The sequence below is a fragment of the Haliotis rubra genome, unplaced genomic scaffold, assembly GCF_003918875.1.
Source record: "Haliotis rubra isolate DU_JTF1 unplaced genomic scaffold, ASM391887v1 Scf668, whole genome shotgun sequence".
NCBI lineage: Eukaryota > Metazoa > Mollusca > Gastropoda > Lepetellida > Haliotidae > Haliotis > Haliotis rubra.
The window spans coordinates 506,294-578,382 of record NW_025767377.1 but is presented as its reverse complement, the minus strand read 5'-3'; the positions used below and the strand labels follow the sequence as shown (position 1 = coordinate 578,382).

General features: G+C 40.1%; 2 protein-coding genes across 2 annotated transcripts; both read right to left on the bottom strand.

The window, feature by feature from the left end:
- Nucleotides 1-17,114: 17,114 nt before the first annotated feature.
- LOC124257586 (lim and transglutaminase domain protein ltd-1-like) lies at nt 17,115-26,562 on the bottom strand (the record flags this gene model as incomplete). Its single annotated transcript, XM_046691685.1, has 7 exons — nt 26,444-26,562; nt 24,540-24,600; nt 23,563-23,676; nt 22,309-22,535; nt 20,302-21,869; nt 18,857-19,137; nt 17,115-17,300 (listed from the first exon to the last, which is right to left on the bottom strand). Coding segments are annotated over exons 1-7 (2,556 nt in total), but the record flags the coding sequence as incomplete, so codon positions are not given.
- A 16,236-nt stretch (nt 26,563-42,798) lies between these two features.
- Nucleotides 42,799-70,067, bottom strand: LOC124257588 (lon protease homolog, mitochondrial-like). The gene is given in 23 exon segments (XM_046691686.1): nt 42,799-44,405; nt 46,162-46,326; nt 46,493-46,704; nt 47,017-47,182; nt 47,362-47,502; nt 48,375-48,491; nt 49,072-49,194; nt 49,699-49,786; nt 50,012-50,067; nt 51,515-51,637; nt 51,827-51,965; nt 54,976-55,064; nt 57,895-58,026; nt 58,547-58,630; nt 59,623-59,681; nt 59,915-59,985; nt 62,515-62,576; nt 63,876-63,968; nt 63,971-64,107; nt 65,317-65,378; nt 65,802-65,921; nt 66,894-66,982; nt 69,459-70,067. Coding segments are annotated over 23 exon segments (2,583 nt in total). The 5' UTR covers nt 69,564-70,067; the 3' UTR covers nt 42,799-44,255.
- Nucleotides 70,068-72,089: the final 2,022 nt, after the last annotated feature.

Sequence of the window (72,089 nt, the reverse complement as noted above, 5' to 3'; positions counted from 1 at the left end):
AACAGTTTTTGTAACCTCATAACTGTAAAAGACAGTTGATGAAACTGTCTGACAAAATCACCTGAAACTGATCAATAGCATTAGCTGGATGACACCATTGTTATCCATCTACACAGACAAACTATAGTGATGACAGATCCCCATCGGTATCGTCTTGCCCTGTGCTTTATCACTGTTGACCCACATGCCAGCTTTGTGCTACAGGCTCATTTTTCTTTTACTTCCTTTGAAAGGATTTTGTTTTAGATGCATAAAGAACGGTTCTTAACATTAGCTGTTTAGTTGTACAACCCATGGACGAACCTATGATAATTGCCAAATGATCCCCTCAAAGATACAAATACATCGTATTACAGAGTGTTGATGTCACAGGGATATCTTGCATGTTTTTGTGTCAAGTTGTGTAAGCAAGCACGACTGACTGACAAGACGCATTCGAATAACAAGACGAGAGAGTTAGCTATTAGATCAATATTGCAGTAACATCACTTAAGCTGGGGGGTAAATTAAATCTCCCGATGTCTGTTCTAAAAGTAGAGACGATTCCAACAATATCACGAACATGTGTTGTATGAATCACTATAGAATTATGACGATAACAAGTGTTTGCAAAACGGCGAGCGTAAAATGTGCCACATGAGGCACGCTAGGTACACTTGCAAAGACTACAGTCCGTTTGAGTCGGGAACGGACCGATGAATTGTAAATTTTATCATTGTACAAAATTGCCACATAAATAGAAATAGTACACATGTTTATCATTTACTAATACCCAACAGCTTTCTTATATTTGAAAATTTTCCGGACTCCACCAAAAAAGTTCTTTAAGAAACTATCATTAAAATTTTGACACAGTTCACTATTTGTTACGAGGGAGGAGTGCAGAGAAAGGGACTGCCAGGTGTTAGAGAAGCACGTGCACAAGTGCCCACCAAGTTATTGATTCATTAGCCTGTGCTGTGCCATCCTCCATCCTTTCTAGCACACCTGGCAGTCCCTTTCTCTGCACTCCTCCCTCGTAACAAATAGTGAACTGTGTCAAAATTTTAATGATAGTTTCTTAAAGAACTTTTTTGGTGGAGTCCGGAAAATTTTCAAATATAAGAAAGCTGTTGGGTATTAGTAAATGATAAACATGTGTACTATTTCTATTTATGTGGCAATTTTGTACAATCATAAAATTTGCAATTCATCGGTCCGTTTCTGACTCAAACGGACTGTAGTCATTTTTTATGTGAAATGCAGCACTGACATGTCTGGAGCTACAGGAATATTGCAGGATATAAAGGAGAAGTTGTGTATAGAACTTTTTACTTTACACCTCTTTTCGCACAGTCACTCTCAATTCAAGTACAGATCTTAAGTTTCAAACAAATGAGGCGGTTTAACTGGACTCTTTAATTTCTAGTTCAGGGGCTTAATTCAGTATATGAGAACTGGCTGCTTGGCAGGAACTGATGATGAGCTTCCAAAATCTATTGTTTTGAGTTCCGATTAATGTCAATAATGAAACACATCAACTAGAAGGGGAACAGACTTTGTGCCAGTGTGGATGAGGACCTTTTTGGTGCAAATGCCTTCACACATCATCATCAAGTCCAGCATTTCAAACCGTATTTTCTCAGTAACGTTTCACTTCCATGTACTTAAATGATATCCTGTCCGTATTACGTCCAATGTCATATATTTGCTATCAGCAAAGCTATTTTAAGATTAGTTTGTACACGTTTTTGCATGTGTGGAGTAAAATACTCATCACAGACAACAGCACAGTGGTTGCCATATATTTAATTAAAGAAGTGTTACAACAGTCACAACACTAAGGTCGTTGCACTTCCCAGAGGCAATTCAAAACCTTCAAAAGGTCCTCTGAGTGGAAGTTCCTTTCCCTGCAAATAAAACATCAATAAATTTGGACCTCCAGCCGCGTTCAGCATGAAAGGTCACGACCACGCCATTCGAAAGGCTCTAACATGTGCCATTGTACCGCGTTGTATCTGCACCTATGCAGACACCACTAAACTATATTTAATCAAGGAGCAGTATCCTTGACATAAACGAATTGATGTACTGACATTTTACATCCCCCACATCTTTCAAGAATTCAAACTAGGGGACAGCTTTGGGAAACATACTCGTTATTATAACATCTCGGTTCATTTACCACCTGCCTGTTCTTACAGGAGACAATGCGTGTCAAATTAAAATGTAGAATCGGTCCGTATTCCCTGTCTTGTGCCCCTAGAGGATGAATGATTGGCAGACGTGTCTAGCCACAATTTGAAGCACTGCCATGAGACAGACATCTGTGTAAAGTAAATACATTTATTTGCACGAATACCATTTCGATTTATATGTAACACGCTAGACGAAACTCTATTACAAAGTGTCAAAGATAACAGGGGTTCTTACATTTAAACATTGTCCATTACTTATATAAACAACAGTACGTATATTTGAGAATGAATGAGTTGGGCTTAAAGTCACTTTGGAAAATGCTTTTGTCTTCAGCTGGTTGTGGAAGGAAATCCCATGCGATGTAGATCGTAAACGTTCACCGTCTTGATGTACGGTTCTAAGGAACCAAATGTCATAATCAGTTAAGACGGATAACTGGACCACTAACAATTCAATCATGTGACACAGGGATAGGACGGTTCTGCGCACAGCGTATTTCTGAGCCTTGTGCCAATGGTTCACCCACGCCTCTTACATTATAAATATGTGCATGGACAATGACATTCCGGTCGCGTGCACATGAAGATACGCAGTCGTATTGATGCTGAGACAGTGGCACGAAGAGTTCTCAAAAGATATATTTTTCGAGGTAAACAAAACTAAATTGGTTGCCACAAGAACAGGTGCCATCGCATGTTATTCTGTCTTCGGGAAATGAATGAAATTTAGAATTCATCAAAATAGCGAATCAAATGTTTAGATAACATGTAAGGGAGGAGCGAATTGAACTAAATATCTGCACATTGTCTTAGAGACACGATATGACTAAGCTCTCAGGGTGATTACATTGCTGTTACAGCACCGGCTATGGTGAGGCAAGTGACGCAGTATGCTGGGCTACAGGAGTGGTAGGCTCGGCTTCATCATATTTGTGACAGCACGTTCCCTGGAACCTAGCAGCGGTGTTGTCATGCCATCCACTGGAATAAGTTTTCATATTGACGTGGCTCTTGCTTCAGTTCCTTCAAGAAACCGATTACTGTTACCTTAAAGAACATGGAGTGAGTGAGTGAGTTTAGTTATACGCCGCACTTAGCAATATTCCAGCTATATGGAGGCGGTCTGTAAATAATCGAGTCTGGACCAGACAATCCAGTGATCAACAGCATGAGCATCGATCTGCACAGTTGGGAACCGATGACATGTGTCAACCAAGTCAGCAAGCCTGACCACCCGATCCCGTTAGTCACCTCTTACGACAAGCATAGTCGCCTTTTGTGGCAAGCATGGGTTGCTGAAGACCTATTCTACACCGGATCTTCACGGGTCTAAAAATATATAAAATGCTAACAAATCTTTGTTAAGTTTAAGCATAAATAATAGTTACACGTGCATAATCATATAATAAATATACGAGTATCGTCATTTTAGCGGTTTGGAGGAAGTGGTTTTTTTTTATGAGCAAGTGTTTGATCCAAACTAAGTTTAATTGAGGCTGTAACAAATGCAAAAGCAGCAACAGAGACTAATAAACTGTCCACCTGAGAAAATTATGGGAACACAAAACAAGACAAAATAGGCAATCGGACGTTTGTTTTGTCATTGATTCATCACATTTAAATATCCTGTATATGTCCATTTTGACAGCACGAGACGCTTGATATGGAATGCTCGACTCTACCTCAAAAGTCTTTAAGGGCTGCTGGACTATCGCTCAACATGAAGGGAAAGTTAACTATTGGAAAGTTTAAATCAACTCTCGTGTGATACAGAAAGTCAGCGTGTTCTTTTTTACTTTTTTTTCTTTTCTTTTTTTCTTTTTTTTTACCAAATCACAAAAGTGTGATTACCTGTATTTAATGGCCAGATTATCTCTTTGTTATATCATGATATTCTGAAATTATGTGGTCAACATTCTTCACGTCTATTAAACATATCACCAACACATTCAAGTTTTTTATATACATCGGTAATTTGCCAGTATGACATTGGCAACAGTTACTGTACTTTCGACCCAAACCAGTTTCTTCAACAGTGGTCTAACTACATATAATCAAAATAACACTTGCCTACACACATTGCTTCTACCTGCCCTTCTCTGTTGTAATCGGTTAAACCACTAGAGTAACTGCCCTTATCAAAGGGAAACAACTCCAACCCTAGTCGAGGATCTACCACACCAAATCAGAATTAGTCGTTCCACCAGCAGTGTTAGTAATGTACAGATTGAAACATATAGGCGTTTTGATTGAATTATTTTATGTTTGATTTATGTGGGTATGTTTTCCACACACATCGGCGCAATTAGTAATATTTCTCCTGCATAACGACGGTCTGTTTGTGATCTACCACGCAAACCGGAGGAAACATGCATGGCAATTAACACAATACTCACTCACATCCTCACTTTCACACTCACTCACTCACTCACTCACAAATATATTTTCACACTAACTTTCATCTTCATTCACGTATTTACTTAGTCCTTTTTTCTTATTGCCAGCGGCTTCCATGGTGTTTGTAGACCACATCATTGAATTTGAAAATATAGCATTAAAATTTGCTAGTATATGTTAAGAACTTTAGATTGTTTCAACACAGATCCCGTTCAGCCACCTAACCCCGCAACCAGTCATCTTCAGCCTCCCTATGTTCTGCTGTCTCTCCTGGCTCGTGTTCTTAACAGAAGCTCTTGCAGCACTGCCGGATAAAACGATTGGTAATACCAGCATGTGGTGTTCTGCAGCATCCGTGTTCCACTCTTAACCTTTAGGAGGGCCCATTCCGCATTAGTTATTCATTACATCCAATAATGAAATTTAACGATGATCAAATATGACGTGTTTGTTGTAGATAATGTGCCCGTGACATGTTTAACAAGTGGCATGCTGTCATTACATAACGTATTTCAAAGATAGGATGTTGTAGTTTACATATATGTTCAAACGACCGGAGTGTATCGTGTCCCAATATATTACTATGCTGTCATTACGATAGCACATGATTTATTCCCATGCTAATTTGGTTTGCGAAGCTCGTTCTTTTTTCTTCACCGCGTTTAGTTCAAGTTGTACGCTGAATTTAGAATACTTTACCAGTTCCTTTAAGGCGAACTCGAATTGCTCATTTGTCTATCACTTGTTTTCAGGTGAGATAAAGGTGGAATAATTCGCGTTCGGAAATATTGTACTTCTATTTTAGGGGTAGCTGATTACAGACTGAATATGAATCAAATACAAAACCAGGCAGCATAATTAAAAGTGATAAGATGTCCCTAGTATAGTCATAACCATACCACCACCACCATATAGCCGGAATATACACTCATTACCACATTTGACATAGCCAGTTCAGTAGGCTTCTCTCGTAAGAGAGTTGAGATGATTGAACAAGGCCTGGTGAATGAACTGGGTGTGACGAAGGTTTAGACGCTCTGGGTTCCAAGGCTTCTGACTCCAAAGCAAGATCTAGGTTTATGATCTCGTGAGAATTTACCTTCAAGATAACCATGGTGTCTTGGGTTAAAAAATACCAACGTTAAAATAATAATAGAAACCTGTGGAAACATCTAACGTCTCCTCCTCTGCAGAAAGGTCAAATCTTCATTGGCCAAAATTGTGTTATTCTGCTTCGGCAACTGCGTGATAATATGAAGGTTAAACCAAAGCCAAGTTGGAAACAACTGCCATTTTCTCGCGGAACACTAAAAAAATGATTTCAGTCTAGCCCATGAAGCATTATATAGACTAGTTTGCAGCTCAATTAATTGATATTTTAACCAAACCTGACTTATACCATGCACCGAAGACCCTCCGGTCATAATTGTTAAAGTATTGACACAATATACTCAATTGAAATTTCGACATTGTATATCTTTACTTTCTGGCGCGATAGCAACGAGTTACTTTCTGGCGCGATAGCAACGAGTAAACACTAGGTGCTTTCAGTGTGATAAGGTTAGTGGTGTTCCTATTAAATAAAATAATCGAAGATTGATCACAGTTACTAAACAATCGATCACAGTTTCTCAAAATCAAACAAAAATATTTTGGAACACTTTTTATGTTTTTATGTACGTTGATTTGGTATGTTATTAAAATTGCATTTCATGCTAACTACCAGCTAGTTTAGCTGCTAACGTTTGTAGTTCAAGTCATCGTCGGATGGTGAAACTAGCGTTATTAAGAAACAAGGTTGGTAAGTACAGTAGAAAGTTGCATTATTTCAAATTGGACGTTAAATTTGAAAATGCATTTTGCGCAGCTTCTAAATAAACACAAAGAAACAGATAACCACAATCCCATGTTTTTTATTTATTTATTTTGCAATAGCAGCCTTAACAGGAAAATATTAATATGACGTTAACCAAGTTCTTTCGATGATTAATCGGTTCTTGTGAGCAATCATCAATCACAAGTTGTCAGCCAATTCGCAAAACTACATAACGCCATCAGGAATTCTTAATTTGTGTCAATTCGTGTTATATATGGGCTATTTGAGGATTTGTATTAATGAATAACCTTTGTATGATGACAGACTGACTGACTGAGTTTGGTTTTACGCCGCTTTTAGCAATATTCCAGCAACATCACGGCGGGGGACACCAGAAATGGGCTTCACACATTGTGCCCATGTGGGGATTCGAACCCGGGTTTTTGGCGTGACGAGCCAACGCTTTAACCACTAGGCTACCCCACCGCCCCTTTTGTATAATGAAAATGTGAAGAGATAGTTAACAAGATAAAACCCGTTCCGGGTTGGTCTGTTTGACACTGCCTTGTTATATTCTATATAAGTTGACTCTCGTGTTAGTAGTGGCTTGACAACATCTCATTTATATCATGTCATTGCCTTTCAAATTGCCGATAAGCAAAAACAATGACGCTATAATGAGAATATTTATCTTCCTGAAAATGATGGAAGCAGTATATTATTGGTGTTTCTGATTACAGTGAATTCTTGTCACAGGCAGTGATAGGCCATATCTATATCTGAAGTCGTTAGACAGGATTTAGACATGACATCACGTTTCGTGTCCACTTGTGTACCTGAATCTGAAGGGACTGGTCTTTAATCACAAACATGACGCATCAATTGTCTTCCTAGCAATTGTTCATAGCAATTGTTCTGTCAGATTAGTACCAAGGACACTATTGCGGCATCTAAAGTATATAATGATAACATATCGTATAAAAATACGACAATGATTGGGATCCGGAAGCCCTTCGGTTATATTTAGTTCAAATAAATCATTAACAGGGCGAAAATAATACTTTTTAGATCTTGCTTCATGTGCTGGGGTTAGGTCACGCCCATATAAAACGTTGTAGTTGCTAGTAACTTCAGATTTCGCATGGAGAGCTCGTTCATTCTGTATTCTGTAATCTTACTTCAACTCTCTTGCCCATCCAGGACAATGCACCTGCTGAGCACAACAGCACAGTCAGTAGCTTGGCTGTACAGTGCTTGACTGTAGTTTTGAAGTCAATTAACAATCTCCGTATTCTCCAGATCTCCACTCTTTCTGAGCTGCAAGAAAGAACTGTCCGGCAAGAAGTATGCCATGGCCATTTACACCAACATGAGGAAGACCTCTACATCAGTGTGGTCCTGGCAAAAGTGGGTGAGTGAGTTTAGTTTTACGCCGCACTCAGGAATATTCCAGCTATATGGCGGCGGTCTGTAAATAATCGAGTCTGGACCAGACAATCCAGGGATCACCAGCATCGATCTGCGCAGTTTGGAACCGATGACATGTGTCAACCAAGTCAGTGAGCCTGACCACCCGATCCCGTTAGTAGCAACTTACGACAAGCATGGGTTACTGAAGATCAATATTCTAACCCGGACCTTCACGGGTAGCAAAAGTGTATGATAATTTGGCAAAAGTGTATCATAATTTGACAAAAGTGTATGATAATTTGCAGCCACCTCCGTCAGCGCTGCCAATCATGATTAGGCACACAGAACGTTTCAGCAGCCTTCTTTAGCGGCGTGCACACACATGCATGTCACAGCGGGCTCTCCTCCTGATCCTAACATGTTACATAGTAAGACTCTAATGCGACACCATATCGCCGTGGTACATACACCACCCAGACAATTTACTGACTCCAATCCAACCAAGTTGAAGATAAACGACATGTGATATTGTTTTCGTCCTTAAGTGTAACGCAACTTGGCCTTGTGTCATTCTGCCCTCTACATCACTGAGACTGTTTTTCTTCCAACAGTGAAAATACAATGGTTTATTGGTGTAATTTAAAAAGGAACCTTCGAATGTTTTCGACTGTAACAAAAATGTTTTCACTAATTCCGCTCTTGGCAGATGTTGATTATACGATCAACTGGTAGGAAGGCAATGATCGGATGCAGCTGGTTACAGAACTGACGTCTTTTTTCCTGTTGCTGGTCTTCCCTCGGGTGTGTTGAAGCTACTTAAGATTCAAGATAGGTAATTAAATACATGCATATCGTAATAATTGTAACAATTTCCTCGCAAAAAGGTGGATGCTTTGACGAATAAATGCAAAAATATCGCGGCCATTTAGTAGTTAAAGAACAGTCAGCTATGTGTCTTACTTCAGCAAAAGAAGTCCACGAATTGTTATGTATTTCTTTTACGGTTTTAAATACAAAATGAACCAAAACACCAATAACTGGAAGGTTAGACAATAGGATGATTTCAAAATGAATTAACTGTCAGTGAGGATGAACTGCACTTTCGATTACATTCCCAACTCTCATCTAGATGTGTTGTCCGTCCATTAGACAACGTGTCTACGTTCTTCTCAAAGAAATGTGAAAGTCTATGTTTTTGCTTTGCACCCTACTGTCCCCGTGAGGCTCTGACTGGCGCCAGCACTCGAATACAAGGGCGCTTGCAGCAAAAGTATCTTTGTTTTGTAACAGTTTACCATATTTCTTTAAATACGGCACTTACATTCCAAGCTATTAGACGCAAATTCTCACATGAGGATGTGAAGCACTCCATAATACAACACTTTGCAGTAATAACTGTAAACAGAGTGAGAGGGTTGCAATGACATCGGTAGGAAAACGTTGTTGAATGGGTTTGAATTTGCTTTGGACTTTTCACTGTTTATGAACGCTGTTCTCTTTCTATTCTCAATTCCACATTTGAACATGTACCTTTGGGTTCTTGTGAACTGGATGCATATTTGATTTTGATTTGATCAACATTTATCAGAATATCTTAGTAGTATGTTTCCGCAAACATGACAAATCGCTGAAATAACTTCTACTCAGAAAAAGAAAGAAAACCAAAGTAGAAAACTTGACGGTGTCTTGCTAATATTCCTACAAAATGAATTTCATCAAACAGGCATTTCTTATGTCTGTATGCATCGGGAATGATTTTGGGTGGTTGGAATACTGTATGGACAGAAAATACTGAGAACCAGGTGTGACACCAACGTGGACGTGCATCGTGAATTGTTGGGCCAAGAAAATGATGGGTTTTTATTTGTATTTGTCTTAATACATCAAGTGAATTTTGAAAACATGCAACGACCACGCACCATTACAAGAATATGGACGCATTAGTCAACACGTGACCTTCACGGCTACGTGTCACAGCTGCAGCGCAGGGTTCCTCACTCACCACGGCTTCAGCAATACCAGGATTGAGCCGTACTTCAGCCTAGACAGTGAGGAACCGTCGCCCGAGTCGACTCAGTTGAAAGTGTCATTGTGACTTATCAGCATCGTCGGCTGCGACGTTAGTGGTGTTAAGGACGTTGTGTTTACAGGCGTCGTGGGGAATGTTATGCTCGAAACTGCATACAGTAAGTGAAAAGGTTTGGTGGCAGTGATGTAATGAGGTGGGCCGTTTTTCAACACGACAGCGGCCGACCTCACCGGCCTGTTAAAGAAACCACAGCATCCAAGTACTGCCATGGCCCTCAAGGTCTGCAAAACTAAACCCCATTGAACATATATGGGATTAACTTGATTAATGTCAGCAACAGCTACAGAACCTCCAACAGATGGCACAAACACGGCAAGAAGAGTTGGCGAATATTCCCCAGGCCACAATTCGTAATTTGATTGGTTCTATAGGGCGACGATCAGGCAGTTCATGCAGACTCTCATGGGGACCATGCAAAATATTGAGAACAGAATCCCTTCACCTTGACATTGTATTGTTTCGTGTATGTCATACTGAACCCTGGTCAGCTGCAGTGACTTGTGACAAATTTGCGCGGTTCAATACGTTCTGTTGATGATTTCCACAATACATAAAGTATACATCCGGAAGCCACATTACTTTTGCGTGTCTCTTTTGTTGGTTTGAAATAACCCCCAACAGTACATGTTCAGAATAAATAGAGAATCTCACCCAAGCGTCTTCTGATATCAATTATATCAACACGAGTTGATAAAGTTATAAATATCAGAGGCTTGCCGAAGATGTTTTTACTTTTATCAACGAGTGTTGATATATTTGATATCAGAAGACACGAGGTTGAGATTCTATTTATCATCCAAAATCACTCTTCATTAATTTTCAATGAAAAATGTACATCTCTGAACATGGTACTGCCATTAGACTTGCAGTGCAGCGATTTCATAGCATTGTGACGTCATCAAGTACATGACGTCATAGCATTGTACAAAATCTACTGTCAAAACGGTATCTCCTAGGAGATATCGTTTGATCTCACACAAGCGATATCTCCTGTGGAACACAGTTTTGGATGATAAATAACCATGTTTAATGAGCAACCACGGACTTGTGCAGTGAATCAGTTAGTGACTTAAACAATGTTAATGTTCGAACAACGTACATAGTTCTAATCGAATCTTTTGTCAACATAAACAGCTCGATGTAAGTATTTGTATGAAAAGCGTTAACGGTATTTTGTCTAGTTCAGTTCGATGAAGCATTTGTGAGCCTTAAGGAGTGTATGTATAAATGTGTGTGTGTTGGTGTGTGTACATGAGTGTGTTTGTCCGTTTGGTGCGTGTGTGCTTTTCCGTCTGTGTGTATTAAAGTGTGTGAGGGCGTGCGTGTGAGTGTGGTTGTCCTTGTAAATAATAATTGGGAGCCAACTCACTGAGACACAAGTAGACGAACGATACAGATGGAAAGTCGAACAGGCCTTGTTTTCTTCCCTAATGTCGAATGCAATGCAGGGTAACAACAAGTGTCATTTTTAATTGATTTTTATCTGGTATGACATTGTCACCGGCCTTGTCTCCGGACAGACGCTGTCAGCAAAACACGGAAGCTGACTTCTGTGATCATCCACACCTCGACACATGGGCAGCCTTCTGTGCTTGAGACCCACTCATTGCAGAAAAGGCTTCCGTGATCATCCAATCCTCGGCACATGGGCAGCCTTCTGTGCTTGAGACCCACTCATTGCAGAATAGGCTTCCGTGATCATCCAATCCTCAACACATGGGCAGCCTTCTGTGCTTGAGACCCACTCATTACAGAATAGGCTTCCGTGATCATCAAATCATCAACACACGGGCAGCCTTCTGTGCTTGAGACCCACTCATTGCAGAATAGGCTTCCGTGATCATCCAATCCTCAACACATGGGCAGCCTTTTGTGCTTGAGACCCACTCATTACATAATAGGTTTTCAAGCAGTGATAAGTATGCTTCATTTTCACTATTTGGAATATCATATTTGATGGGTGAGTAAGTATGTTTTCATGGCATGATTAAAACATTACTTCATACCTTGCACCAATATAGGGAATCAAACTCGGGCCGAGCAAACGCTTATTTCACTGGGCTAAGATACCGCTCATCTTCTTCAGAAATACGCGCTAAATGTCAGACTCTCTTTTCTGATTCAATTACTGATTATTTCTGGGTCACGTTACAGGAGCAATGTACTACAATAGATTAATATTGCCTGCACAATAAACCCATCCTAATTACGCAAGCATCTCCGTAACCTTGCGATATACAAAAGGGCATACAACCACTGAGGTTGTGTACGGTTACAAATTAATTCTATATCTTTGCTGCAGAAGCAAGTATCGGATTTCACTTAAGGAAAGTGGCTGATCAAAATAGATCCACTACCCAGTGTCATCATCACAGTAACAGTGGACTGAATAATTACTGTTAGCTTAAATATTGTTACAAATTAATATCTCACCATTACATCTACTGTCTACTGGTAAGGGGCGGTGGGGTAGCCTAGCGGTTAAAGCGTTGGCTCGTCACGCCGAAGACCCGGGTTCGAATCCCCACATGGGCACAATGTGTGAAGCCCATTTCTGGTGTCCCCCCGCCGTGATGTTGCTGGAATATTGCTAAAAGCGGCGTAAAACCAAACTCAGTCAGTCAGTCAGTCAGTCTACTGGTATATCAGTGCAGATTTGCTTTCATCTTTCGCTTGAATTCTTATATAAAGTCATCAGGCAGTAGAAAGTATACACCACAGTTTGATGGCAGCTAAAAAAGGACCAAACAAGAAATTGTGTTTGATTGGGGACCTACTTGATACGAGTGTCGTGGTTGTGTTTTATATTTTACGTTTGCAGTTTTCATAACGTTTGTAATTTTTCAGTCAAATCTAATTTTCTAGTTAAAAATTCATTTCGCCCGTCAGTTTGGTTTGGGCATTATTAATAACGGTGAAAACAGCGACATTTTATCATTTCGAAAGACATACACCCAGCATGACCATAAAAAAGATTAAAAACGGATTAGTTTTAACATCTGTGCTGTGAAAGAAAAGTCATATAGAGTGAGTGAGTATGGTTTTACGAGACCTTTGGCAATATCCCAGCAATATCACCGAAATGGGATTCTCACTCTACACCCAGAATAAATTGGGGAATCGAACACTTGTCGTCGTTGGTGTGACCAACGAACACTTTAACCACTAGGCTAACACATTGCTCAGCAAGTTCACCACTTTCAAGTGGAATGGTTATAAGCAGGGACAACCAATGACTTTAACTCCTTTTTGTGTAAACGTCAAAGTATTTTGTACGTGTAAAAGACGAAAAGTTTCTAAAAACTATTTAGTCATTGTCAAGAGTGGGTATTTGATGTCATGCTTGTTCCTATTTCAGAACCTGAGCGCATTAACTGACAAAGACTCTCCTCATGTTTTCCGATTGAGCAAATGTATCTAATTTACCTCCTTCATACAGGTAGTAAAAGTGATACTTTTGTTGTTGCTTTGTTGTTGTTTTTATGTTGTTCAACGTGGCAGTCAGCAATATTCCAGCTATATGCCGGCGGTCTGTAAATAGTCCGATCTGGATCAGACAATCCAGTGTTCAACACCATGAGCATCGGTCTATACAAATGGGATACGATGACATACGATGACCAGCTGATCCGGTTAGTCACCTCTTACGACAAGCATGGGTTGCTGAAGACAAATTTTAACTTGGATCTGCAAGTGATACAAAAGAATGACATAATATAAGCATCACCACCTCCTCTCACAAGGATCCATTATAAACTATCCTCCCATTTTCAAACTAATACCATCTCAATCAAGAGTTAAGAGCACAGAAACGATTGTCGTCATTTTCAATCTTTACAACATTTCACCTTGAAACTTATAGGAACACATATTGATACGTTTAGGTCATGTTTATGATTACTGATCATGCGAAATCCCCAAAATATACTACCAACTCAAGTTGTACAGTCGCGTTGAATAAACACACTTGTAACACGATATACAGTTCTTGCTCATAGGCCATGTCTAAGATTCCAGGATAAAATTCTACAACTCACAAGGAACAAACACGAGAAGGATATATTACTGAAATTTAATATGTACAAAACCAATACACTGGTGCTACTCTCACTGTGGTCTCAACCCTTGACATTTTAACATCTATCTCACATCAAAGGAATGGTGTCCCTTCTAAGATATCTAATTAGTAGATGTTGAGAAAAGAAAAGAATCTACATAAGGGTTAAATGAAAGTGACCGATTTTGAGTTCATTGTGTGTTTCGTAACCGAACTTACAAGCGATGTATGTGCAGCCTTGTATACCAGATACATATAGATGAGGTATATGACAACTCGGCCACCACCTCGAATCAGTTGTATAAGCATGACGCCGTGATCTCCCATAGTTACGCCATTGCAGAAATAGCCATCCAATCAACACTTATGATTGGTGATCTGCATTAACATTTCTTTCTCATTTGTCACACTGTGATGTCAGATGTGCAACACTCTCTCAGTTCAACTGCCCTTGTTGACGACCATTTTCTAGTGGGCAAATCTTACATGGACATTCAAAGAGTATTTTTTGTCACCGCTTTGATCAATAGACGCATTGTTTCCATGAACAGAGGACACAGTTACCCTAAGAAAACACACAACCTGAGGCATCATTGACGCCTGGATTAAGCATTTATATTTAATTGACTATTTTTAATCCCTGGCTTCCATATGCTTCCATTTCCATTGCTATTACCAACCAGCGCCAGTAAACTACTGGCTGTCCTTGTTACATAATCACTGTTGTAATTTCACACTTCTTATATAGCTATTCGTCTCCTTGTTTTTTCATTCGCCTGATGAAGGATGAATATACTCCAAACGTCGAGCTACTCAAAATAAAGAAGCTGACATCCATCACTCTTTGTCATTGTGCGTATCCCTTCTCAATGCAGTTCAAAGACTTTCAACCTGAGGCAAAATTATATCTTCGGGAAAAATGTCTTCTACAAGTATGGTCGTGAGGCTAAGATCCGTGAGGAGAGAGTGAGTGATATTAGTTTTATGCCACTTTTAGCAATATTCCAGCAATATCATGGCGGGGGACACCAGAATGGGCTTCACACATTGTACCCATGTGGGGAATCGAACCCGGGTCTTCGGCGTGACGGGCAAAACCTTAACCACTAGACTACCCCGCCGCCCCAACACCGTAGGAGAGAAGTCAAGGTACTTATTGGATATACTCGTCCTGCAGCGCAGTGTTAAAGTTATATGTACACGCCTTATACCCTGCTGCAGCTGCACACTCTGCACACGTGTAAACATGTTTTGAAAAATGTTACAGCTGCTGTGTATACATGGTTTGTCCTTTATTACATCTACACGTGTGTGCATTGTACATTGTAAGTGGTATACTGTTACAGCTGCACACGTGCAAAGTGGTGTGTGCTTTGTTACATCTGCAGACGTGTACGTCGTTGTATACTTTGTTACAGCTAACCACCTGCACACATGACATGGTCTACTTTATTACAGCTGCACACCTGTGGCCACGTGGTGTAATTTATTTCAGTTCCACACGCTGTGTACATTGATTACCAGTACTTAGTTACAACTACACACGCGTGGTGCCTCTCTGGCGGCTCTCAAGCGTGTCTGACCCACTTCAGTCATGATAATAGCTGTTACTTGACAGCTTGTTTGTTCTGTTGAACTTCGTTGATGATGTTTCTACACTGAAATATAAGAAACATGTTTTAAAACATATACCAAGACACACATATTGTGTCATATAGCGACTGTAATTCTAACATGTGAGTATTTAAGCAGACATGCAAACATTGCTGTGTTCAGTGAACACAAATCGACCAGATTATATGACTTAGTATGTCATCGTGTCCCGAGTGCGTCGATCGATGCATATGTCTGATCCAGACTTGATTTCTTACAGACAGCCGTTACACAGCTAGAATATTGCTAACAGCAAACAAATGGTACCTTAAACGTGCTCGTGGGTTTCAGTAATGTAGGAACGAACTGTGCTGTTTTGGGTGTCTCTCACACTAACCTGACTTGTGACAATACAATTGAAACACTCCATACTCTACATTTGTTACTCACTCACTGAAGGCGATAATGATCAGTATGTCACCTCAAAGTGTCACAAATCATTTGCAAAATGTTGATGCAATGATGATGAATCCATGGAAGACAGAACTGTTTGAGGTGAGGTGAGGTGAGGTGAGGTGAGGTGAAATTGGGTTTTACGTCGTGCTTGAGAATATTTCGCTCATATGACGACGTGCATGCGTGTGTATGTGTATGTGCGCCTGCTTGTACTAGCCCAGACTGAAGCTGGTTTTATGGTGCTAGCCCACTGAGATACCATGCCGCAGTGAAGCATGAATACCCCACTCAGACACATTATACTGACTCCGAGCCGACCAGTCCTTGTTCTACCCATTAATGCCGAGCGCCAGGCAGAGACCAACCAGTACCATATTTTAACGTCTGTTGGTATGATGCGGTCGGGGATCGAACCCGCGACCTTCCGCTCTCCGGGCGGACGCTCTAACCACTACACCACAGAGGCGGTCTAACTGTTTGAGAGGCATTGTAGAAGTTGTGAGCAATAGGAATGATCATGCTTGAAATCGGTATAAGCATCTATACCGAAACGTCGCCATTGTACAATAAAGAAGTTGATCATCCATAAACACTTGTCATTCCCATAGAGGACAGCTTGTTTATTGGGGGCATGAAAGCTAAGACTTTCGAACACACACCAGCTGGCCTGTCTTCGTATATGTCAAAGATACCCTTGGGGGTCAAAGATCTCACCGAGCTGTTGAGGGGTGACCCAAGTGGGCCATCAGGATGTGTAGCTGGTGTCGACGTACACGATGACATGGATCGTTGCTGTTGCATACATGTCACACGGGTTTCATTGGATTGTTAAATTATGAACATGGCCTAACATTGCTTGAATATTGCTGACGGGTGATAAACAAAAAACACACACTCTAAAACATGCCATACAATCACGTGGTGATTGGCTTCAAGTTTCCTTTGTAAAACCTGATTAAAAACGTTTAGTGCTTCATTTGCTTTCATCCGTGTAGGCTCCCAAAATGCCTAAACGGAGTTAACCCCTGCACACTAAATCCCAACGTGTTACCCAGATGTAGAAGGCTCCCATAATGCCTGAACGGAGTAAACCCTGCCCACTAACTCCTAACGTGTTACCCAGATGTAGAAGGCTCCGGCTCCTGTACTTGTCAAGCGAACCTCGTCAGGATCACGGCCGTCCAAGATCAGCTTGACGTATTCAGCAAGTTCCCAACTGATGCTACTGACGTCGAATTCTTGAATCCTCACGATCAGCCCATCCTTGCTGGTGCGTCTCATCAGCTGCTGTATGTAGTGCCACTTCTAGACAGCAGGAACAACATCGACATCTTAGTAATAACATTGATTGATTAAGGAGACAAATGACTCACGAAATGTCACGCTTGCACCCCAAGTACAAAGTTTTCCCAAAGTTGTGTTGCCATTTTGTACATCGATATGAGAAACAAATACACATGAGATGCATATATGATAAACATTTACTAGAATCAGACGAGGTCATGAGGTCACCCAGCCCGGATTTAAGTAGCTCCATACATCACTGCGTAGACATAGAATATATAATTTTGATGCTAACAAATAAACCCACTTAAACTGAAAAGGAGCCCCAGAGGGGAAATCTAGACTTGCTTCATTTAGGGCTTTAGCATCGCAGGAAAGAATAGGCAGTTGGGAAAAGAATGTTGTTCAGGGACTGTGGGACTAATCACTGCGGTGCGTCCTTGCTGCAGTTATTACTAAACACCCCGCCCCGAAAACAAAAATAGATACAATGTTCAATGGGGTTAGGTGCGAGGATTTTGTTAGCAAACGTGGCTGCACTATGTGGAACTATATTATTAATAGTGCAGAACATCCAGGAGTTCCCAATCTTATTATACCTGAAACATTCGATATTTAAAGAATGTCATCAAATGACAAAGATATTTGTACTTATCTTAGATATTATAGCATAGTATAATACGATATACGATAAGACAACAGACTCAGCTGACACTCTCTATGTGTGTGTGGAGGAGAAGAGGAATAAGTTATCATAAAATATATTATATAAATACAGACTACATTGTTGTTAACGACATCCATGCTGATTATGACATCAACCGAAAGGGGCATAACTCAGTATCCGCGCTTCACCTTATTCCATCTGCCAAACATTCGTCGAGAATGTTACACAGTTGATGGTTCAAGCCTTTCCCTAATCTGGAGGAAAAGGTTATGGGAGGAGAGGGTGATGCAGGGGGAAGGTTCTGGTCATCACCCATCAGAGGTACATCCCTTGGATCAATCAGCATCTTTTGATGGTTATCAGATTAACCCCTGATTACACACCCTAATCTGTCAGCATCACACTCACAGCGCGAGCACCTACAACCGGTCCACCTTGTCACCCAAGTGTCCGAGGGGGCACTGGCAGTCGAGTCGTGTAAGGCGCCGTAGTTCCGGTGGGTAGGTGCATGCCAGAACCCATGGGCTTTCCAGAACCCATGACTGTGGTTTCGAATCCTGGTTCGACCCTATTATTCTTGATCCTGGTTAAAATTGGTCTTCAGCAACCCATGTTTGTCGTAAGAGGCGACTAAAGGTATTGGTTGGTCCGGCTCGCTGACTTGGTTGACACATGTCATCGTATCCCAGTTGCGTAAATCTATCCTCATGCTGCAGCTGGAATGTCTGATCTAGACTCGATTACCTACAGGCTGCCGCCATATAGCTGGAATATTTCTGAGTGCGGCGTTATGCAACAAACCAAACCAACGCATACTCAGTTGCCACGCGGTGATACGATTAAAATAACTGCTCAAAGCAACGTTACACCTACCTCAGAAGATTCCGAAGGAGATGTATATATTACTAACCCGAAGTTGTGCTCCCCTTTCTCCGAGAAGGAGAAATGTTGCCCTCATGACGTCATGGACGATTGGCTTAGGGTGACTGTAGCTATGGATCTCTGCGATGGTGCCCTGGTTGACGGCCATCACTTCATGTAGGTACTTGTTCATTCGTTTAATCACGGTCCGGACAGTTTCGGCTTTTTCCTTCAATTCCGTTAATTTGGGATCAGGTGAATGAACACCCGTCTCTTCCAAGAGTTTGTTTATTTCCGATAACCGTCGATTTTCTATTGCCTTTTTAAGATCTGGAGATAAAAGGTAATTATGTTGTAATATTTATTGATAAATACAAGCGAAACATTATTCAGGTCCACACATTCAACACAAAAGTTACCTTGAATAGAAAACATCGAAGACAAATCATTTTCATTCGTGAGGTTTTTGTGCTTTTGTCCGGTGGCCACTTTTGTGTATAGACTGTCATAATATAACTGTAAACAATTTCAAACCCGTGTTAATTCACCCTCACTCACTCACTACTAACTACGTATCTACCTACCAGCGTATCGTCAAAACCATGACCAGATATATTCACCTGCACAAATTAATTCACGATCTACACCTTGCTTTCTGCATGGGGATTTCGAACCACTGCCTTTCTTTTGCTGTCCTGTTTCTTTCACATTTAGAGACTGTTTGATCCTTTGTACATCTTGAATCTAAAAAGTTGAAAATATATAACTTCAGCTTATCTGCTTTATTAATTTCAAAAACGGTTGTACAAATCAAATGAAAAACTGTTACAATATTATAGCATGTGATCCAATTAAACACGAACCTTTTCAGAATGCTGTTGCAATGGCCCTTCGTTTGTTTTGGAGCCTTTGCTTACATTTGTAGGATCCTTTGTCTTTTGATGTAGGTCTTTTAAAGTTGTTGCTGTTTGTTCCTGAGGCTCGGGATACCAGACACTCCCGTCATCTTTGAAGGTGTGGATATCTTGCTACTCGGGTTATCTGAATACATGGTTGAGACCGTTGATGCACGCGTATTAGCTTGCATTGATGAGGGTGTTGTTGAACCTGTCTGTAAACGATTCGGTTTGCTAGTTGACCCTTTGACTGAGACTGGAGTATTTGGATGTGGAACCTTTAGCATATCTCTTCGGTTTCCCTGTTTCGTAGTAGCTTTGCCTGTTACAGCAGGACCCGTTGGAGATGCAGTTCCTTTCATTTTCGGACCTGTTGCAGAAATGTCCCCGTTTGGAGGATTTGGAGATGGTGATTTTTGTCTTGCATAATGTCTATACGAAGCTGTATCCTTAGTGAGACCATTGGTCAAATAAGCCTCTTTCATTCGCTTAATGCGAGCTGGGGTACTATAATCTGTAATCATTTCAGGAGAAGGAGAATTCAGAGGTGTTCTCCTAGGTGATAGTAAATTTGCATTCATGGAGGTTCCAGACTCACGCCTCGATCCTGGTAATTTATGGATGCTTTCTACAGCTTGATTTCCATTAGGAACACCCTCAGGAGACAATCCACACGACTCATAATCCTGACTGGTTTCTTTATTTTTGATTTTGAAAGAGTATGTTTTGTTTTTAAGCTTTGAGGTCAGTGATTGTTGTGATGGCTCCTTTGAATTGTCTTTAGCTTTGTCAACGGCAGTGTGACCGGTTTTGGTGTCGCTGTTGACAGTTTGAGACTGCTTGGAAGGGATGCTTCCATTGGCGGCTTTATCCTTGCCTCCACCAGTTTCTTCAGAAGAAGGTCCTTTGGTTTTAGGCTTGCTTGAAAGAAAGGAAAACATTCCCTTTGTCTGTACAGACTCATTTTGTTTGTCAACAGATGGTTCCGCTGGATTTTCTTTCTTGATATAACCATTTGTTTTTGTTTCGTTTGAATGCTTCCCTGAATTTGTAGTAGACGCTATACCTCGTGATGCAATATCATGAGGTTTGTTCTTTTGAGTTGTTAACAGATAGTTAGCAACATTTTGGTGCTTGGCAGTTGCACTGTCTTTAGCATTAATTTCAAGGGCATACTCTTGCTTAGTAGATGTTGTGGGTATGTCAACGGTTACTGTCAGTTTGTCACCGTCCTTTTGTTGATTGACATGTTTTTCAAGTTCTGTTGTAGGAATCTCATTGTGTAGAAGATTAGCTTTTACATCTACCCCCTTCCGAGTTTTGAAGGTAATATCTACTGATTTCTTTGAGTCAATAGTCACAATTCCGCTTTCTTGCGAAGGACTTGACAACCCAGCTCTCTTAGTTGTTTCATTGAAACCCCATCCAATAGCAGGATTTTTAGGAAACGGTTCACATGTCCCTTTGACTCCAGAACAGTCTATTCTGAAGTCGCACAATGGTGTGTCAGTATCGTTGAGAATCGTAAGCATGTATCTCCCTTCTGTCTGAAGACGAATGAAAAATGATCTTGTCGATCTGATGTTGTTAACAAATACATAACGGGACATCTGACTGTCTCCATGAAGTTTCTTCTTGCTTTTCCGATCACAGTATAATTCATATTTGATATCCTTTGCACCTTTGGTCACCTGGAAGTTAATTTCCACTTCCCCTTCTTTGGCACCAAGAATACCTTGTTGTCCTTCGGGTAATTTTAATCCAGATGCAAAGAAGTCATTATGGACTAATGGAACCATCAGGAACTTTTCCATACTCCAAGGCTCCCCAAGAAGCTGCCATTTGGCATTGGTTGGAAGACACCTGTAAATGTGATCCTCAGGGTCTGTGAGGAAATAAAAGTCGTCCTGACTATACACATACACTAAACTGCCTTCCTCTCTGTCTGGTTGCTCTGCTTTCCCATCTTTTTCTATCATGCGCCATCGTTCAGTGCTATAGTTCCCAATGGACACCATTGCCCACTTCGGATTGACTATCCTCCACGATCCATCGAGATACACCAAGTTCCAGTGGCCATAGATGCATTCTATGTCCATGTCACCTACTTCGTATGTAGCACTTTTGATGTTTCCCTGGACGACCATGCAAGGGATTTTAGCTTTCCTGTTTGCAAACAATGGAAACATGTACAAATGAGGACAAAAATGGTGTCTTTCGTGTAAGTGAATATTGTTTTATACAACAGTGACAATTACTATGGCGAGGAGCATAACCAATCAGAACTTCAGCGTGAGCGTGACAATGGAATGTTAAGTCACTAAGCTACCCAATCCTGGACAACTGACCATCTCTGAAGATTCCACGAAAGCAACAAAACCACTCCATCAGTATAATAAATATCTATTGTACGGGTCAGGTGAACCTCTATTAACAGTTAGCGTGATCTGCCTGCTTAGTTGCCTCTGTTCAAAATGCACTTTATTCTTTCTCGTTAACGTTTCAAATTGACAAAAATTACAACATGTAGACCTAGACTAGAAATGGGCACCAAACCTTCCGAAAATCGAGTGCGTTGTAAAACAAATCCGTTTAGGAAACTCACCTACAGAGTAGAGCAAAGAATTGCTCGTAAGTTCCTCTGTCATCCTGAATGAGACGCATGTAGCCGAGAGGAGTGTTGACGTCAACGACATCGTCGAAATTGTCGTACATGATCTGTTGTGAGGCCAGCCATACAAATATGGACCTGACCTTCTGGACATCATTCTGAAGTCCTTCTGTCAAATGTTTGATCAACGTTTGATAGGACAGGGCATCATCCCTCGAGGTCTGATAATTGAAGAAAGGGGAAACTGTACAGAATCGAAATCAATCATTGTGGTCCTTCAAGATTACCTTTGCTGAAATGTATTCATATTTACACAAACTACAAACGCGTATTTCCATTGGAGGTATGTTAGATTAAAATGATATCTGTGTTTTGACACTGCTATTTTGATACAACAAAGTTGTTTTAATGATAAAAAGAAGAGTATAAGAGTATATATAGAAGAGTATAGGCTAAACAGTTATTTTCAATAGGAATTGTATTGCTATTCAATATGACGGTATAAGTGATATTTACATTGCTATGCCAAATGCATAATACATATATGAAGGCATTGTGTTCTCCCACGACAATACACGTATGCACAAGATCGTTCTTGCCATGGCTGCAATATGCATGTGGTGCACTGAACATCGTCCATATTCACCAGGTTGGGCAACGTCAGATTTCAACTGCTGACCATCACAAACATATCTGGTAGGAATCATGCAAATGATCAAGACGTGGAGAATATTTAAACCATCAGGAGAAAGCATTCTTTGCTAGTTGTACGAAGGAACTCCACCATCCCATGTAAGTATTTGAGGACCTTGGAGGGGGATTATCTCCAAAAGAAATTTAGCCACCAACTCCATCTATGAATCCATCCTAGTTTGGCTCAGAGCTGTTCAGCCATCCCTCGTATAGCAAGCACTTTCTCGGTGTGCCACGGGATAGTTATACCTATTTTCAACTTTGACTTTCTTCAAGGAAATATTTGAATAATTTACGAGGTGCGAAATTATCATTACCTATAAGCTGCATTACTTCACTATATTATGATTTCATTGCTTACATTTAGTATTGTGTTCAATGTTTTCTGAGCTTTGTTATGTGCGCAGTGAACAAATAGGTCCAGCCGAAGTCAAACAAACGCAAACTCAATCACCTTAATGTTCCAATACACGACATGTACCAGTATATTTGTTAGGTGATGAATAGCTCCTACTCCAATCAGAGCCATGAACAATGGTTATCGGTGGTTCTTACCACACTGGCCTTTGCATCGATGGCTGTGAAAAGTCGTGGATTGTACACAATGTCTTTCTTTGTCTTGGGCGGCTTAAGTGGTGGGTAGTTGTTCTCCGAGTACGGCACATCGACCTATTTGTAATCCAAGCCGTACATTTTATTGGTATTTATATAAGTAGGTCGTTTACAGCACCTGTTATTACATATCCTTACGCGATTATATGCTTTCGTTAAGATACCAATATCGGAGCAATAGGAATACCTGTTCTCAACTTCAATATGATCTGTAGTTTCAAATGGTATTGGAAAAGTCATAGCGCGATGAAAAACCTAATTACGGAGAATATTCCCCTCGGTGCTATAAGGTTATTTGATACATTTTTTTTAAATAGCCATCGGAATGGAATCTACAAAAAACGGAATTAATCGGGTTGCACTTTTATTGGCTAAATCTGGTATATCAGATACCTTAAGATATGATATGTCCTCGCAAGGTTGAACTTCGCGAGTATGTGTTCTACAATTTGACCCCTAATACGTATCCAATGTACATCAGTATAAAAAAAAACGTTCAGGTTTGTTTCTTTTTTTACCACCGTCAAACATGGGCGTATACTTTCTATTCTTGTCGTCCGCCGGGATACAGGTAGACTATTGCAAAATCCGACCCTCTACAACGTAATCGATAAAGAGAATCTAAACTTTAGGAAATTACAGTTCTCGCATGTTAGTTTCAAGTTGTTCAAATTCCCAACATGGGTTAAGTCCAGAATGTGTTAAGTCCATTTCTGGTGTCCTCCGCCGTGATATTGCTGGAATATTGTTAAAAGCGGTGTAAAACTAAACTCACTCACTCACTCACTCAAGTTGTTCAAACACCATGTGTCTGCAAGATTACATGTATTTTATGATACTATCACTCTATGTCTGTCATTTATATGTATATTTTAAAAAATATTAAATTTATATATTAATTTCATGTATATTCTACTTACATCAGGCAAATGGGAACTGTCCTTCTGCTTACTGGAAGCTCCACCCATCATAATCGTGTACCTGAAATACAAACAAGTTCAAGTTCAAACATTTGCTTATCTATTTTGCTTCTTATGATGTGGGAAAATGGGACAAAGGTCCCTTTCGTCCCTCTGGAAGTAGATAATATTTCAAAACCTTTCAATAACGTATGCCTGAAACATCCACTGTCAGAAATCATTACAATGTCTCTGTGTAGGTATGGAAACCTTTTGAGCAAATCTTTAAACAGAGGTGCGCATGTGTATGAACATTCGTCATACAGAGCTATATCGGTCGATGATTCTCGGCGTTATCGCTTCATCATAGAGATATACTGATTTATAAAATGTCGTTATGTGATTCAGATATACTAACATTAAGGATCTAACTAGGGCTATGAATGTGCATTAACTAATGCAAGAAACAGAAACATTTCCATAACAATTCGGTCCTGAGTTGTAGGCTTCGGGTTCGGGTTTTAAGAATCACCATCTGAGATTGATCTTACCAGATAATAGCAAATGGGTGAACGTATCCTGTCTTACCGGTGACACTCGTCACAAATACATGCAAAGGCAAGCCGATTGTTCACATGAAACACAAGGTATGCAAGGTATTATTATCGTACATCATTTCAGTTGCTGATGTGCAAAATTTGGAAGCGTCACCGACATGTCCTCAACAGGCCTTCAAAAAGCCTTTGAGTGAGTGAGTTTAGTTTTCCGCCGCACTCAGCAATATTCCAGCTATATGGCGGTGGTCTGTAAATAATCGAGTCTGGACCAGACAATCCAGTGATCAACAACATGAGCATCGATCTACGCAATTGGGATACGATGACATGTGTCAACGAAGTCAGAGAGCCTGACCACCCGATCCAGTTAGTCGCCTCTTACGACAAGCATGGGTTCCTGAAGACCAATTCTAACCCGGATCTTCACGGGTTCAAAATGCCTTTGAACAAAACCATACGACCTGCTTGAAATCAAATGTAATGTAAAATAACTATGCTCTAATGCTGATTATGTAATCCACATTTCGTTGTGTACTCACCACCTAAAGATGTCCTATATGCATGCTAGTAAAGGGGGACACATTATTTTCCGTTGCACAAGTGGCGCTGTGTGACACCTTCCCAAAACTAACAGCAATATGAATGGGTCTTTTGTGTATCAAACACACTTAAGTCAAGCACGTAAATACTCTAACTGGAGTGTATACACGTTGCTATTGAGAATGATTAATAGCTTAAGAAAACTTTCAACTGGCTAGCAAATAGTCACGCGATGTAGGATTTAAAGTCATACTGTCGGTACTGGTTCACCAACACAAAGGTTTTACGTACATGTATTTATGTGATGTTAATTCCGCAATCAGCAATCTTCCAGCTATATGGTGGCGGTCTGTAAATGATCGAGTCTGGACCAGACAATCCAGTGATTGACATCATGAACATCGATCTACGCACTTGGGATACAATGACATCAAACAAGTCAGCGAGCCTGACCACGACCCCGTTAGTTGCCACTAACTCGGATTGTCACCAGTGCACCATGTTTACAAGTTATTTATCAAGACCGTTTGGTGTATCCTATCCTAACACTCATCGTGACAAGAACAAAAATATCTCATGGAATGTGTTGTACTGGCGGCCCAGTGACAAAAGCGTTCGCCCGTTTCTCCGAAGACCCGGGTTCGATTTTCCGAGTCGGTACAATGTGTGAAGCCCATTCATGTAGTCATATTATATATAGCAGCGTAAATCCCATCTCATTCTCTAAATCACTCTTGTTATTTTGTCAAACAAAATGGAAAAAGGTGACATTTAGCATAGTGCTATCATAGTGTCAGCTCGCTATGCCAAAGACCTGGGTTCGATTACCAACGTGGGTCCTCTGTGTCAAACTCATTCTGATGTTTCCCAGCAATGATAGTGCTGGAAGTGACCTTAAACGTGCTCACTAACTCCACCTTGAAGAAGTAAGCTACTTCGAACAACATTTGGATCATAATGAAATTGGTGAAAATCCTTTTCAACACTAATTCTTATTCTTGCTACGTCCTTTGAACACTGGAGGCCAATCGTCGAAGGCACCGTAGAGTTGCGTCCCTAAAGCCAGCAATCTTTGGTTCGAGTCCCAGATTTGCCTCCACTATGAGCCTTGTGTGTCACTGAAGTTGTGAACGTCTTAAACGTTTACTTTTCTCCCTGGTCAAGCGGACATGTCACATTTTAACTGAAATTCTGTTCAAAGCAACGTCAAATGAATCCCCCGTCTTAACCAGCCACCTTTTACATCCGGAACATCAGCTCAAGGGGATCGTTTCAATAAAATGTGTTCATTATTCATTTCTTTGGTCGTACATAAGTTCATATGTAATATATCATGGAGTATACGTTTACATATGCAAAATATATTCGGGAACAAATAGAATCAACATACATGGATAAATAAAATATATATTTCCACGGCGTTCCCATACTAAACTAATTATGAATAGGCTCCTTTAAATCACATCGCGAGCATAGCTGTTGTGAATTATTAGACAAGGTCCTTTGAAACCCATACATTACTTGATGTTATCCAGGCCTTATCAGTAAGCTACACAATGCACGCTAGAAGGGCAAAACGTATACGACATGCACAGCTTGTACGGCATCGTGTTTCCTTTGTTATTTTAGTTTATTAATGATACTTATACTTCTCTTCGCAGGCTTACAGATGATAGTTATGTTGTAAATATTATTAATCTAGCAATAATATGTTGCAATATGATAAATGTGAGGTATTAGAAACATCCAATTTGTAATGTAAGACGTATTGTATGACATCTATAGGTATGGAAGAGAGCTGAGGTCAAGGTTGTTAATTACGTTGCCAGTGTACATATACTGTATGGTGTGGTACATGATTTCTCGGTTTCCCGTGTTTGTGAAACGTTTGTTTATTCGTTCATCAATATTCGAGTTTTAAGGGGGCAGTCATCGTGACCTGTCAGCTTGTGATTGATGCTTGGAGAAACGTTTCACGCTGTTGTGAAGGGTTGTTGTTTTTTTCTCACGGACATTTATATAAGATCTGAAAATGGAAGGTATTTGCGCTCGAGCGACACTGCGGGGGCGGATACAGCTTTTTGAGAAAGTGGGGGAGCACACTCTTGAGAAAGGGAGGGTGAACACTTCATTTTCACCCGTTTTCATGAGTCATTTAATAAACTTTCAGGACAAAAGGGGGGGTGCGCACCTCACACACACACACACACACACACACACACCACACACACACACCACACACACACACCTCTAGATCCGCCTAAGCACTGGACCTACCTACGACTACAAAATTACACTGAGTTGGAGAACATTAAACACACATAAATAGCATTGTGAATTGTGATTTCGTAATATGTAAAAGCATACCGAGATTTAGGTCATACCTCATATTTATAGGTCAATTTCAGCAATTTTGCTTTGCCTAAAATGACAATAGGTGATATCGAGAAACGAGAAACTGTGGTGCTGCCCCACCACCCAAGAAAGCTGTCTACAAGGAGAAAGAACACCGGGTTGTGAGACTGAAGGAGCAGCTCAGATGCAGAGAGAAGTCCCCTCTTCAGTTCCTTGATGCAGTCGGGCCACTGATGATGTTCAAGTGACTTTGAACACTCCTCTATCGTCAAACACGATGTATACTGTGCCCTCGTCTAAGGCACTTTGTTCTTGATTATAATATGCCAAGGGAATCAAGATATTTGAACTATAAAAACACTACGGAGAACGTTTTGATACAAAGCATGCCCTAAATTGCTTTCATCTATATATGGAACATCAGCGCCAGTGAAAAGATTTCTTGTACAGTAACTGGTCAAACGAATTCCATAGCGAGTAACAGACAAGTATCATGTGAATAGATCTCTGAAATTTAAGATTTGGTTTGGTCGGTTTGTTGTTTAACGCCGCACTCAGCAATATGCCAGCTATATGGTCTGTAAATAATCGAGTCTGGACCAGACAATCCAGTGATCCATAGCGTGAGCATCCATCTGCGCAACTGGGATACGATGACTTGCGTCAACCGAGTCAGAGAGCCTGACCACCCGATCCCGTTAGTCGCCTCTTACGACAAGCATGGGTCGCTGAAGACCAGTTTTAACCCGGATCTTCACGGGTCCTGAAATTTGAAAACCGTTCGTAGACGTATCTGGAAATGATGCAGGTGAAGAACCTTATGTATGTACAGATAGGGAGTGGTAAGGCAGATTAATTGCTTACTTACGTTGATTTTGTTTATGACATCGATGATGACTGGTAATTTAGAGTGGCTAATTTTGAAAACGGAACGTATGTTTGATGATGTAGAATTGGGTAAATGAGATGTGCATTGACCCTTACTTAGTAAATGAAACAGACCTATCAATTACAAAAGCATTTCTTTATTTTCTAATTGTTCATTCAGAATAGGAAAATTTCCAAAAATATAAAGTTTGGCTCATGTAGCATAGTTTATTTACAACGGATGCTCATGCCCTATCATTAATTAAAGACCAACTTCAATGTTTTTGAAAGTGTGGGTTCCAATCGCATGTCAAACTGCCTATTGTTGAAATATCAATCAGGTTTTACAAAAAGAGTCGTTCCACTTTCATTTGAACTGATTGAAATTTATAACCAATTATTTCCGTATAGCAGCTGATAAATGGACACTTGTGGATGGCATTCTGTGATACATCCAAACAATTCCATTAAGTGTGTCGCTGATTGTTTTCATATCAAAACGCTATGATGTACGTGATTGGTGCAACACTGATTGATGAATCCCGTGGAAGATAGCAATCAATCTCTCTTTTTAACGGGTTAGTTTTATGAAACAAACGTATCAAAATCCAGAAGGTTCAACTCTTGGCACATTTTTCACTGATTGGAATATTCCTACGGAGCTTGATTTTATACCATGAATATCTGAAGAAGACTTCTAGCAAGGATTTGGATCGAATAATATACTCATGGAAACTAATAAAGGAACACACGAAAGTGCAAGTGTTCCTATGCCCTTTTCCGGGTTTCCTGTCATGTGTTATAGTACACTGTGGGTGACAATCTGGAAATACATAAAGGAACACTTGTACTTTCATGTTTTTCCTTATTCGTTTCCATGAGTACATTTTGTCGCCGGCAAATATTAACAAATTGTTACCAATCAGGTTCATACTTAAGTAAGTAAAGGTTTTCAGTAGAATACCTACGGCAACAGCTGGAGATTCGATTCGTTATTTCCAATAAACACTTATGACTTCAAATGTGACAGGTCAGGTCAAGGATAAATGAGTTATACATGAGCAAATGTGGATTAATGGTTTATGTTCAGTACTACCAGTACAGCATAGAGAGGCTCAGAAGGTTTCTGTCGCTGCCTGTTCAAAGTAATCAGTATTATACAACTGTCATTGTATACCAACGTTCAAGGCTTGCCTGTGGTAGTGTTCAAACGTCGAGTAACCATAACTGACAGAGAATCTTAGTGAAAGAATTACCAGTAGGGGTTCCTTGTGTATATAAAACAATTTTGAGCGATTTTGTGTCTTCATTCCTGAAGACCGCGAGATCTTTCTCACTCAACGCCACGATGACACAATACTGAAGTGTTACTTCTAACATTTCAAAAACTATCATCGTTCGTTCGTTCGTTAGTTCGTTTGCTTGTTTAATGCTGCACTCAGCAATATAGCAGCTGTAAATAATCAGTTCTAGACCAGACAATCCAATGATTTACACCATGGGCATCTATTCATGCAATTGGGATACGCTGACGTGTCAACCAAGTCGGCGAGACAGACCACCCTATTCAGTTAGTCGCCTCTTACTGCAAGCTATGGGTTGCTGAACACTAATTCTAACTCGGATCTTCACGGGTAACAACTATGTGAAATGATAGGAACTACTATGTTGCTTCTTGTTTGAAAGATGTAGACATTTTGTTGACGTTTAGCATTAAACATAAAACGTTTAACGTGTAACCAAAACAAAAACGAAAATAAAATATTAAAGCTTTTGATGGTAATGTTTTATAGTTTTGGTTTGGCTCAACTTCCGCTGACAGTTGGACCGTTCTTGCAATATTTCCTGCATTAATACCTCAATCAATAGTCGATAAAACCCTTAAATGGGATCTTCCTGTAACCCACTCTGGTTAAGGAAATAATATTCCAGCTTAAGCTATCATTCTGCATTAGAAATTACACATTTGATCGTGTGATTAGATGTGTTTCCATCTGATTGGTCCATTATCAGCGGTTCCATGACTTTGAACATTTGTTCACCCACGTGTCTACTTTGTCTGCACTTCACACGGAAAAGGTTACTTTGGATTTGTAGGTTATTAACGTTGTTAAATGTCAAACAATCAAATTGCATTAAATACAGTTAAGCATGAAGGTATGACCGGTATTGGCGAGAAAGGCTTTAAGCCTGTGTTTCAAACAGTCACAAATGTCATTGGTGCGCTACAATGACTCGTGTCTGGTGCCTTGTCTGTATGAATGCTTAACCTATACATACTGGCAACACAGCATGAAATACCAGATTTCAGTGTAATTAATTATACCAACTCCATCACTAATTAACATAAACTACCGGGCAAACCAGGAGTACTCTTGAAAACTAGATTTGATTGGATAATGATAAACGTTAAGCTTACGCGAAGCGCTGACCATCACAAACGTAGGTAGCAAGCAAATACCGTTTTCTCGCTGGACAGTCGAACTTGTGATAGAGACGATTTAAAAAATGGATGTTTTGAGCTTGAATGCGACATTGATATTTCACGAGCACTCCTTTTCTTTCAGTTTTTCAGTTTTGGCCTCTTTAGATTACTGTATTTTGCATCAATGTATACTACAAATAGTATGTTACCTTTCTGATATGTTTATATATATGTTTATAGTCATATATTAAATTTAATTTAACAAAGCGAAAGTGGCGAGTTTGTTGTTGGACTGTCTGGGTTGAAGTTGTTTTTTGTATATTTGCTGTCTTTCTGGTATTTGTTATTTGATATAACATTCCATTATACATTAGTCTGGTCTTTCAGATTGCCGATAATATACATAAAGAATAACAATTTTGATTATATGTATCCTTCTAAGTATGATGGAAGACACTGTAATTACTGATTACGGTGGATTCTTTTCACATGCAACGATGGGCGATACTCCGGTTTCTTTCAACGTGGGTGCATAAAGCTGATGGATTGGTGATGAATGACACACGTGACTCACAAATTGCCAACATGTCCAAGGTTCTGAAAGAAAAAGAATAATCTTGTTACAAAATCTTGTTCAAATCAATTAATGCCACATACTAGTACAAGCCATGTATATAAATGATAATTATATAATAATAAACATCTATAAAGCGACTGTATCCACGCATGCTCAAGACGCCAAGACATTCTTAACCTGGTTTGCACTTATATGACATCCCACCGGGTACCCATTCACTGCTGGGTAAACAGAGGCAGTTTTGAACAATACTTGCCTAAGGTGCGACCACATGTGTCACATATAAACTGAGGAATTAATCTGGAACAAAGTATTAACTTGTTTCAGCATGTAAGTATTTGATGAGAGGTAATAATACCGCGTGGATTCTCAAAATACTCAAAGGACTTGCTTGAATTGTTACACTCCCATAAAAGGTTCCATTGTGTCAAACATTTTGTACACACCCCTATACCACACTACAAACTGAAGGGGAACTTTACTCAACAACAATATGCATAAATGCTTGAAAACTTTTGTGAGGAATTATAGAATGACAGATTTATGTAAAAACGGACATCACCTAGGGCACAGATTCTGTCCGATTGTTACTTTATCCATAATAAATTGGAATTTTTATTCGACTGGCAAAATTAAAGCAAGGAAGGGTAACTATAGCCTCAGAGGTGTGTGTGTGTGTGTGTGTGTGTGTGTGTGTGTGTGTGTGTGTGTGTGTGTGTGTGTGTGTGTGTGTGTGTGTGTGTGTGTGTGTGTGTGTGTGTGATTGCTTGTTCGTAGTACTGAGTAATATTGAAGCTTTAAGACAACTGTCTGTAAATAATCGTGTCATTACATGACAATCCAGTGATTAGCATGACATCGTGACGATCAACAAGTCCTTCCTCGCTTTTTATGTTATGACTACACAGTGAAATTGAACGTACATTGACAAAAGGTCAGGTCAATTGCGTCATGTGATTAAGTACAGGTTAACAGTTTCACACTTTAAACTCTACAATACCACAACATGAGACTGTAAGGCTTCAAAGTATATCATACTTTAATACAAACCTTGAAAAAGAGACACAGTAAATCAAGGATGAACTTTTACCTGAAACTTTTCAACTCCTGAATAATCCATATACAAAAAGACCGGTATTTGTTCTGGCTGGTCAGAAGCTTATGCGAGACTGGCTCAACTGAGGCTAATCCACCAGTAAAATAGCTCAGTGGTAGTAGCATAGTCATTTAAATGAGATTGCTTAGGCCAAATCAAAACCAGGAACCAAAGAAGTTCAACTGATTACAGTCAGTGAGTATGCCTTAGTCATATTCCAGCAATATCACGGTGGAGGACATGAGAAATGGGCTTCACACATTGTACCCACTGAATCCTCCTCGGCGTGACGAGCGAACGCTTTAACCACAAGGCCACCTCACCGCCCGTTAAACTTAATATAAGCTTCAGATATGATGTTGTCCAATATCGGCAAAGCATGAACTTTCCTTCCACCGATTTACCAACCAGAACTTGAAATTGCGAGACCAGTGAAACTAGACTGTTTCATATTTGGATTTTAAACAAACAATTCAATGACAATTCAATAACAGTTCAATAACAATTCAACAACAATTCAATAACACTTCAATAACAATTTAACAGTTCAATAACACTTCAATAACAGTTCACAACAATTTAATAACGGTTCAATGACAGTTCAATAACAATTCAATGACAGTTCAATAACAATTTAATAACAATTCAATAACAGTTCAACAATAATTCAATAACAGTTCAATATCGGCGTGACAAAACACAAATGTTCAGCAGTATCTTTAGCAGCTTCAAAGTTTGGTGTCTACATTTCACACAATTTAGTGACATAATCTATCGTACGCTTTCAGTCACAAATTCAATAAGAGTTATACACCTTTTGCTCAAAGTAGCCTTTAAGCAAGACTTCACCAAAGCTTTCAGAATGTTTTACGGCGGATACCATTGTAATATTTTACAGATGACAAACATGATGTCACATGCAATATGTTTCATGTGAACACTTGATTTACCTTTGCATGTGTTTGTGACTTTTGTTTTCAATATATCATATATAATAAGCTCTGCTTTTCCTGAACACCGACATCTTCACATGTTGTAACCATTCATAAAGAATGATGGTCACTTAGTCGGAATAGTACAGTGGACACTTCTTTAGAACAGATTTGTTTATGATTGTGGAAACATTTTTGTCGCTGTTAATCGGCACGGGAGCATCTATGTGTTATTGGTTAAAGCCACAAGGCTATTCGTTACCAAAACAAGTTCGTTGTAAAACTGGGGGGTAATACAGGGACGAACAAAACGTCTAAAATGTCCTGAATCAGAACAGTTTTCATCAATATCCCAACTTGTGTAATCTGTTCAAACCAATGTTACACTCATACTAACTGACCGATAGGTATATTCCCTTTGACAGTAGATTTTGTCACGCAGCCAACTAGAAAGGCATATGGCTTAATCCGTAGTTTTTGCTTTGTTATTTCTTGTTTTGTGAAATATACTGAACATCATTGAAAACGCACCACTTATAAAAGTTCAGATTATTAAAAGCACGTGTAAGGAATTGATATTTTTTGAGTGGATAATAACAGATGGACGACTGACAAAAACAACAACACAGAAAAGACGTTCATTCATTGAAATGTTCCACAGTCAGAAAGGATCAAACACACATGGGTTCAAATCGAAAAGTCAATACCGCGTGTGACCGCCATTTGCATTGACATATGCAGTTCAACGTCTCCTCATTGAGTCGATAAGCGTCCGAATAGAGTTCTTGAGGATGGCATTCCACTTCTGCAGTAGTACAGTCTCAAGTTCCCGGATGTTTCACATCTGTTGTCGCCGCGAAAGACTTTGACCAATTTCGTCCAACAAGTGCTCCATGGGGGATACATCTGGCGACTGTGCTGGCCAATGAATAACCTGGATGTGTTGCTAGGCCAGATACTGCATGGAAAGATTGTTGTGTGCGCCCGTGCATTGTCCTGTTGAAAAGTATGGACATCTTGGTGGTGATTGAAGACAGATACGATGTGATTCTGAAGAATCTGCTCACGGTAATAAAGGGCATTAACTCTCCCTTGACAGACATGAAGGCAGTCCTGTGATTGTAATTTATTCCACCCCAGACCATGACACTCCCACCACCCAAAGCTCTGTCTGAACCACACACTCATCAGCATAACGTTCACCACGTCTACGCCAAACACGTAATCGGCCGTCAGCATTACGTAGATGAAGACGTGACTCGTCAGTGACTACCACACCCTGCCATTGTTGTAACCTTTACTGAAAATGCCTGCTAGCCCATTGTATACGCTCTTTACGGTGTCTGTCAGTCAGAATTGGTCCAACGTAAGGACGTCCAGCATGGAGCCCTGGGATCAGATTTTCGAAGCTCTCTTAGCGCTAAGATCGTAAGCTAATGTTAATGAATGGCACTTACGACCATCTTAGCGCTAAGAGAGCTTCGAAAATCTAGGCCCTGTAGCGTGTAGACGGCGTCGCATGGAGTCAGCGCTGATGACCCCCACGTCAACCTTGAACTAGTGCAGCAGTCCTGGCAGTCGGCAGTGTTCAGTCACTGATATGGACAAGGTCAATATGGCGATCCTGATGGAGCGTCGTAACACGTTGTTGCCAAGGTCATTGAAGGTCACGGGTGCTGCCTGTCTACTGATGTCGTCTATGAAGCCTAACGGTGGTGGAGTTGTCGAGCAATATCCCTGCTGCTGGTGCCAACCTGAATCATGCCTAGTGCACGTTCTCTTTCGTGAGGTGTTAACCTCGGCATCTCTGTCCTCGTTTCACAATCGTTAGTGCGCAATGACAATCGGTTCTCATACACCCGCTTTTAATGTCTCAGTCAGTATGATTTCAGAATGAAATTCGCGCTTTTTTCATTGCGAGGCTGCATGTTGATGCAGTTTGGAATTAAGAGTCATACTGTGGACAGGAATTTGTTTCTAAAGCAATTTTTCAACTGGACATGCCCTTCGACTTCATGTTAGTTATATTCATTGATCATTGTCATGCTGAAATCCATCTTGATGAAAATATGGACAATTTTAGACTGGTGCGTTTTCAATGATGTTCAGTATATTATCATTATTGTGTCGTGCTTAAATACCGGAATGATTACAGTCAACGTGGAAGCATTTCGGTGCATTTTATGTGATTAAAAATCAATCTCAATCTACATATTTCTAAAGAAGTTAACAAAAGTGTTTGGATTAATAAATCAAAATAGTTAATATTATACTTTCATGGAGTTTTTATGGAAACTGGATAATACTTTAGCCACATCTGCAAAACTATAGATTGTTTAATTAAATATTTAAGCCAAAATGTTTTAAAGATACATCTTGAAATAACGTAATTTGAGGCAAACAGTTTTCTTTTTCAACAGTCTGCATCGTCAATTCTCAGGGGCAATGTACTTTTTTCGATAAAATCCCTTCCCATCCAATCACCTGCTTTCTTGAGAACCGGCTGCTCTTTCGACAAATATCTTGTTTTCGTTTGCCTCTCTCGCGGTGTCCCAGAGAAAGGTTTGTGTCAAAGTGTTGTTGGTCATTGTTTCCCGCAGTACAACTGCAGAATACATTCAAATCACCGTAGTCAAATAAATTTCGCTATTGAAGTTGCACTGTAGCAGTACATTCCTCCTACAGTAGTTTCTGTAACTGCTTCACTGCAACATCTCCAACAACACACTGATGTTATCAACGTTGTGGGGCGGTGGGGTAGCCTAGTGCTTAAAGCGTTCGCTCGTCACGCCGTAGGCCTGGGTTCAATTCCCCACATGGGTACAATGTATAAAGCCCATTTCTGGTGTCCCCCGTCGTGGTATTGCTGGAATAGTGCTAAAATCGGTGTAAAACCTCACTCACTCACTCACTGTTACCTGTATACTGTAGACAGGAACAAAACATCCAGTGATTGAAATAATGAGCATTGATCTACGAAGTTAGTACACGATGGCATTTATCAACCTGGCAGCAAGTCTGATCCCTTTAGACACCTCTCCAAGTATCTGTTTCATTCGTGACACACTCGTGGACCAATTCGATTCGTGATCTACGTGTCTTTCCGGGACAAGCCGAATAGCGCCTTCCTATAATTTACGGAAAGTGGCGAGTGGTGACGAATGGACCAATTGAAACCGTCACGGGGGCAATGTGTATGTATACCTACTGTAGCCGAGAGCCGCTATGGACATGGCCCTAACGTAATATAAACATGGCTATGTGGTTGCACATCTTCTGAATCCGACAAGCCTGTAGATTGACGGTGAATGTATATTGTCACATTGATTGATTGATACTAACCTCACCTGGTCTACTCTGATTGTGTGTTCAACATGGACGTACATAATTCACATCGATTGACGGATAAAGCTAATGCAACTGCATCGACTGGGTGGAAAATGGTGACTTACGTTTAGAGATCTAATACGTCATGAGTCCTACTAGAACTTAATCAGACTGACAAATATATTCCATCTGTCACTCGGATAAGTGTTGAACTATTTATTTACACCTTCTCTTTCATTTACTAACAAGTGGATGAGTCAAACGAAATTATAAATTAAAAGAGTGAGTGAGTGAGTTTAGTTTTACGCCGCACTCCAGCTTTTTGGCGGCGGTCTGTAAATTATGGAGTCTGGACCAGACAATCCAGTGATCAATAGCATGAGCATCGATCTGCGCAATTGGGATACGATGACATGTGTCAACCAAGTCAGCGAGCCTGACCACCCAATCCCGTTAGTCGCCTAATTAAAAGAGAATGTTTTAGCCTTAAGTATGACACTAGGAACATTAAACACATCCGTCGTCTTACATTTGTTTTGGTTTTTTCACAAACCTTGGAATAACTTGAGTTCCGTATAATGATTTTATTTGTTTGTTTGTCCTTTAACGCCAAACTCAGCAATATTCCAGATACAAGGCGGCAGTCTGTAAATAATCGAGTCTGGACCAGACAATCCAGTTATTTTGAAATAACAACTGGGACACGATAACTAAGTCAGCGAGTCAACCAAGTCAGCGAGTCTGACCACCCGATCCCGTTAGTCGCCTCTTACGACAAGCATGGGTTGCTGAAGACCATTTCTAACCCGGATCTTAAAGAGTGACCGTATGTTGAGTGGGTGGTCCAAATGAATTATCGTGAGTGTTGAACAACTACACCACGACGGCAGAGATCGGCGCCAATATCAACCTGATCCACAATCAATTACACTCGTGAAAGAAACGAAAAACGTAGTCTAAATTACAGACGGATCGATGAGAGCGAGTGCATGGGTGTGACAAGATGAAAATGGCAGGATTGGCGTCTTCCTGGACTGGAGTCATTTCCCGTGAGTTCGGAACATGTCTAATAGGCAAAGTATCTTGGATACCGGCACCAGATGACTTTCAAGAATGCCCCCAAGAATGCCCTATGAAGCATCACTGTTACAGAGGATTATTGTAGACTGCTCGTACATTGCCACGTCATTTGGAAACTGCAGGCGTTCTGCTTATGGGCTGTATATTCGGGGCGGTGGGGTAGCCTAGTGGTTAAAGCGTCCGCTGGTCATGTCGAAGACCCGGGTTCGATTCCCCACATGGGTACAATGTGTGAAGCCCATTTCTGGTGTCCCCCGCCGTGATATTGCTGGAATATTGCTAAGAGCGGCGTAAAACCATCCTCACTCACTGACTCCCTGAATATTCGTCAAAACGTGCCCTTCGTGTTTCTGTTGCTCCTGTTATGGTGTCACTTGTAGGCTCTCTGTACAGTAGTACAAGTTTCGTCCCAATCGTCAATAGTATTGCGCCGCCAGTCGACCCACAATAGTTCAGACAAGTGGCCATACATCTTCAAGACGACTTGGCTTGAAATTGGTGCGGAAGTCTGTGGGCAGTGACTGACGTTATTGGGATCCCATCGAGGTTTACGTAAAAGTGGGAACATTCATTTTACTACACTACATTCTTGCTGTAATTCAACATTAACATTGCTCAGTGAGCGAGACTGATATTCCAATATATCATCCAAAGGTGGCTTCCACCGGAGATATCGCTTGGAGGAATCTTGGAAGACAAATAGAATCTTGTCCGCTTGTCTTTTGTTATCGAACGTATCAGCACAAGCATAGGAGCATCAAACGCTTATCTCCCGTGTGACATTGCAGGCCACTGAGACGTCATCATTAGCCATGACATCATAATTATATGACATACTTTATTTCGCTGTCACTGAAACCATTTACCGTAAGCTGGTCCCCGGCTCCCTTAGCTAAAATACATAGCGTTCACTGACATGAACGTCAGTGAACGCTATGTATCTTAGCTACGGCTCCCTTTGCGCGATATGCGAGACGGGGCCCAGCTTACCATTTACTGTACACATCTGGGTCCCGATCCACAAAGCGTTCGTAACGTTACGGCCTGTCGTAACTCTAGTTTTCCATAGGCTTACGAATGTCGTAGCGCTAGAAATATTTTGTGGATCGGGGTCCGGAACCATTTACATTCAAAATACTGGCCATTACTGATTACAATCTTACAAAGTTGGAAGATAGTGTTTGGTGTTAAATAGAACCACATCCTCCTGGCACATCACGTACATAATAGGACACCCGTCTAAGAACTGCCAAGGTCCAGTGTATGAAATACGCCAAAACCACAGCCAGACATCTGGGCTGAACTTACCAGCCCAGAAGGGATTTAACCAGTCAGTGCCAGTGGGCATGTTATTGAAATATTTTTTTTCACCCGTCCATCGGGCTGGCTAGCTGTAAAATTGGACCTTCCGGCAGAAATCTAGCCCGTCTCGGGCGGTCGGACGGGCCTTATTTTATACACTGCAAGGTCAAACCCATCTGAGCTTGGCGAGTACTGTTGTCTGTGTGCTCATGTTTACAGAGAACAGGAAAGTACTTGGTCGTGTCCACAACCCCTGCAGGTGCAGGAGTGGAGTGGAGGAATGGGTGAATACCTTCAACTATAAATACTGATCTGAAGATCATGCAGCTCGTTAACTATTTGTCATAAACACATGGGGAAAAATGTATGAACATGGCTCAGTGGTTGAAATACATACCTGCTCATTACTGAACCTGGTACTTGAGTTATTTTGAGAGAGTAGGTGTTTATGCTGCTTTTAGCAACATTCTATCAACATCACTACTGGGGGGAGACTGGAAATGGGAATTGACCCGGGTTCCTGAAGAAAGGACGCTTTAACCACGAGTTAACTGTTTTCAAATCAGAGTGGTGATTGTCCTGAGTGGTGATTGTCCTGAACCTTATTTATGTTACAGGGAATGTGTGAGACCAGAGCTTTCACGTAATCCCTAAAAGAGACAGCGGTTTCGTGAAATCACCCTTACCGTCAGGGATTTCATGTATTCCCTAAAAGTTCAAGTGAGTGAGTGAAATTACTGATTTTCATGGTGTTCCATTACACACACTCCCTATCAGTGAATGTGCGAAATTAATGTTTATAGCTTAAAACTTGTTTGTAGTAAAACAATTTACTGTTGAGTCTTATTTCATCCCTCGTTCTTAGGAGTTGAAAACTTTGACAATTTACTGATGACACTCTTGGCTAATTACTACCTTGAGTCAGGGTGCCATGGTCATTTTCTCGCGGCTTTACTCTTGTCGGAATCATGTTTGTAAAATTCCAACAGAATTCGGCACTTTATGCAGGTATTAAGTGCAGTCCGTATGAAGCCTTGTTTGGATGTCCTGCTAAGATTGGCCTGACTTCACCCCCACTACCAAACGTCATCGAAAGATTAGAAACAGAAGACGAGCTACTCTATTGAAAACCAATTATTGGTAAACATTTGTGCAAGATTGTCTCTGGTATATATGTGTGTATGTAAGTGTATGCATTTGGCAGTGTTATAGCTATAAGAGTGTGTTCTGTAAATAAACTGATTCTGGACCAGAAAATACAGTGATTGATATAATGAACAAGGATAAATCAACAGGTCTGACCACCTAAACAATTCAGACACCTCTTATAACCAGCACTGATTGCTCAAGACCTATCAAGTAACCAGGGTCTACCTGTGTATGTTATTTTCTAGACTACAGCGTCCTTGGCTCCTCACTTGGTCCAATAGCCACAGAACACCCTTATCAAGCAAGTTCTATCCATAGAACTTAGTTTTCCTTCATCTTCACAACTTCTAAAATGCCTCTCAAAGAACTTACATCATGATGTTATTGCCACAGAGTGATTGATCGATTTAGTTTAGTTGTATGTCACCTTTAGCAATATTCCAGCAATATCACGGTGGGGGACATCAGAAATGGGCTTCACACGTTGTGCCCATGTGGGGAATTGAATCAGGGTCTTTGACATGACATGCTAATGCCTTAACCACTAGGCTACCCCATTCACCACAGAGTGAAAGGTTTTCTTGACAAGTGAGTGAGTGAGTGAGTTCGGTTTTACGCCGCTTTTAGCAATGTTCCAGCAATATCACGGCGGGGAACACCAGAAATGGGCTTCACACATTGTACCCATCTTGACAAGTACAATCATAACGTTCTTCAATAACCCATAACAAGATGCCAAAATACATACATTATTCAGCTTTATTCCTGCATCAGAACAGCTGACAATAGTACATTTATACATGAATGTTCACATTGTGATAATATGGTACAGGACAATATCGCCCAATGAGTTTGGTTGTGATCATTAACAATCGTTCACAATCTCGGTCTAAATAGTACAACCACTCCATACCTGGGCAAGCATGAAATAACCGAAATAACTGAATTATTAGGTGCTGGAGTATACAGCAAGTGAAACTGACTAAGACATGTGACTAATTAAAGATACAATCATAAACAAGGGAATTACTAAGGTTGACAAACTCTATTGCCTCTCAAACTCCAACGATGCAAGTAGTGAAGGTGCACTGATATCTTTTAAGAAGTGAAAAGATCTTCTCAATGTTATTACATGGTTTTTTCAATGCCTCTAGTCATTTACTGAATGGGATGGTTAACCAGCCGCTTTGACTCAGATGATTCATGTCTTATCCAGTGGACATTTCAGCAAAGCCTTTATCCATCTATTTGGGTCAAAATACCAATTAATTCTTGCAAAAGTCTGTGTGTAGACTGTCTGGTTCAGATTCCATTACAGGGGTGGAAATAACTTTAATATTGCTAGTGTACTCCAGTACAGTGGCACATGTAAAATCACTTGCCCTGATAATTTTTCCACTATACCGGCCGTTTTCTTGTTGATTTTTTAAATAAACAACATAATTAACATTGGAATATCAACTGGACACCGGTACAGTGTGATATACAAATTTGCTTGCCCGACAGTAAAAAACACTGGTCTCAAGCGTCGGGCAATGGGTTATTTCCACCCCTGCATTAAGAGTTTAATTTACTTCAAAGTTACATTACTTGTTTATGTAGTCACGTCAGAGGAAATTACTTTCATGTTAACAAAGGGAAATAACTCTGTCATACCCAATGTCTTGATAACAGAGACAATAATCTTGATATTACACACAAATGGCTACAATTTACATTCTAAAATGTAGAACACTCAAACGTATTCATTCATAACAAAATGAAGAAATAAATGAAGATATACAGTTGATACTTCTACGCAACTTGGTATCCTGTTAAATATAATACAAAACACCATAATGCCCCTGTACACAATAATTCAACCAATGTCTTAATGCTATATATTTCTCTGGATGCTGTACATGAATATAGAATTAATGCAATAAATATGTTTCACTTGATCCTCTTAAATAACAACCAAACCTACCAACCAGCCACACATTTAGAATCATGAGAAGGCCAACTTGTGGCCATTACGTGTCCACTCACTGGACAATATATATATACTATATATATATATATATATTATATATGTTTTTGGATGTTCCCTTTCAAACTGTCTTTCTGGCTCCATTCTTATTTGAAATAAAAGTTGTCCATCTCATGTTTGTAGTAAACAGAATGAATGTGCTATCAAGATAATTCAATGCTCATGCTGACTTTAACAGATGTTATATTTGGGATTACACTTTCTCAGTAAAGTAAAGATTCTAGTACTTTTGTTGGGTTGAGTCCCATCTGGGATTCGAACCCACACCCCCAGAGTCAGGCACCTAATCGCCAGCACACTAAGTCAGCTGCCAAACCTGCTCAGTCATAGTGGCTAAGTCATAGGTATAATCCCAAATATAACGTATGTTACATTTGACCACTTTCTAAATGGCATTGTGTATTCATTCTGACTTGTAGCACACAAGCAGTGACCATGTAGAGTGTCATGCATGGATAACCTTGCTATTTTATTTGGTATGATATAGAGCTTTCACTTTTCATCAAATAGTAACCGTCAGTTCCAGTGAGTGAAATCATGTGTACAGAATAAGGATAGGATTTGAGTTATCAATTGAACAGCACATTTTCATCATATGCGATATCCTAACCTGAAAAGATGTATAGCTGTGTATATGGAGCTTTTATATGGACTTTACAAAACCAGACACCTCACAACACAATATTCCTGTCACGATTCTGATTATGTTATAGTTACAGAAATCACATTGCCATCTCCATCAACTGGGTCCATATGCGATAAAATCTCATCATACTCTGATTAATAACAACAATCGTAATTTGGATCTGAATATAAATCTAAAAATTCTCAAGATAGTTTTGTTATTTCAATAGCACTGTTTCGACACTACGGAAGTACCAAAACATATCAAAAGAAATCTAAAATGGCAAAATGGCAGAAGTGGTCTGAGAAACCAGGAAGCTCTCGTAAAATAGGCCACAGCTCTTTAAATCTGGTCACTTCCTCAAGCAATAATCCAAGGAAAATAATATCTAAGAACTGACTGAGAAACACTAAAACAGAATTTCAAACCAAACAGATATTGCTTGTATTCAAATCTGGGTTAGTACCAATTGTAATCAAGTCATCCGACTCAAGCAAATGTTAGATCTATAAATCCAGGTAAGTCAACCATTCACAGCCATTAAACATACGCACAGAGCTAGAATCAAACATACACAGGTAACTGGCATTGTACCATCTTCTTTTATACAGGGTATCATGTCATCATTCTGTCATAATAAATACCCTGGATTCATCCTCTTCCATAGCTTCATCTGGGAAATCCCCATCTATATTTTGGCCGTTTCCACAGAATCAACTCACACCTGAATGTACTTCTTACTCAAAACAGAATCGGTCCACAGTTTTCATAATACACTGGTTATTCAAGGATGACATCACACATACACAGATGACATCACACATACACAGATGACATCACACGCACACAGATGACATCACACACACACAGATGACATCACACATCAGGGAATACAATACTGAACACCTCCTTATAATGGTTGACAAAATGGACCTCAAGACCCTCGGTGATGTAGTCAGGAAGATCTGAGAAGTCCTTCTTGTTCTCAGCAGGCAAGATAATGCAATCTACTCCCACTCTCTTGGCCTGCAACATCACAACCAATCATGACACCAATGGGAGTGTGTTTCGAAATCTGACAGTGAGAAATATGTAGTCAAATGGATTTCAAATGAAATCCTCAAACCCATTTTAAGGATAACATTACAATTTTAAAAAGTGCATCTAGCTGTGTGCCAGGAGTATCCATTCCATCATAAATTGCATTTGATCAATATTTTGGTATTCTTTTGATATTTAATAGCATTCTGGTAACCAGGCTGTAAGTTTCCATGGAAACGTATAACATCATCCAGGAGTCATGTCTCACAGTTACTCAAGGATGTGTCGAAATAGATCTGTGGAAAATCACACACAGCATTGGTGTTAACAAAACAAACAACCATTAGATGTTTTCAGATTTTGAGGATGTTGTTGAGAACTTCAATGGTATGTAAATTTTGATATAGTGGGCGAGTGATTGAGTTTACTATTACGCCGCTTTTAGCAATAGTCCAGCAATATCATGGCACGGAATACCAGAAATGGGCTTCACACATTGTACCAATGTGGGGAGTCGAACCCAGGTCTTCATCATGGCGAGCGAACGCTTAACCACAAGGCTACCCCACCACCCCAAAGTTTGGTATACGAAACCATTGACTCGTCCACATACAACTGGGTGCAGAGCAACATATTGGATCATATTGTCTTAGACAAAACAAAATACAGCTAAATCTTCTCTTATGTAAATTGTCAAAGCTAACTATGACTCAGTAACAATGTATCTATTTATACAGGCAGGTGAAAAGGGGGATTCAAACTACTGCACTTACAGAGGCGTGTGTGTGTGTGTGTGCGTGCGCGTGCTTGTGTGTGCGTGTGTGTGTGTGTGTGCTTGTAAGAGTCCAGACTGATGCTGTCATACCAAGCTACAGTTTTAACATGAATCCTGCATATGGACACATTATACTATCAGCAGACCAGTCCATGTTTCACCCATTAATGCAGGACAGGCAGGCAAGAAACAGTACCACTTATTAACATCTTTTGAGATGAGGCACCAAGGTATCAGAGCACAGACTGTCTGCTCTCTGGGCAGATGCTGTATCCACTAGACCATAGAGGCAGTTTATTTATACAGAATTCAACTTATCCAAGCTGAACACACTGATGAGAGAAGAGGTGAGGTGAGGTGAAAGTGGGTTTAACGTTGTGCTTGAGAATATTTCGCTCATATGACGACATGCATGCATGTGTATGTGCAGCTGCTTGTACTAGCCCAGATTTAAGCTGGTTTTATAGTGCTAGCCCACTGAGATACCATGCCGCAGTGAAGCATGAATACCCCACTCAGACACATTATACTGACTCTGAGTCGACCAGTCCTTGTTGTACCCATTAATGCCGAGCACCAGGCAGGGACCAACAAGTACCATATTTTAACATCTTTTGGTATGACGTGGTCGGGGATCGAACCTGCGACCTTCCGCTCTCCGGGCGGACGCTCTAACCACTACACCACGGAGGCGGTCGATGAGGGAAGAGACCTGAGAGTGAACTATATTTGACGGAGTGTTAGTTGTTTGATCTGCATGCAACAACATTCCAACAATGTGATGGCAGTCTCTGCATTTCGATCTGGACAGTGATCGACTGAGCATTAATCAATGCAGCTGGGAAACGATGTCATGCCTCAACAAACTCAGCAAGCCTGACCACACAGCTCTATTACAACAAGCATCTTATGCAGAAAACAAATTCGAGCCTGGATCTTCATGCTGACAAGACAAACGTAACCTACAGCTATTGTCTTCTCCTTGATTCCCCCGACTGGCAGAACTTTCCCTGTGAGAGACACCTCCCCTGTCATAGCCATGTTCTGTCGAACAGGGCGGTCTAGAGCTAATGACAGCAGCGCTGTGGTGATAGTGCAACCAGCACTTGGACCATCCTTCGGAGTCGCTCCCTGGCAACAGAGTGTCATTGTATATAGTTAAAGACATTATGTACCAGAATATCTTTTTCAATAATGCTACTGACTCTTGTGTGAAAATGTCTTGAGGTAGGCTGGAAATTTGTATTGTTTAATAGATACAACAGTTACAGGATCTAGTAACTTCCACTATGCATACCTCTGGCACATGCAGATGCGCGTTAGCTTTCTGCAGATAGGAGTTATCTGGGTTGTATTCTGTCAGGAAGGACTTGGCATAGGTATATGCCAAGTTGACACTTTCCTTCATCACAGTACCCAGGTGACCTGTGACCTCCAGGGATCCCGCGTCAGTGGAGTCCGGTGAGATAGGTTTCTTGTTGACCGTCTCAATGTACAGCGTGGAGCCACCTAAACAGACAGCACAAGTGAGTGAGTGAGTTTAGTTTTACGCCACACTCAGCAATATTCCAGCTATGTTGCGGTGGTCTGTAAATAATCAAGTCTGGACCAGACAATCCAGGGATCAACAGCATGAACATCAATCTACACAATTGGGATATGATGACATGTGTCAACCCAGTCAGCGAGCCTGACCACCAAATCCCTTTAGTTGCCTCTTACGACAAGCATGGGTTGCAGAAGATCAATAATTCTAACCCGAATCTTGACAGGTCACTTTATAAAGAGCCACACATATCTGTCTCTGTTTCTCCAACATACCCATGGAAGTCCAGGCAAGGCCCATTACTACCCCTGGGGGTGTTTCCTCGTACATGCGGTCGGTGGTGAAGATCGGTTTGCCCACATAGTCCTGGAGGTTGTCCACATCTACATGAATGTTGTCCACTTTCTCCCTCACCATCTTGTACGCAGCCTTGCGATAGATCTGTATAAAACAAAAGCTTTGACCATGTTACACCCTGTCTACAGTACATATATGGCCCTAACTGCACTTTTATTTTTCCCTCAAACCAAACCAAATCACTCTACGCAATTTAAAAACATATTATTTCCATTTTGACTCAATATATTCTTCAGTGAAAGCCTAGAGAGAAAACTGCAAACCTTCTCTATGTGCTTCTGGAGGTTGCGCACTCCACTTTCCCTACAGTAGGACTTGATGAGTGTCTTGATGGCATCATCACTGATGTCAATGTTGTCCTCTTGAACCCCTGAGTGGTCTTGGGCTTGTGGAATCAGGTATTTCTATGAAACATATTAGAGTGAGTGAGTGAGTTAATATTTAACGTCACATCGGCAATATTTCAGCCATATCGTGACGAGAACATTTGATATTGGAATGAAATATATGGCAATTATAAAAATCTGCCGACGAAGGGCAGTAAAACAACTAGAATATCACAGATATACATGTAAAACTAGTAATAGAGTCTAAAACATTTTAACCATAGGGGACAACACAATATAAAAGTAGGCTATAGATCACCAACAACTGAAAGTAGGTCACCATACTAGGGACCATGGGGACTTACATTACTTTTTGCTACCTGCATGGACCCTAGCTGGATTTACACCATCCCTTCAGCTGCTGGCGATTGGAAGAAATGTTAGCCAAAATTAATTACGTTTAAAAATCCTGGCAAGTTTAAATTGACTTTGAAAGTTTTAGCACTGAAACATATTAGAAGATCAAAATATTTAATCCCATGAAAAATGGAATGTCTTGAGCCATACCACCAACTACAATTTGGCAAACTTAGCATATATAAATTCATCACAATCGGAACAGAAACAACTGAAGAATGGACTTGTAGTTAATGACAAAAAATCCAAATCTGGCAAAAACATGTACCGATTACCCCAGGTCCAATAAACTGGTTGAGTAATGACAAACATACATACTGCTTCAATATGGCTGCCACTCTTAAATCATGATAGACAAGGGACTAAAGGACAGAGGAAGACACACACAGGGCATAAGACAAACAATTACTTAAATAACTGAACGGTTGTTACTAAATGCTAATAGTTAGCCAGACTAGAATTTTGATAAACTTTTCACTGGGAACAGTGACATTTTGATCATCAGGGTCTAGTGTGTGAGGAATGTTACCTACATCAGCAATGGCCACTTTCTCCTCAGCCACATATCCTGACACGTCTATCATCTCCATCCGGTCTCTCAGTGGTTCCGGGATTGTGTCGGTGATGTTAGCAGTGCAGATGAACAGTACCTACAGGATCAAAGGGTACACACATTACTAAACATACACCAGAGGCCCAGATAAGTTGCATATCCAGGTAAAATACGCATAGAAACTTTCCAATTACGCATTGAAAAATAATTGTTGCGTACCAATTACGCATTTAAACTGTTAGATACGCAAAGAGTTTAAAACAAATGCGTATGGAACATACTTATAAAAATCGCTTGCGTAATGAAAAAGACATCGATTGCTATCAAGTTGTACTGTTAGTATAGGACAAGTGTTGTACTGTCAGTATAGGATGACTGTTTTTTTATAAAATCATTTCCATTATATTTAAGTTGGTTTTGATTAGGTATGACATAAGGCAGAACATACCTGCTTAGTAAACTTACTCAATGACACAATACTTAGATGTGTAAAATGACTGAAATACGTACATATTTGAAAGCAGTGGGTAACGGTAAATGAAATACCCACTCAACATTCATAATACCCACTCCAAAAAAATACAGTGGGTACAGTACCCACATGAGCTAAATCTTATCTGGAGCTCTGCAAACACCATTTAAAGATTCTACAACTGTCTGTATTCCACACGGCTCACCTTTGACAAGTCAATGGGGACGTCCAGGTAGTGATCGAGAAAGTTGGCATTTTGTTCTGGGTCCAGTAACTCCAGGAGAGCTGATGATGGGTCACCTTGGTAACCCTTGCCGATTTTGTCCACCTGAACAAGAAAAAGAATAACATAGCCAACTTCTGATCAAAAACAAAATGTGGCAAGGTGGCAGCCCCATGAACACAGATTTTTATGGGTTTTCTTCCCAATTCAAATTATCAGAGTGTACGATTACCATTAAGTACAAAGGGATGATGTCTTACTGTCCCAGAGACCACATGACACAATGTCAAGACCTGCACTGAAAATAGTCAATAATTGAACAATTTCAGTGACAGAATTTGTATCCCGAAAATCATCCTAACATGCAAGATAATGTTTTTCTTTTGACAATTACATAAACAGATCACAAATCAGTGCAGCAGGGAAATCTCTAGTTTCTTAGTCTTACAACACCCGACATGCTCCAATCTTACAGAAGCTTTGAAATCACTAAATCCATTATTTATAATGACAAAAGTGTGCACGTCTTCGGCAGTTGAAGCAGCACATTATTGAACCCTGTGAATCACCATCTTGGACAGTTTGCATCATAGCTGCCTTGCTTCTTACCTCATCAATGAGAACAAGGGGATTTTCTGCTTTGGTTTTCTTCAGGCACTGTATGACCTTCCCTGGCATGGCACCAACATATGTCCGCCTGGAGAGAAAAGATCATTCACTGACGACTGTACAAACACAACACAGATTACTAGACATGACACACACATCCCTCCACAAACACGGATCATGAACCACTGGAAGTGATTTAATGTCAGAACATTGTGTCTATTAAACCGGTGCAGTGGTACAGTGCTGTTGTTAAACATGGCAAATATATCCTATTTTTCAACAATTGATTTGGTCGTATGTATTTAATGCTCACCTGTGCCCTTTGATCTCAGCTACATCAGTCATGCCACCAACGCTGAATCGGAAATACTGCAAATAACAAATATACCATAGTAGCTCAAGTCACTATCTCCCTGTATTAACAGACACAGAAACAGATTCTGACAGTTCTTTGCATTAGTTTCATTTCAATCTTCTGACCATGTAAACAATACTTCAGCATATATTCACAAAATTCTGAAATTTCATTTGAAATATGAGAACTGATGGCAGTCGTGCTTTTAAGCCTCATAAGGGAAAGAACATATCCTGATATAGTGATGTCAACTTCTTTCTTATGAAATACACTTTTGAGTATATCTTTTGCCATCATCAGGTGTTGATATTCATCCTTATGTTTCTCCTTGAATGGCTGCTGTGTTTGAATATTCTGTGATCAGTAGTTTAAGACAGCAAAGCTGAGATAATTGTTTCAGCTACCTAGGCCTTATAGTTTCATAAGATACTGAAAACACTAGAAAAAATGGGGTGTAATTTGTATGCAGGTGAAAAGGTGGCAGCGGAAATGTGTATGTTTATTGTTATGAAAATCTGTTTAGATATATATCTCTTCCTTGAAGAAAAAATTATATTCATCCTTTCTATATACAGATAATTATATTAATATATTATTATGTTACATGTGTGGAGATTGTCAGTGATTAACACTGATGCTCTGTTTACCAGGGACATAACTTTCCATTGTCTATGTTAAGCTGGGGTAAGCTGACAACAAAGGGCAGTTACCTAATTGTAGCTTGGGTTTTTGTCTTTTTCTAGCCAGTTGAATACAAACTGGTCAGTTCCCAGGTCAGGAGTGTTATAAAGGGGTGTGCCATGTTGGCACGGAATGTAGCTTAAATTGTACATGCCATGTCAGCATTATGTGAATGAAGTACTCTGTGCTTCACACTTGGTATGCTGGATTTATGTCTTGATATTCAGGGGATCTTGTGGGGACATGGAAGATGATGTTATCAAGAAGTAAGACTTTTCTCACTGATAATTGCTTTATATTATTGTACCTAATGTAAAATATAGTTAGTCTGCCAGAATTAAACTGTTCTTAAATTGTTGAGTGATCTCTCTTTGTTATGCATGGAGACTAAATTTTCAATCCACTCGTAACACAACATACTTGCTGCATATGAACTTTCACAAGTCATCCAAAGGTAAGATAACTGTTTTCAGCATATATGCATGTTGACAGAGCAGTATGTACCACACACTGCCATCCATGTTACAATGTCCATCATGATGCTAACCATGCTAAGAAACTTTCAAAATCAATGCTAATCCATACACCACATCTACACTGTGATCTTCAGTGAAGAACATCAACACGCTTACAGTAAATGTAAAACAAAAATAAAACACACGTCTTTGGTTTTCTCTTCTTCCGGTAATGAACAATCATTTCAATCAATATGGTGTAACATTACTTAGCAGCCAATAACATACAGTATTGAGTAGTATTCCAAGTGTGTAGGTCACCTACCTCTCTGTTGAGTGCCCTGGCAATAGACTTGGCAATGCTGGTTTTGCCTACTCCAGGCGGCCCATAGAAGCAGAGAATCTTGCCTTGCACCGACCCCTTCAGCTGACTTACAGCGATGAATTCCTGCACAGCAAACATTGAAATCAATGCCTATAGAACAAAGTTAACTGGGTGCTATTTGCAAAGATGTGGTTCTTGGCATCATTAGTGCCTGAAAGTTTTAACAGGGAGCTACTCAGCTAGGGAGCTACAGGATGTGGGTTGTGGCAACATCAATACCTGGGAGTCAAGGTATAAAAGGGACCTACTGACCAGGATGCGTTTCTTGACATCGTCCATGCCGTAGTGGTCCTCCTCCAGTACTGTGTTAGCTTTGTCCAGGTCCATGTTCTCCACTGTGTACTTCCCCCACGGCATGTTGGTCAGCCAGTCCAGGTAGTTGCGGGTCACGCTGCACACACATCAGTCAGTATACCAGTACGTATCAGAGAATATATTCACATCGATAAGTGTACATATCACAGAAAGCACACATCAGTTTACATATCTAATAGGAGTATATGTAATTATGTATATATAAGCAAGTGTATTTTAATTTGTATTTTAATCACTAAGTCTAGCCCTAGCTTAACCACTCAATCTAACCTGCTTCACTTTCACGGAAAGATTTCAGCCCGTAACCCCCGTATTTATTTTTAATTATTATTTGCCTGAGAATACCCGCCTATGTTTTTTTATAAACAGCCTATACCTAACCCTAAACCTAACCCTAAAATCTAACCCTAAACCTCACCCTAAACCCTCGAAATAATCCTAATAAATAGAATACATTTCAAGTAGGGGTTACGGGCGGAACTCTTACCCCCTCATATTCAATAGCAGGGTGTTTTGTGGGTCAGCTACCATTTCCACTTCAGTCTGTCAGGTCATTGGTCATAGCTAGCAACAGCTTATAACAGGTTAGTTTATAATTGGATTGTATATTTTATGTCTTCATGTTTAGTGTGTATGTATTATTTCTCAGCTTCCTTTAAAGCATGTATCATGTTATGTGTGGTAAATATAACTGACTGACTGAGTTTGGTTTTACGCCGCTTTTAGCAATATTCCAGCAACATCACGGCGGGGGACTGTGGTAAATATAAACCAAATTAAATATTTGTAATATTTAGCATAACTAGGTGTTAGCAATACTTTACATATGTAAGTATTTATTGCTGGTAATCCTAAATAACATTTCCCACGAGAATGTTACCTAACATATAAATTATTGTGTAGGTAAACAAAATGTGTACATCTACTTCTATAAACTAATGCACCTAACTTTGCATGTGTGAATGAATGAATGAATGTATGTGAGATAAGATGAGCTATTGGAACAGATATTTTATGTACAGTAGAGTGATAATGTATAGATGTAGAACGTTACATAGTATTGATTTTGTATATGTTTATGTTCAGGTGTGGCAAACATATTTCCTGATGTTTGTGACCTCAAAGGGGCACTCGGTGAGGGTTCTTTCTTATTATATTGTAAATAATTATGTTATGTACTTGTATGATGCTACACCTGTATGTTGAAATATAAACGTTATATACATATATACACACGTCTGCTCTGTGACCTGGATTAATAATGATTGTATTGATTATATATGATCGTAGTACTTATTGCTAAGCCTCACATGTATTGGCCCATGAAGTATTGTAGCGTATTTTGATGCCATGTATTTATTTTTTTACAGGACCTTCTTCAGTTATTATTGCCATTAAACAGACATCTACAGAAACTATTTGCCTTTGTGGTATATACCAAACCACTCTGTTTCACCTGATGAAGGGACCTGGAATGGTCTCGAAACGTAAAAATATCTTGGACAATATTATTCTCAGTACAAATTAAATCTGGATGCATGAAAGTTTGCACTGTAAGGGAGTGAGTAAGTTACAGTACAACCAGAAATTATTGAGAATTTAAAGATTGAAATTTTATATTTTTTCACTCATTACTCATGTATTAAATGTGAATATTAGCAGAACATAATTCCAGATTCAAAGACAGTTAGTATTTTGTCAAGTCACCATGGGCAGCAATGCAGGCTTCAATGCGGCGGGGCATACTACTGATCAAAGAAGTTAGAAAGTCGTTGTTATGCTGTCCCAATATCGGACCACCTCTTCTTTCATTTCAGCAATAATTGTCAGATTATTCTTATTGACACTTTCCTTCATAAGTCCCCAAACATTTTCTATTGGATTTAGGTCAGGGAAATAGCTTGGCCAATCTAATAATGTCATATTTTGGGTCCGAAACCAGGCCTGTGAATGCTTTGAACAATGTTTTGAGTCGTTGTCATGCTGGAAAATCCAAAGATATCCATAAAACACGTGAGCAGATGGAAGTACATGTCCCTCGAGAATATCGGTGTACTTCTCACTGTTCATATTCCCTTCAAATACACAGAGGGGCGTTGCCCCTAACACAGATATGCCACACCACACGTTAAATTTCGGACTGTACTTAGGGCGCTGATACAAAGGTTTTTCAGTTTGTTTGGTCCAGAATTTCAGTGTATTAGGAAACAGCCACACAGAACTTCCATCTAAGAAAATCACATTGTCCCAGTTAAAATTTCTATGCTGTAAGCACCAGTTCAACCTTTGCTCCTTTTGTTCAGGTTTCATGATTGGTGATGGAATTCCTCAACTTTTCTGCCAACCCATTGCATGCAGCTCAGTTCTAATTGTCTCCTTACAGACAGCCACAGTTCCTCTATCAATCATATCCAGCCTTAAGTTTTCTAAACTCCTTCGTTTGTTTTTAGAAACAAGAATACCAAGCCGCCTCCTGTCACTGACAGTCAATTTTCTGGGCCTACCTGTGCCTCCCTGGTGCTCAATGTCATATCCATTTGCAATATTTTTCAAAACACGATAAACAGTGGACAAAGGGATGCCTGTTCTACTTGAAATCACTTTAGCTCATCTGATGTCCTTGTTATAATACTCTAAAATCAACTTTCTCTTCTCTAAATCATCCATACTGAGTATCACTGAAAATGTCGTCTGCTAGCAAGTAAACAAAGGGGGATAACTCTTTACAAACTAATGAAAAAGGATTAACGGAGTTGTCTCTCTTGAATGAAACCAAGCACTTGATAGCTGGTCAAGGTAGTTTATCCTAGAAATCCAATTAAACATATTCCTAAATTTCTCAATAATTTCTGGTCATACTATAGATTTAACGCTGGTGTGAATACTATATTAGACAAATTCATATTATTTCTGCTGCAGATCCGTTTAATATTTATATTAATATTAACAAAATATTACAAATAAAAAATATTAGCCATGATATTTAGATTTCCAATAATTATCTTTTCAGGCATCAACTGTGAAAATGAGCCAGACAAGCTGTTTTGCTGTGTCTTAGCTGACCATCCTATAGGGTTGTGACTTACTTGAACTCTGATGAGTGGTTGTCTAGCAGGGACAGCTTGGTGAGCTCCTCGTCTATAACTTCCTGCACATGCTTTGGTACAGTGAGGTCCTACAACAACAAACACTGGACATTGAGCATGGGACCAATAACTGAATCATCGATTCAAGATATGTTAACCTACTTGCACCAGGTGCAACCTAAGATAAAAAACAAGTTGCACCAGCAAATTCCAGTTGTACTGCTTTTATTGCAATATGTTCTGTATGAAATATGCTATTGAATTATTTAGATGTTTTATTCAGAGTTTACCCAATCAAAAATGAGTTGCACCTGGTGCAAGTTAGACTAATAACTAGGTTGCACTATGTAATATTGGGTTGCACCAGTGCAAGTAACAAAGCACTTAATCGAGCCCTGATCATGAATATATTATTATGGCAGAATCATGAAGATATGATCAATGACTCGATCATGAACATGGGATCCATGTCTGCAACAGATGTGTCATGAACATGGGGATAATAGAATCGGTGGTCAAATCATGCACATGTAATCAATGAAACAACTAAAGTAAAAACCTAATATTGTTCAAACTTTGAATGGGTAATCTTACTACTCGGATCATATCTCTGTACTAACTGATAAACCCTTGTTGACCTCTCCTCAATGGCTTCAATAACGTTGAGCGTGGAGAGGATTTCTTCTCAATGGCATTACCTTTAGTCTGGTAAGGAAGTTCTCCTCAATGTCATTACCTTGAAGGAAGAGGAACTTCTCAGTGGCATTACGATGAGTGCGGAGAGGAACTTCTCCTTAATGGCATTACCTTGATTGGAGAGGAACATCTCCTCAGTTACCTTGAGTGGAGAGAAGCTTCTCAATGGCATTACCCTGAGTGGAGAGGGACATCTCCTCAATTACCTTGAGTGGAGAGAAGCTTCTCAATGGCATTACCCTGAGTGGAGAGGAACATCTCCTCAATTACCTTGAGTGGAGAGGAACTTCTCCTTAATGGCATTACCTTGAGTGGAGAGGAACTTTGCAATGACATTACCTCGAGTGGAGAGGAGCTTCTCCTTAATGACATTACCTTGAGTGGAGAGGAACATCTCCTCAATACCTTGAGTGGAGAGGAACTTCTCCTTAATGGCATTACCTTGAGTGGAGAGGAACTTTGCAATGACATTACCTCGAGTGGAGAGGAGCTTCTCCTTAATGGCATTACCTTGAGTGGAGAGGAACTTTGCAATGACATTACCTCGAGTGGAGAGGAGCTTCTCCTTAATGGCATTACCTTGAGTGGAGAGGAACTGCTTCTCAATTACCTTGAGTAGAGAGGAACATCTCCTCAATTACCTTGAGTGGAGAGAAGCTTCTCAACGGCATTACCCTGAGTGGAGAGGAACTGCTTCTCAATTACCTTGAGTGGAGAGGAACTGCTTCTCAATTACCTCGTCTCCTCAATTACCTTGATTGGAGAGGAACATCTCCTCAATTACCTTGAGTGGAGAGAAGCTTCTCAATGGCATTACCCTGAGTGGAAAGGAACTGCTTCTCAATTACCTCGAGTGGAGAGGAACATCTCCTCAATTACCTTGATTGGAGAGGAACATCTCCTCAATTACCTTGAGTGGAGAGGAACTGCTTCTCAATGGCATTACCCTGAGTGGAGAGGAACATCTCATCAATTACCTTGAGTGGAGAGGAACTGCTTCTAAATGGCATTACCTTGAGTGGAGAGGAACTTTGCAATGACATTACCTCGAGTGGAGAGGAGCTTCTCAATGGCATTACCTTGTGTGGAGAGGAACATCTCCTCAATTACCTTAAGCGGAGAGGAACTATTCAATGACATTACCTCGGAGAGAACATGGTGAGGAACTTCTCCAATGGCATTACCTTGAGTGGAGGAAGCTTCTCAATTACCTTAGGTGGAGGAACATCTCCTCAATTACCTTGTGTGAGAGGAACTGCTCAACATCTCCTCAATTACCTTGAGTGGAGAGGAACATCTCCTCTCAATTACCTTGAGTGGAGAGGAGAGAAGCTTCTCAATGGCTTCTCAATGGCATTAGTGGAGAGAAGCTTCTCAATGGCATTACCTGAGTGGAAAGGAACTGCTTCTCAATTACCTCGAGTGGAAGGAACATCTCTTCTCAGTGGATTTCTCCTCCCTGAGTGGAGAGGAACATCTCCTCAGTGGGAGAGGAACATCTCCTGCTTCTCAATTACCTTGAGTGGAGAGGAACTGCTTCTCAATTACCTTGAGGTGGAGAGGAACATCTCCTCAATTACCTTGAGTGGAGAGGAACTGCTTCTCAATGGCATTACCTTGTGTGTGGAGTGGAGAGGAACATCTCCTCAATTACCTCTTGAGTGGAGAGGAACTTGCTTCTCAATGGCATTACCTTCTCAATTACCTCGTGGAGAGGAACTTCCTGCAAGTGGACATTACCTTGAGTGGAGAGGAGCTTCTCAATGGCATTACCTTGTGTGGAGAGGAACATCTCCTCAATTACCTTAAGTGGAGAGGAACTATTCAATGACATTACCTCGAGTGGAGAGGAACTGCTCCTCAATTACCTTGAGTGGAGAGGAACTTCATAATGACATTACCTCGAGTGGAGAGGAGCTTCTCAATGGCATTACCTTGAGTGGAGAGGAACTTCAATTACAATGACATTACCTCCTTGAGTGGAGAGGAACTTCTCAATGACATTACCTTGTGTGGAGAGGAACTTCTCAATGGCATTACCTTAAGTGGAGAGGAACTCTCCTCAATGACATTACCATTACCTCGAGTGGAGAGGAACTGCTCCTCAATTACCTCGAATGGAGAGGAACTTCTCAATGACATTCTCTTGTCGAGATGGAGAGGAGCTTCTCAATGGCCTCAATTACCTTGAGTCTGGCGAGGAACTACTGCTCAATGGCATACCTTTAGTCTGGCGAGGAACTTCTCTTCAATGGCATCCTTGTCATCCTTCTCAATGCCCAACTCCTTCTTGATGATCTTCAGCTGCTCCCGCAGGATGTACTCACGGTGCTGCTTCTTCACCTTCTCCTCCACCTGCCACAAAACAATACACATAATTCACAAAACACTAGGCATATTCAGCAAACTGGTTCTGTTTCAGCATAGGTTGCCAGTACCCCAATTCATCCAGACTCGATGAAGAGTTATGTCCCTTGGTAATTTCATAAAGCCTGAGTACCATATTGGAACAGAAGTGTATGACACAGTTTCAGTATGACATGTAAGAATAGATATGATCATATCTCAGTACTACATCAAGGAGTGAGTGAGTGAGTTTAGTTTTACGCCACACTCAGCAATATTCCAGCTATATGGCAGCGGTCTGAAAATAATCGAGTCTGGACCAGACAATCCAGTGATCAACAGCATGAGCATAGATCTGCGTAATTGGGATACGATGACATGTTCAACCAAGTCAGCAAAAAATTCCTGGGTCCGCCTATGTTTGGTATGATGCTGTCACTTCTATGGACTCCTATCAACTAGACCTCAGAGATCACATCTATCTCAAAGACTGCTTTGTGAGCCAGCATCTGTAGGAGACTCAACTGACCTCTTTACCAATCCTCTGCTGGAGCTTGCTGAGTTCATACTCCTTCTTCAACAATGACAGCGCCAACATCAGTCTCTTTGGTACCTGTAGCAGACAAGAACGATAGAATACATCACATGCATTTATTAGAGTCACTTAAGTTAACTGACTGTCCAGCCTAAAATGGTATCCTGCCTCAATATTAGACACATAGTACAGCACATATCTTAATCTCAATCAGGAAAAAAGCAGAATGTTCTGGAGATTTACTTTTCCCTGGATCTCAATGGGGAACTAGCAGAATGTACTAGGGATGTATTCTGGGAGGGCAGCAAGGGTTATGGGACACCTCTTCTTACATTTGCCTCCTCCAAACAGGATGTACTGGGGATGTATTCTACCCTGGATGTATGTTTCCTGTCTTTGAGGTGAGGTGAGGTGAAATTGGGTTTATAGTCGTGCTTGAGAATATTTCGCTCATATGACGACGTGCATGCGTGTGTATGTGTATGTGCGGTTGCTTGTACTAGCCCAGACTTAAGCTGGTTTTATAGTGCTAGCTCACTGAGATACCATGCCGCAGTGAAGCATGAATACCCCACTCAGACACATTATACTGACTCCGCACCGACCAGTCCTTGATGTACCCATAAATGCCGAGCACCAGGCAGGGACCAACAAGTACCATATTATAACGTCTTTTGGTATGACGCGGTTGGGGATCGAACCCGCGACCTTCCGCTCTCCGGGCGGCCTGTCCTTGACCTCAATGTGGTGGGAGATCAGCATGGGTTATGGAAGACCTGTTCTTCCCTAGAAATCCCATGGGAAGAGGATATATGTGAGTGACCTACTCTGCCCTCATTGGTATTACATTGTCATGAGCCTTACGTTTGTCTCCTCCATGGGAAGAGGATATATGTGAGTGACCTACTCTGCCCTCATTGGTATTACATTGTCATGAGCCTTACGTTTGTCTCCTCCATGGGAAGAGGATATATGTGAGTGACCTACTCTGCCCTCATTGGTATTACATTGTCATGAGCTTACTTCTCGTTTGTCTCCTCCCTCAGGACTTACATTGTCTTGAGCCTTACGTTTGTCTCCTCCAGGACCTTCTGCAGTTCCTGTGCCTCCCCAGCGGTCAGAGCAGCACCTGAAGCCAACAGGTGACAATCACTAATATTGAAACACAATATACAGCTAAAGCAAAGTCTCTGATAACGTAGTACTATTTGTGACAGTAAATGTAAAACATGCAAAGTGTTATTGTTGATTGTGATCCGGTCAATGTGATGGAAGCACAAGCAACCCAGAAGCAACGTGATCCCGCTCCACCAAACCACAAACCCCTTTCCGGCACAAGCACCTGTGATCCAGTCTACTAACCTAAATCACTGATGTAAACTGGATTGTCGATCACTCTCTGTCCAGCCTGGATGATCTGGGCCAGATTCTCCCTGGAATGCACAAAATTTAGTGTCAGTAGAGGACAAACATCAAACTAACCCTTGAAAACAGTCAGTAAGGAGGGAATAATCATTAATAAGTTATAATTTTTGGGGTGTTTACTTAACAAATCTGTGGAAATACTGGTCCTACAACAATCTTTTAAACTGGGCAACCATTCATATACACCCATAACTTAAGTATCCAGTAGAGGGTAGCCTTTGAGCACAAATGTCCATTATAATACTCTTACACATCTGATATAATCATGGCAACCTTTACTTACTATTTAAAATACTTGATACACATTTGTAAAACAGGTTTATTCTTATTCTGCAAATTTGAGTTAAACCGCAACATAAGGGTCAAGTCAAACTGATGGACTACAACCAGTGTGCAAATAAGCCACTGGTCCGCTAGCCTGTGGCTAGTAAAAATCCAGTCGGGCCAGTAAATCTCCAGAGTCACTTGCCCGGCTAGTGACTTTTCATGGGGTCATTTTGTAACTATATCACTCTCTCCAACTTATTAAGTTATAATACACTTTTAAATCAAGATCATGGCCTGATAAAAAGTTAATCATATTAGCAGCTTAATGATGACTTATTTCAGTTATTTGAGCATAAACAAAATATTTCAGAAATTCAGACATGTGTTTTCTTATTTGTTTTTGATGGTATTTTACCTTTTTGTAATCATTTGCTTAGATTCTACATTCAAATTCTGGGGCCAGTGAATATTTTTGTGGGCTAGTAACTTTCAGACATAGCTTGCCAGACTGGCTAGCAAAATTTGGAAACTATTTCGCACACTGACTGCAACAACCACTTCTGAATATGCCTGAAACTAGGATTCCATGTGTACGTATTGTCTGCGTAACTGTGTGATGCATAGTGCGTATTACATGTGCGTAGTGTCCAATTCCATGTGTACGTATTGTCTGCGTAACCGTGTGATGCATAGTGTCATATAGTGTCCAATTCCATGTACGTAATGTCTGCGTAACCGTGTCCATAGTCCATTACATGTACGTAGTGTCCAGTTCCATGTGTACGTGTATAAGGCTATGTGATGCGTGAAATCAAGTCTTTCTTTTCCTGGAGATCGTACCAGAGGCGCACATAAGCTGCGTATCGGGGTAAAATACGCATAAAAACTTTCCAATTACGCATTGAAAAATAATTGTTGCGTACCAATTACGCATTTAAAATGTTAGACACGCAAAAAGTTTAAAACAAATGCGTACGGAATATATTTATAAAAATCGCTTGCGTAATGAAAAAGACATCGATTGCTATCAAGTTGTACTGTTAGTATAGGACAAGTGTTGTACTTTCAGTAGGATGAGTGATCTTTTGTGATAGCATTTCCATTATATTTAAGTTGGTTTTGATTAGGTATGACATAAGGCAGAATATACCTGCTTAATTAACTTACTCAATGACACAATACTTAGGTGAGTAAAATGACTGAAATACGTACATATTTGAAAGCAGTAGGTAACGGAAAATGAAATACCCACTCAACATTCATAATACCCACTCAAAAAAAACAACAGTGGGTACAGTACCCACATGAGCTAAATCTTATCTGGAGCTCTGCATACTGATCACAATTGCTGTCTCAAATGCCACCTTGTTTCTCAAAACGGAACTTTGTAACTTAACATATGAAGATATATATATATATATAATTCAAAATCCCAGTCCTTTCTTGGTCATCGTTTTCCTGAAGTTTCCTTGTAATTGCGTTCCAAATATTGTCTATCTTCGTAACATCCTTGTGGTCCTTCCTAGGTGCATTGTAAATAGCTGGATTGCATCTAACGAGTTCAGTTAATTGTTCAAGAAGTATCTCGGATACCCAATTTCTAGGCATTTTGCAACTTGTGTGTGCAATTAAATGCATGTGATATTGGGAAAGCCCCTTGGGAATCCCTACTTCCGGCCTCCGTATAGCTGCGTGATGCGTATTTGGGCACTTTTTCAGCATAAGCGAATTCACGCACTACGCACTACATATCACGCTTTACGAGTGCATGGAAACCGCTATTACTATTTTAGTACAAAGTGTTGTATATGCATTACGCACTATGCATCACGCACTGCTCGCACATGGACTGACTGACTGACTGAGTTCAGTTTTACGCCGCTTTTAGCAATATTCCAGCAACATCACGACGGGGGACACCAGAAATGGGTTTCACATTGTAAACCTTTAACCACTAGGCTACCCCACCACCCTGTGCACACATGGAAACCCGGCTTAACACTTCATGGTGTATGTCCAGTAACCGATATAAGGACATGGATACAGAAACATCCATCAAAACATAACATCCAGCTTCCTATCCCTGAAAATAATTATGACATACTTTTTTCCTAACAACAAATATTTAGTATGGTGTTTTCTAACATGCTCAGAAACATCAACAGACAAGCCTCAATCAAGACTGAACTGTTCTAACATGACAAAGCATCTATGTTTCTACCACAATGACAGCAGCTTGTCCAGTATAGATTATCAAACAGTCCATGTACCTGTACAGAGGATTCATAGCTATGATGTCTCGGATCGTCTTCACAACTTCAGATGTCAGCGCCTGAACAACATCAAACATCCTTTTTCAATCAAAACATCAATCAACCCAGTATCATATTGTATAATGCCATGTTGGCTTAAAAATTGGTCAGCATGAACATACAAAGAGAATGCTTCACAAAGAATACAAATTACAAGACACAAAATCAGACATTTAATCAGCTGAGTGAGTGAGTTTAGTTTTACACCGCACTCAGCAATATTCCAGCTAAATGGTGGCGGTCTGTATATAATCGAGTCTGGACCAGACAATTCAGGGATCAACAGCATGAACATCAATCCACGCAATTGGGATACGAAGACATGTGTCAACCAAGTCAGCGAGCCTGACCACCCGATCCCGTTAGTCGCCTTTTCCGACAAGCATGGGTTGCTGAAGACCAATTCTAACCCAGATCTTCATGGGTTTTAATCAGCTGAGATCTCCCATCCTTGCCACTGAGTTAAATCACCAAGTCCACAGTTTCTGAAGGGAAGGATCCACCAGGACCCAATTCTGAAAAGCAACTGTAGCACTACAATTACAGGGCTCGATTTAGTGCTTTGTTACTTGCACTGGTGCAACCCAATATTACATAGTGCAACCTAGTTATTAGTCTAACTTGCACCAGGTACAACTCAATTTTTGAGTGGGTAAACTTCTAAATAAAACATCTAAATAATTCAATAGCATATTTCTTTCATTACATGTTGCAATTAAAGCAGTACAACTGAAATCTGGCTGGTGCAACTAGGTTTTTTAGCTTTGGTTGCACCTGGTGCAAGTAGGTTAACATATTTTAAATCGAGCCCTGAATTATTGTAGTCCATGTAGTATAGGAGTTACGAACACCTCAGTGCTATGATTGCACTGCGATATGGGGCCAAGGATCTTATGACAAGCAGGTGGAATTTTGGACCAATTCAAAGGCTTATACATCTATCATGTCTACAGAAATGAATAACAAGTGATTCTGTGGCATTTCATTGGCTAAACAAGCAATTTTTTCATCTTTTTGTTTCCATGATCTGAACAGAAAATATGCGAGGCCAACTAACAGACGACTGTTTACTGATAACATGTCGCAATATTGAGATTAACACCATTGACTTTGTACAGTAGTCTTGTTCCTTGTGTTCATGATCTTCATCTTATCTTCATAATGTTTTCATATTTATGGAGGTCTAATTGTAAGAAACAGCAGGTACACTTTGTGTAGAATTTACAGTGTGGACATCAATTTTTAACATTACACTTCTCTTAGACAAAAAATACTGAAGTCGATTCTTAAAGAAATGCATAATTATGACAAATAATGACCTTTATCTCATCGTCACTGGTAAACGGTTCATGCTGAAGGTTCTCAACATCCACCATCAGGACTTGAGATACAGGCGGCACAGGTGTCGGGCTTGAAGCATCTGCTCTGCGGCATTATCCAACAAGGGAGACGACTCCCCTGCTTCTGGTCCCACTGACTTCACCATCTCCTCAACACCATTTCGGCCATTACGTCGCCTTCGTCGCTTCTTCTTGTTACTGTTATTGTTGTCTGATCATAATATAAAGTTCTTGTAGGAAAATGTTGATAGTTGTTATTGTTTTACCATGACAATATTACTGAAATATGCTTATCTATTTTCTTAGGATAACTATATAGTCCGTTTGGCTCAAAATCATACCGATGAATTGCAATCTAACTCGAAAACTACTAAACATATAAATTATAATACTCAATGAAATGCTGATCATAATCAAAACATCAGACCAACTCTGTGGTTTTTTTGCAGAATTTATGTCCTAAAAATAAAAAATTTTTACACCATTCACTATTTGTTACGAGGGAGGGGTGCAAAGAGAGGAACAGCCAGGTGTGCGAGAAAGGATGGAGACAGCACAGCACAGGTAAATGATTCAATAACTTTGTCACGTATACCTGGCTGTTCCTCTCTTTGCACCCCTCCCTTGTAACAAATAGTGAACGGTGTCAACATTTTAATGATAGTTCGTTAAACAACTTTATATATTTTTAGGACACAAATTGTGCAAAAAAATCCCAGAGTTGGTCTGATGTTTTGATTATGATCAGTGTTTCATTGAGTATTATATATTTAGTAGTTTTCGAGTTAGATTGCAATTCACTGGTACGATTTTGAGCCAAACGGACTATAAGAATGATCATTTGGTTATTTTCTGACATAGCTACATTCTACAACAGGTCCCTTAAGAATCTGGTAGAAAGACGCCTCTCCAACAAAATGACAAAATCTGACTATTTAATCATATATTTTACATAAAACTTGATTTACAAAAAGCTTTTACTGTTAAAAAGGACATACAAATTTTGAAAAAGTTTAGTAATCTGATGACCAAATAATGCATGTTAACTCATTTTTTTGTTGCTACTAACACAAAAACATATTTATCTGAAGGCTCTATATCACACCTCTAATTCTCAATAATACTAACTATCATCCCTCAGGGAAGCTACCATACAATTTATTAGGAATTTACGCATTTAGATTACAATAGCAAATTAAAAAATTTGAATAAATTAACGCAACTTAGCATTAAATCAACTCTCGCACACTCTACCGGCCGAGCATTATTTCAAGCAAACCTCATAGAGTTATGTCCCTTGGAACACTCTTACGAATATCCTACACACAACTTGTGACTGTTGGTGTTTGTACATAATGGAAGGGAGATAACTCTATCCCATGAACACACCAAACTATCCTGCCTGAACATGAGGAAATACCTGGTTCACTGGCCTCAACTTGCACTTCAGCTTCCTCTGACAGAAGTCCAGTAATCCGAATCCTGAAAGGGAGTTTTTAATTGCTATAAATATATAGAGGTCAAAGGAAAAAGCGGTTATGATTTCTATATCTATAGGCTGTCACCAAACAGCTGCAATGTTGCTGAGTGCTGAACAACAAACAAATCAAACATACACTGTAGCTACACAAGCCATGAAGTCTGACATTTTTACATTTGTACATGGCAAGTTAACAGTGGTAAATCTGTCTTAGTGATGCGAAAAATAGTTAAAGTTTACCAAATATTATCAACTCAACACGGACATAAATTACTGATGGTGACCAACATTGTGACAAAGAAAATATAAACTACTTGAGATCGGAATAATTACCATTATAAGACAAAACTAAGAAACAAACTGTAGTATGGAATGAAAATACTGCATTATAATGTATGTCTGTCTCACTAAGTTCTGCCTTCTACCTGCGGTGCGCCATGACAATCATCCTCAGCTTGTCTCCGAGGTCCTGCATCTCAGTAATCTGGACGAAGGTTCCCACGTCCTAGATGTCATCAAGGCGGGAGACAACATCGCTCTCGTTACTGGAAACAGTGATAACATTACTCATATAACATCTTGAATTGTTTAAGCTAAATTAATCATTTTAAAATTCACCTGAGGGAGTGAGTTGGGTTTCAGCAATATCACCGCGGGGGATACCAGAAATGGGCTTCACACATTGTACCCATGTGGGGAATCGAACCCGGGGCTTCGGCATGACGAGCGAACGCTTTAACCACAAGGCTACCCCACAGCCCCAAAATTCACCTGAGACTTTAAGTCAGGCAAGATGCATACAGTGTGTGTTTTTGGTGCTGGTGCTAGTCCAGGCTAATGTGGTTTACAGTGATAACCCACCAAGCTACCATGCCACAGTTAAAACATGGGTACCTGCCAGACACAGGTAACTGTCCTTTATGGGCAACAACAAATGCCGCTGTTAATGTCATTTAGTGCAATGCAGGAATCGAACCACAGACCATCCTGTCTATAAACAGATGATCTATCCACTACACCACAGAGTGAGTGAGTTTGGTTTTACGCCCCTCTTTGCAATATTCCAGCAACATCACATCAGGGGGCGCCAGAAATGGTCTTCACAAATTGTACCCATGTGGGGAATCGAACCCGGGTCTTCGGCATGACAAGCGAACACTTTAACCACCAGGCTACCCAAAGGCCCCTACACCACATAGACAGCCACTTCAGTATCTGATATCATCAATCAAACATCACACCTGACCAGGGATTGACATGTGATTTCTTTGTTTTGTTTGTTTGTTTGTTTGTTGATTACCGCTGCACTCAGCAATATTCCAGCTATATGGAATCTGGACAAGACAATTCAGTGATCAACAGCATGAGCATCAATCTACGCAAATCCAACCCAATCCTGTTAGTCGCCTTTTACGACAAGCATGGATTGTTGAAGACCATTTCCAACCCAGATCTTTACAGGTTGATCTACATGTGAGTGTGGTCAGTATAACCAAGAGCTTATCACACAAAATTACCTGTCATCTTTTTTCAAGAACACTCCAGCATATGGTTGATTGAGTCTCACTTTCCTTCTCAGCAGATCCATCAAAGTTTTGTCACCAACCTGAATTGACAAAACACATCATATATATACTATATCATACACTTGATGTTTCCACTTTCTGTAGCCCTTAACATGCTTAATAATACAAGAGTAGGCAATACATATTGTTTTGTTGTCATGTTGTTATTTTTATAAATGCTTAATGATACTTAACTCTGCATCTTATACAAGATAATATTGCATAAGTTATATCTACACCAGTTCATTTTCACCTGTTTTCACGAGAGTTTCAACGGTTTTCACGCTGCTTTCATAGCAATATTCCAGTTACATCATTTGAATCAGCATGGGAACACAAGCTACCAAGAAAATGGGCTCTGTGACACATTATAAACACTTTATTCCCACATGTGGGGATTGAATCCGGCGTGATCTTCAATCATGTTACTCATGCTGTAACTGAGCACAATGCTTGTAACCACTTTAAGGCTACCCAATTTGCGCCCCTTCTGTTTTGGAAGCCAACCAAGCTAATCTTATGGGCAACATTCCCTAGGTATTTCCACAAATGTACTCAAGAAGAAACATAATGCAAAATCATTATCCTGACACTGCCTGAAGTTAAAAACTGAATGTACTCAAGAAGAACCTTACCAATACCCTGGGACTAGAGTAGCAAGCTTGGGTCTCTGAACATATATAATTATGACAGAAGTAAATAATTCCTTTTAAATTAAAAGGAGCCCCAGTGAGATGGGAGATTACGGACCTGAGGAATCTAGACTAGCTTCATTTAGGGCTTTAGCATTATAAAAGGGCTGGGCAAGGGAAATAATCTGGTTCAGGGAGTGTGAGACACAAAAGAAACTGTAGATGGCCATTTCCTGAAACTAAAGTCAGTACTTCATCACTGTATAAATGTATGTATGTGCTATATCACAATGACTTTGGGATAATGTTGACTCACTGACTGAGTTTAGTTTTCTATTATAATTTGGGTTATAGAAGAGATTTTATATCACCATAATGTACTAAAAAAGAAGACAACTCCAAACTGTGGTACCATTTTTGGAAACATATGTCTCGTAAGTGTCTTCTAAATCATGTAAATGCTGACAAAAACATGTTCTTACCACAACATTTTGGTATAATGACTAGAGGTGTGACGATACAGAAATTTCACGATACAATACGTATTATGATATCTTGGAATGATACGATTTGATTCGATGCATATCACGATATGCTATCTTTAGTTATTTTCTTTCAAAATGTATATTTTGATAGCAAGTAACAGTGTAAATTTTGACATGACCGCCAATTTCTGGTGAAAATTAATAATTTTAAGGTCAGCGATACATATCACGATACAAAAAAAGTATTGATATATTTATCGTCAGATAAAGTATCACGATTATCGATACTACGATATATCGTCACGGCTCTAATAACGACACACAAAAAAACACTATTATATATCCTTTGTCTCACACAGTTGACTTAATCATTCTCATTAAATACTTGAAGCATAACATATCATTGAAACTATGAAAGGGGTATGAACTTGCATTCATTTGCAAAAGCTTAATCCAGTATTTACATTCTGTTGGCCTCAGAAGGACACCACAGAATTGATAATTTACTCGAACTGTTGAACATATCATCAAACAAATATGCTCCAGAAGTTCTTAACTATGCTATATTTAATTTCATATGCAATTTGACATTATGACAGGTAGTCATAAAAAATAATCTTTATGTATACACTCGGACCTCGTTGTATCGTGGCATTCATCGTATCACGGCAAACAGTATTTTCGGTTTTCTGCACGAGACACGCCCTAATAGCGACGATTTGAATATGTAAATCGATAGCCAGACATCAGTCACTTGTTTACTTTTTGGAGACCAGCAGGATGTATCAAATCTTCGTAAGTATTATCCAGCAGAAATATTAACATTAAACTCTGGAATCTTTTGGAATCTGTCTGAAACCCTTCCATCAAATACCTGCCATAATATTTATGTTTTGTATTGTATATGACCCTTCCCACTCAATCTGAACTAGGTCATCTGCATATCATTGTTGCCATATCAGTTAAGCAATATCATTTTCTGTTCCCTATTTCAACTTGCAATCCCAGTTTTAGTGTTTACCGCGATACGATGGAGTTCTCTCCTTGGTAAAGATTAAACAGCTTCGTTCGACTAATGGCTCTCGCTGAAAAACTATCAAAGTTAAAATATTATTTTTTCATAAATATGTTGATTAAATGTCATGTTAATCAGATTTCATAATAAAATAGGCCTCATAAGTTCACAATTTTATTTCTGATTATGGATATATCAAGTACCGCGATACAACAAGGTCGCAGGCTATGTACAACTGTACTGTGTACACTGTTGCACATCGCCCATTTAATCTTTGTGTGTGTGTGTGCATGCATGCATGCATAAATAAGAAATTGAGGAAAGTGACACAGAAAAATGAGAGACCTACTTGCTTTTGTTATAATCATGTGACCATGAAACTTACTTCTATCATCTTAACAAATCTTGGAAAAACTGGATTTCTGCTGATTGCAATAACAGGCACTTTGGGGAAAATCTCTGGAACTGCCAAGGTGGTAAGAGCTCCCATTGGAAATGGCTCTGGCTGCACATGCGGCGTCGGCGATTCCTCCTCAGCAGGCTGTCCATCTTCGTTTCCGTCACCTTTATCAGAACTACTCGAAAAATATCTTGAAGAAACCGTAGCAGAAACAAGTCGACTCTGCCCCAGTAATGCCCGACTAACCCGACTGTTCAGATTCAATGCTGAAGTGTTGAATTTCATAAAATTAGATATATTAGCACTATTTGTAATATTATTGATTTCCACAAGTGCTCAATGTCCGAGAATGCCCAGTACGTTGTTCACAGTGACTGAGCAAACTTTGCGACCTTGTCTGATGTAATCCATTGACGGGTTTCTCAGCACTATACAGCTTGCACTGACAGTGTCCAAAGTTTCTACTCTTCGCAGCTCCATAATTTACCGTCGTCGCCAACCGTCTGGATAAAATACAATTTCCTTGAGAGATACTAGACGCCTTTTTTGCACTGCACGTGTAGCAAAGCCTGACGAAAGCGGCCATGTTTACAGGGGACCATTCTATTTCCGGTTTAGGGACCAGTCATGTAACACAACTGAGAAAACCACGACACTTATTTCATGATTGTCAGAATTTACGACCCAATGACATCTTTGCATGATGGAAGAACTACAATGTTCTACACTGTTCTGTTTTTTTCATGCAATTAATGTTTGTGAATGGTGACTATTTGAGGTAGATCGGAATGAAATATGACTGGCCTCAAAGATGACAAACCTCAGAGACATATAGTGAGTGAGTTTAGTTTTACACCGCTTTTAGCAATATTCCAGTAGTATCACCCATGTCACCGCGGGGGACACCAGAAATGGGCTTCACACATTATACCCATGTGGAGAATCGAATCCGGGTCCTCGGCGTGACGAGCGAACGCTTTAACCACCAGACTACACATTTTATACTGCTAGTTATATAACACAGGTGTCGCGTGTAAAAAGTGAATTTAACTTTTTACTTCACGCCATTCAGACTCTTGCCATCTCTTGATGACTGCCTTCAGCCACTAACAGTCAGAAATTGAGTACACGATTTGACTCTTCATGGTCACTTTCCCCATTATCTCCTCTTCTATCACGGACATAAAATTATTGCCCTCATTAAGCGAGACACGTTCGTTCGACTATTGTTTTTCCAAGTGATAAGTTAAGTAGTAACAGTAACCACAACCCCTGCCATTAAAGTCGTCAGCAAACATAGTGTTTAGTGTCGATTTTATTCAAAATGTTTAAAAGGAAACACGTCCACACTTCACGTATCATTGCTGCAACTATCTACTGACCGCTGATTCACTTCTGAAATGATGTTTAAAGAGCGTATCTTGTGTTTGGTGTTTGGGCTTCTGATTCAAGGTGAGTTTAGATAAACTTACCAGTACAGAAATAATTATATATTTCTTATATAATCTCACGAAAACACTGTTTTGATGCGAGATGAATCCTGTACGACTAAACGTATTTGCTCTTCTGGTATTGATTGATCAAGGCTTACAAGTTCAGCCACTCTTTCGCCGTCACTTCCCTTGGCGCTGTTTCACAAAGCGATCTTAGTGTTAAGACGGTCCCTTTCCTTAAGGGCGGTGGGGTAGCCTAGTTGGCTCGTCACGCCGAAGACCCGGGTTCGAATCCCCACATGGGTACAATGTGTGAAGCCCATTTCTGGTGTCCCTCGCCGTGATGTGGCTGGAATATTGCTAAAAGCGGCGTAAAACCAAACTCAGTCAGTCAGTCAGCCCTTTCCTTAAACACAGGCTTACAATAGTAGTAGTGCTTTAATTGTGAAACCCTCGTACAACCAGGTACTGCGCAGATCAACATGTTTTGTGTGTTGTTTAACGCCTCACGGCAATATTCCAGCTAAATGAATATCTCCATGCCTTTGCAAGTATTATAAAGAAAGTGTTGCCAAGTGGTTAGATGACTGGTCACACACGAAGATCCTTTGAGATGAAAACCTATATCACGTGAACTTATAACATACATACATTTAATTGACTAGTTTTAATCCCTGGCTTCCATTTGTCCATTGCTATTACGACTCGTGAACATCCGTGTTAGGGCGGTGGGTAGCCCGTCACGCTGGAAACATTCCCCACATGGGTACAATGTGTAAACCCATTTCTGGTGTCTCCCCACAGTGATATTGCTGGAATATTCCTGTAAGCGACGTAAAACCATACTCACTCACTACTGGCTTCCCTTGTTGTTATCATATCACTGTTGGAAGTTTCACACGTACTTACATAGCTATCTGCTTCCTAGTTTTTCATTCACCTAATAATGGAGTATGAATATACTCCGATACGATGTGTTGAAGTTGACATCATAAATTCTCGCTTTTATGTGTATCGATTTGCCGTTCGAAGACTTTATATTTTCAGCTAAATAAACGTAAATTGAATAGAGTATTTATATTCATATACTACCTATCAAAAGTTTAGACTCACTAGTGTAAATGTAGCCACTTACTTCAGTCACCTGTTCGAAACTAGATTTTGCAAAATATTCCACACTGTT